The 72089-nt window shown below is 41.4% G+C and overlaps 2 protein-coding genes across 2 annotated transcripts; one reads left to right on the plus strand and one right to left on the minus strand.

The window, feature by feature from the left end:
* Positions 1–2028: 2028 nt before the first annotated feature.
* Positions 2029–10303, plus strand: LOC131822504 (testis-specific Y-encoded protein 1-like). The gene is made up of 5 exons (XM_059158815.1): positions 2029–2106; positions 3491–3568; positions 3725–3826; positions 9355–9454; positions 10167–10303. Exons 1-5 carry the CDS (start codon positions 2029–2031, stop codon positions 10301–10303), a joined length of 495 nt encoding a protein of 164 aa, XP_059014798.1.
* A 1205-nt stretch (positions 10304–11508) lies between these two features.
* On the minus strand, positions 11509–56163 carry LOC131822501 (uncharacterized). The gene is made up of 14 exons (XM_059158813.1): positions 56060–56163; positions 55578–55740; positions 54990–55237; positions 54455–54591; positions 42132–50577; positions 41107–41304; positions 40414–40582; positions 38951–39210; positions 38651–38784; positions 38245–38545; positions 21596–21731; positions 20896–21143; positions 12952–13085; positions 11509–12031 (listed from the first exon to the last, which is right to left on the minus strand). Exons 1-14 carry the CDS (start codon positions 56115–56117, stop codon positions 11759–11761), a joined length of 10905 nt encoding a protein of 3634 aa, XP_059014796.1. The 5' UTR covers positions 56118–56163; the 3' UTR covers positions 11509–11758.
* Positions 56164–72089: the final 15926 nt, after the last annotated feature.

Here is a 72089-nt window from a genome sequence, read left to right on the forward strand (position 1 = left end):
GGCGTCCCTCTCTGCACTGAGAGCTAACGTGGGCAACGGAGACACTTGGGCCCACCATGCAGCCTGCCCTTCATCTCAAGGAAGCTCCTCCTGCTTCTTTCGGCTCCAAAACCCCCAGGACACACCCACCCATCCTTGGTATGTGAGGCCCTCCCATGAGGCAAGGGCAAGGCTGGCAGCCTTGCCATGCCCCGCGGGGACTTCCTCACACCTCCGGTGGCCGGCGTCCTATGTGGCCCATGATCCCCCCCTGGCGTGCACCTGCATGAGGGGAGGTTCGGTCACGAAGGACGTGCTGAGAAAGGACACATGTGCTGTCAATGGGCACCTGGTGGGCGCGCCATCCCCTCCCCGGCTGGTACTCCACTCAGCGACGGACCCAGACAAAGGGAGCACTCGGAGCAAAGTTGCAAGGAAGACCCCGAGAGCCCTTGCATGAAGGTCTGGCAGCGACGGAAGAGAACGCAAAGAGGAAAAGAGACACAGACGGGAAAGGGAAAGAGGTCGGGCAGAGGAAAGTCCAGCGGGAGCGGGTTTTAGCAGCGGCGGGCTCCCAGAAAGATGCAGTTGGTCCTCGGACTTAAAGTCTGGCCCGTTAGCATGCCTCCCAGTGCCAGTGGGGGAGCTGGCTGGGGCCGGCTTAGAAGCTCTGTGTGCACCCTGGTGGCCAGGGACTGTGGCTCTTGGCTACGTAATTTCAGGGCAAGGACATTGTGTGCAGATTCCTTCTCTGAAGGAAAGCTGGGTGGAGCGGGGTGGTGCTGGGGTGTGGAGGGGAGTGGTCCCTGCACGCAGCAGCTTGGTGGTAGGCTCCTGGCTCCCTCCACCGCTGGGTTGTTCCAGGGCAAAAGCCCGACAACGGTGACGGGGCTCCGTTGGAGCACCAGCCGATGCCCCCAGGGCTTTCCCCGGGTTCCGCTAAGAAGCAGCGTGGGAGGCTTTCGGGCTGCGGGGAGACACGGGATTCAGCCGCTGGATTTCAAATGCTAGCGACAGGCGAGGGGTCCCAGAGGGACGGATGTGAAAGGGACGAGCGGGACTGTGACACGAGGGCACCGGCGGGAAGGCCTGCGAGGTGTCTGTGCAGAAACGTTAGGGGTTGGGAGGCGCGGGGGGCACCGCGGGGGATCGTCGCAGGTGGCCTTCCTGGCTAGCTCTGGCGCCTGCAAGGGCCCAGGACGGTGGTGGCCACGCCCACGGCCCTATCCCGGGCGAGACCCCGGAGCACCCCCATCCTCTTGGGGCTCGGAGTCTCTGTCGCTCCCAGCACGCATGCGTGACTCCTCCCGGCACGCGGAGCCGCGCGCCGCTTGGTGGCGGCACTCACGCCCCGGGTCCCTGTGCGCATGCGTGCCCCAGGCCCGCGCACTCAGACAGGCGGCTGCTGCCCACCGCCGACGCCAGGCGCGGACCTGAACCTGCGGTTCCCGCCTCCATCGCCTGCCCTCCGCAGCTGCCTGGGTTGAGGGGCACGGCCACATGGAGAGGGAGTCGAGGTCCGGGGAAGGCGGAGCTGCCCCAGAATCCGGGACCACCTTGGTCCCACACGGGGGCGGTGAGGAGGCGGCTGCCCTCAAGGAGACCGGCTCCTGCGGGCACGCGGAGGCGCTTCTGGCCCTGGAGGCTGCCGGTTTGGTGGCAGCGGCTGTGCGGGAAGCTGAGGCCCCGCGTGGCCCAGAGGAGGCCGGCGCTGGGCAGGTGTTGGTGCTTGTGGTGCTGGATATCGTGGGGGAGGTGGAGGTGGTGGCGGTGTAAGACGAGGAGGTGCTGGCAGTAGAAGACGAGGAGGTGCTGACTGTGGAATGCGAGGAGGTGCTGGCGGTGAAAGATGAGGAGGTGGTGGCGGTGGAAGACGAGGATGTGGCGCAAGCAGAGCGGGTCGAGAAGCCGAAGGAGCTGTCGCAGGCAGAGCCGGTGCCGCGGTCCGACCCAGCCGGGGCCGCCCTTGCCGCGCTGCAGGTGGTTCAGGAAGCGCTCCGCTCTGTGGATGTCCAAGCCACCAGGGCCTACCTGCGGCTCAAGCGCAGGATGAATCAGAAGCGGAGTGGTCACCTGGCTCGAAGGAGGGCCATCATCCAGGGCATCCCTGGCTTCTGGGCACGCGCCGTATCCTTCCTTCATCGCGCCCGCTCGGTTTTGGCCCCTGGGGAGGACAGTGGGAGCAGGGCAGCAGGGAGCAGAGCCTGAGCCTGAGCCAGGGGCTAGAGAAGTGTGAAGCTGGGCCGGGCTCCCCCAACCATGGCCCCCACCCCTCCAGCAATGGGCACCTGCCAGCAGTAGGCTGCTGGGCCCGCAGGGAGCGCAAAGCCCTGAGCCCTGGGCCTACCCTTCTACTGCACTGCCTAGTGGGCCGGGGTCCAGCAGTGGGTGGTCCGGGAGGAGGTGGGTGCGGGGAGTGCGCGTTGGCGGGAAAGCCAGAGGCTGAGACCTGTGGAGTCCTCTGTGAGTGGAAGCTCCGCGCCAGTGCTTTGGGGCTGCAGCACCCCCACACGCCTCTGCGGTCCCGGAACCCGTGTCAACACTCTGGACTCCTAGTGAAGCCCAGCCCACTTGGCTCAGAGCACATGTTGGAAGGAAAGGATTTGGGGGTAAATGGGGCAGATGGAGAGGCTGCCCGCCTCATTCCGTGTCCTTCAAACCGTGTATCGTTGCCGAGTTCCCGGAGACCTAGGGTTCTGTGCTGCGCTTGCACTCATTGAGAGTCAGTCAGCAGGCTGCCTGATTTCAGCTGGCCCTGGGACCCTGGACACGGTGCCCGGGTGCTACCAACTCTGTCTCCACAGGCTCTCCTGAAGCCGGCGGAGGCCCCTGGCCCAGGTGCTCCCAGACACGTTTCCTCCCTCCCTGCCTCTCCCTCTCCGTGTGCCCCACCTGCGCTCGCTCGCTCGCTCGCTCTCTCTCTCTCTCAACCCTCCCAGCCCTCCGTCTACGTCTGTCGTCAGGGTTTGGGTGTCTCTGTCTCTCTGTCTCCTTCCTCCCGCCGTACCCCTTTCCTCCCTTTGTGGCTGACTCTGCCAGGCCCTTGCTCGAGACCCTGGGTGTGCAGCCATGCTGCAAGCGAGCGGAGCAGCCCCCTTGTGGGCACAGAAGGTCCCTCAAGGGCCCAAGGCCTCGGGTGAGCACACAAGCAAACGGGGCCGTGAGGGGGACCGAGACCATCCAAACATCCAGAGTGGTGACTGACTGCCTCCTGGCCCAGCCGAGCACGGGCACAGGCCAGAGAGGACGTAGGCAGGGAGAGCGGACGGGCTCTTGACCTTGCCCTCCTGGGCCCCGGGAGCCTCAGCCCTGTTGATCCTCCAAGCCCTGCGATGCCCCAGGGCAGAGCATGGGTGACGAAAGGGCAAGCGCTGGGGAGGTTGGGACGGGGAAGTGCCTGCTGTTTCTGCACAGGCCGCCTTCCGTCCCTGGCTCTCAGTCGGGAAGGGCCGGGGCGTTCCTGGTTCTCTTCCCGGCGCCCTTGACGTCGAGGCTCCTTGACCCAAGGCAGATCCTGAATCACCCCCAGTTATCAGCTGTGATAGGTGACCAGGACACAGACATGCTCAGCTACATGACCAATTTAGAGGTTAGCCCTGGAGCCTGAGGCCAGCGGTGGTGCCTTGGGAGTGGGGGTTGAGCTGGAGTGGGTGCGTTTGAGTTGCTGAGAGTTGCGGTCAGTCACGCAGAACACCTAGGGTCAACGACCCCTCCCCCTCCCCCTTCTCTTGCTTTCCTGCGGCAGGTGGAGGAACTGGGTCGTCCCAAGTACCGCTGCAGGTTGATGTTTTACTTTGGGAGCAACCCCTACTTCCAGAACGACGTGATCGTTAAGGAGTATCACCTTAGCATCGGCGGTAGGTGTGGGCTTGAGGTGCAGAGGAGCTGGCGGAGGGCTTCCCGGCATGAGGGCCCGGGGGTGGAAAGGGAAGAGTGTGGGGTCCTCGGGCAGTGCAGGGATTTGGCACAGGAAGGGGGACAGGTCGTCGGTTGAGAGCGAGAGCTGGCGTGGGTCCTAGGCCTCGGAGAGCCTCCCTTAAGTTTCCTCGTCCCGCAGGATATCGGGAGACTCGTTGCACTCCAGTCCAGTGGTTCTGGGATTATGAACGTGGTGCTGCCAGCCGCAGGCGAGACCCCAGCGGCCTGAACTTCTTCAACTGGTTGTGTGACCCCAGCTGCCCAGGGTCCAACAGGATCGCCGGGGTGAGGCCCATGCGCCTTCGTCAGCAGCGCAGATGCTGGAGTCCCGACTGCTGGGCAACGGGGTCGGGGGCCCCGTGCTCAGCTCACCTTTTGTCCCCTACCAGATCATCATCGAGGACCTGTGGCCCAATCCGTTGCAGCACTACCCGAGGCTGGAAGGCGGCGCCTGGGAATGAGCTGAGAGGACGACCTGTCGGTGAGGAGCCAGGAGGGCTGGGTCCAGAGCCCTGTGGGCAGGGGTGCCAGGGGACAGTCAATTTAGTGGCGGGGAAACTGAGGCTCAGAGGAGCTTGGACCCATGGAGCAGGGGGCAGGGTGGGAAGTGAGCCTGCGGGAACTCAGAGCGCACACACAGGGCCGAGGATGGGTCTAGTCCGGCAGGTTCATGCCTGCCATGCTGTCCTTCGGAAAACCCCTGGCCAATCCGGACAAGCAAGGCTCCCCCAGCCCATTTTCCTGAAGTGTCTCCCATGGCTGTCGGCCTCTCTCTCGGTCCTCCTGCCGCTCGTTCGGTTGGCGATGGCCTGCCTGTCTTTGGGAGTCGGGCTCCTTGTCCCAGCCCACTCTTGGACCACGACTCCCTGACGGCCGTCCACATGCCTGAGCACCGCGTGTCCTCCCACATCGTTCACATGTCCTTGGGAATGGTCCCAGGCCATCCCAAGCAGGGTCACGGTGCCCTGGCTGTGGAGGAACTGGGATCCCACGAGTACAAGGCATGCTCACAACATCACGTTCACTATCCCTGGCATCATACATTTTCACAAATAGCTAAGACTTTTGTGTGTATTTTCATGTTTCTCTGTGTGTGTGTGTGTGTGTCTGTGTGTCTGTGTGTGTGTGTCAAGGCATGGCAGCCGTGTGGAAGTGGACATCACAGAGCATCCGCGTTGCACCACCAAGAAGAATCTGATGAGGCCTCCACCGTTGAGAGACCTGCATGGGCTCTTCTCCGTGGTGCTCAGCCTGCACGGGACAGCAAAAGGGACAAGGAGCAGCAGGGGCAGCGCTAGAGAGGATCCTGCCCCTAGCTGCAGGGTCAGGGAGAAGGGCCATAAACAAGTTACAAAGCACCTTGTGTCCATGTGTGGTTTTATATTGGGGGCACAGGAAATGGCAAGGAGGCAAGAAGCCTGGTGGGACCCTCCAACCCCCATCCTGTTGGATTCCATGGGTGGGGTGATGGAGAGCAAGGGGCCAGGGCACAGCCGTTCTTGGCCTGCGGACAGAACCCCACCCTTCCAAGCAGGATCTGGCAGAGGAAGGGAAGAGGCGGGGCTCTCTTGGGAAGTCTTGTTCTGTAGAGCGGGGCACACAGGAGGGGTAAGGTGCTCCCGAATGGGGCCCTGGGCTCCCCTGGGCTCCTCCTACCACCCTATTCACATAGCTTGGAGATCTTTTTCTGTTGCCCTTCAACCTGGAACTGTGCCCTGCATTGTTGAGTTGCAATGCCATGCATCTTCTTGGTCAGCTCCAGCGCAAAACCAAGGGTCGTGGGAGGAGCAAAGATGAGGCGGTCGCTCACGGTCCCTCCCTGTGGCAACAGATCCTCCTGCAGCTCGGGGGACAGTTCCACGGATGTGTGAGGGAATGCAGGTGTGCTCCATGGGATGGGTGACATCCTGAGTATTTATGTGTGAGGGAGCCCTTGAGGGCAGATCCACGCTTGCACACGGACGTGTGTGTGTGTTTGTGTTGTGTGTGAATGGGCAATGGTGAATGGCCCTATGCCCTCGACCATGTGTATGCATTGTGTGCCTCCTCTTCAGTAAAGAACCTGTAGTGTGTGTGTGTGTGTCTGTGTCTCTCTGGGGCCTTTTTTGTACAAGGGCTGGAGAGCTATGGTGTGTGTTGTGGGTGTATGTTTCCATGTGCACTTCTGTGTCCAGTATTTGGGCTGAGGGTGCATGAGTCCGTGACAGAGATAGGATGTGGGCAGGGAATGCATGTGGGTTTGCATGGGCTTTTGTGCGTGTATGTGCACGTCATTCTTTTTTGAGCAGTTGAGTGTGCATTTCTATATCAGGGTGGTCGTGTGTTTTCCTCGCATGTGTCTGCATCCTCAGGGAGTGTGCGTTGGAGTATGTGTTTTAGACAGGCGAGAATGCCCGTGTGTCTAATTCTGTGGATATTTATGGATTGCGGGGGACCAGGGACAGACTTCTTTTTTTGACAGTGTCAACTGTGTACGCCTATGCCGGAGACCTTGTATGTGTTGTCCGTGTGTGCGTATGCTTGCAAGCATAGCTGTGTGTTTTGGAGGGCAGGGATGTATGCCTGAGTGTGCTCCATGTGTGTGTTCGGTGTATGTAGTGGAGAGCTCATTGTGTTTGTATAAGCATGAACATGGTGTGTGTGTGTGTGAGAGAGAGAGAGGCTACGTGTGTGTTCTTTATGACACAGATGATGGGTTTTGCTTACATGCTTCTGTACCCTTAGGGCTATGTGTGTGTGTGCATGCTGAGATGTGTCACGGTTAGTTGTAGATGCCTCTAGGCAGAGGCCATAGATGTGTTGGAGTATGCATGTTATTGTTTTTGGGCACACACGTGTATGATTTTTATGGTGAGGCCAATGCGTATGCATGTGCCGGAGACCTTGTGTGAATTGGGTTTGTCCCATGTATTTTTCCAAGCGACTATATGTCTGCATGCAAGGGATGGTGTGCAGGCTTCAGATCCATGTGCATGAATGTGTATTTAGTGTGTACAGTGGGTTCGCATGACTGCGTGTGTCATGCCTGCATGCCTGTCTGGTGTACATGCCTGAGTTCCAGAGATACATGTGTGTATTTAGTGTATTCGGTGAGTTTGCTTGAGCACGTGTGTATGTCTGTGTCTGTGTGTGTGAATGGAGCCCGTTCGGGTGTGTTTGTATTTTCACTCTGTGTGAGTGTGTGCGTGTGTGTGTGTGTCTGTGCAGCAGTGTGTGTGCCTGTGTGTGCATGTGCCATCTCCTTCTTTTGTTTCAGCGACCATGTGTGGGAACGCAGAGCCCCCTTCTGAGTGCCTGAGTGCCCGTGTGTCTGTGTCTGTCTGTCCCTGTGAACCAGGGAGGTTCACACTGCTGAGATGCATATGAGGAAGCATCGCCCTTGACCAGAAGCCGTGAAAACTTCCCACGGAGCCTGGTGCCGCGGTGAAAGACAAGGTCGACTGAGGCCCCCACGGAAAACCACTGAAATGTAGAAGACCGATGTCACCCATGTTCCTGTATGTTCCTGTGTAGAGGCTCACGAATGAGCTCCTCACGGAAAGGAGCAGGTGGTGTGCCTGAGCTCCTGGTATAAGGTTGGTGCTTACGATGCTGCCTTGGAATCCCCATTCCGAGGAAGGGATGGGCCCTCATGCTTGCCCAGAGGTCTAGGACACATAAGCTCTGGGACGGCATCCCAGCGGGGGGAGGTCCTTCCCGTGCGGATGGTGGTGCTGGGCAGCGGGAGGAGATGAACAAAAGGCCAGCTATCAGGCCTCATGTCTTCCCTGGGGTAAAGACAGAGGACAAGGCTAGGGAAGGATGAGCCAGCGCCAAACATGGCCAGTGTTTGGGTTGGGGGATGGCGATGCCAGTCCTCCAGAGGGCTCCCTGGGGATGTCCTCAAGCACATCCACTGCACACAGCAGGGCTGGGCCTGTAGTTTCATTTTCCATTGGACCCCAGGGCCCGTGCTCGCTACCAGTCTGGCAAGGGGCCTGCCTCTTGCTGACACGGTCATCCTCTCTGGCGCAGAAATAATGCTGTGGAGTGGAGGCCAGGCCCTGTGGAGGGACTGTTGGGTGCAGACAGGGTTAGTGGCAACTTAGGAACGACAATGCTCTCCTTCTGGCCCAGGAGGCCGGAGGGAGAGTAAATGGCTGGGAAAGCTGTGCGTCTCACATTGTGTGCCCGCACGTGCACACATACACACACACGCACACACACACACACACACACACACACACAGGCACACCATTGGTTTAAGCCCCCCACCCCTGCCACGACTATTTGGCCACTCACAGGCTCTGACACATACACTCAGGGTCAACACCGGTCCATCTCCCTCCCCACAAACACACAGTGATTCAGTCACTCTCATGTCTTGTCCTGCACACCGTCGCACACTCATGTGTCTAGGGACACACTCATACCGATCCACCCACGCTGCCCCGTGATCCCCAGTTCCCTGCTTCCCTAGGACCATGGCTTGGGGCCCCCCAGATGGTCAACAGAGCAGAGGGCAGAATATTGCCAATGCAAGACCCAGGACCCCCACCCGGGTGCTGTCTGTCCCGTGCTGCCCCTGAGCCTGATACGCCTCCTTCTCCTGGTCTGAAGGCAAGTGCCCAATGCCCTCTATCCGCTTATGCTCTACCCCCTACCCTCTATGCTCCCCAAAGGGAAATGCCCTGATAGGCACACCTAGTCCTCACCAACACCCCAGGCATCATGAACCCCTTTTGAAGGGCTGAGTGTGCGCCGGCTGCTTCGACCGTCTTGGGCACCGCCCATCTTCTGAGGACATAGCTGTGTGCGCGATCCCACAGACACACCTATGGCATGCACAGTACCTGTCGCAAGCCTCATCCAGGAGGTGTTGAGGCGAGCCCCTGGGTCGCGCCACCCCTGAGCCGTGTCTACTCACCTGAGACACGTCTGCCCAGGGAGGCTGGCAGAGGTTCCAGTCTGCGGCCAGGACAGTGGGGGAGGTATGAGCGTTCGCCTGCCAGGCGCTTCTCTACCCCCAGCTAACATAGAGGCTCCAAGGGCAGCAGCCCTGAGGGTGAGGTTCCCGAGGATCCTTTCTGCCCTTCAGCGGGCCCAGCCCCCTGCCCACATTTGGTAGAGGAACCTTTCCTGTTGCAGTGGCTCTTTCCCAAAGGAGGAGGGATTGGTGGTCAAACGTCACGGATGCTTCTTGTCCCTGCATTGTGCAATGGGAAACGCCTGTTCTGGGTCAGGCTGTGGCATGGATGAGCTGTATGAGCAAGCCTTGCCCCTTGCGGGGTGGGTGGACGTGCCTGAGACTCCAGGAGGGAAGGCTTCTCTCTCTGGGAGCGTAGGGGAGACCGATCTTTTGGGACACTTGGTCTGCAAATGCCAGAGTATCCTCGACGGGCTCCCACATGCTGCCACCTGGCTCTGCTTGTGTTCGTCAGCTGAGAGTGCCATACGTGTTGTTTCTTCTTTGAGCAGCGGGAGCGGGACAGCTCCCGTGTAGAGCCTGGTCTTAAGGGGTCCTCGGTCCGGGCCATTTCAGGGACCACAGTGGATTCCTCTACGCTTGTGGCATTTGGTAGGGTGTTGTCAAGGACGTGAAGCCTAGGGGAGAGGAGGGCACAGGGTCCCCCACCCCTAAGCATCTGTCACCTGGGCTCTGGGCACTGGGCTGATGTGGAAGCCTGGCCTGGCCCCTCTCCCGTCCCGGCCCTGCTGGGACAGAAGGGTGAGGCTGTGGAGGGCGGATCCCTTCAGACGCCAGGGAGCCCCCCATAGTGGCAGTACATGGAGGGTGAGGGTGTCTCGGCCCAGGTCCCCACCACTAAAACAGGGAGCCAGGACAGCTAAAGTCAAAACCGCACTTGCTTTCCATTTTACCACCTAGACAGGAGCATGAGGGTATCCTGTTTAGCAGCCCCTGCAAGACTGACTTGTACAACATAAGCCTAAACAAAGCCAGTAAACATGAAACATTGGTCCCTGTCCCATGTTGAGGCAGCGGGTGTCCAGATGCCAGCCCATCAGCCCCATTGACTTGATGATCAAAGTCTTTCTGTGCTCACGCTTCCATATGCAGTTATGTGTACGTGGAAGGCCATACCTGTGTGGTAGTGTTACATCTACCTGCATAGATGTGCATGTATGGGCACACACAGAAAACTTGGTCTGAACACACATGGGCGTGTCAGCCCACGGCTGTACTGAACACCGCTGGCACCTCAGAATGCAGCCGGCATGAACTCTGCACAGCTCGAACCCCTGCGATAACATTAGTCCGGCCGCCCTAGGAGTGGAGCCATGGCGCAGAGCCATGCATCCACCGCGGATTCAGGAGACGGAGCTGAAGAAGACCTGTGAGAGGGTACAGAAGAAGCCGTGGCCTCAAGAATCGGTATGGAACTGCCGGCATACGTTGAGGATGTAGAATCCCCAGAGCAACCACAACAGGTACCTCCAAGTCCAGGCCACTATACATGTGGCACTTTGACAACTGAGTCCACTGAGATATGGTGTAAAAAATCCGTTTGTTCCTGTAATGTTGGGAGTCATTGGCTTGCATTGGCCCCAAACCAAAAGTCCCAAGCCTAATTTGTTCATCCGAAGCCACAGTTTGGGTATTCTCTCTCCACGCGTAGAGGCCAGCACTGAGGATGTGATGGCCCAACCTACTCTTCCACTGATGGTCTGACCTGGCTGGCCCGCAGATGGGAAGGCGAGGGAGGACATGTTCTCCTCTGCAGGCCAGGCAAACTGGGAACCCCTCCCATGGCATTTGTAGTGTTGGCAGAATGCAATGCAAGGTGCTCTTTCCCTAATGGTGAAGGTGCATGCATACATGCTTTGTGTCACCTGAATGCCAGCCACAGCATCTTGCTATCCGGCCTTCTTAAGGGTGCACACTGTAGACACCTGGCTGACGGCAACTCCCACCACCTTCTCTACAGGATTCGCCCACACATTGTCTCACGGGATAGGCATCTGGGTCTGCTTTGCTGTATTATTGTGGCTCCATGAAAGACTCATGCTGTCTGTCTCCCAAGGTGGGTCAGTGGAATTTCTTTGTACAAAAATAAAAGTGTCTCTGATGATCATACCTTTACAGACAATTGTATTCGTGATATTTTTTCATTTTTCCTAGACTTTCTTTTTTCTTAATTTTAATTTCAATTGCAGTTAATTATATCATGCTATATTACATGCATGTGTTTTTATTGATTCTTCAGTTTCATACAACTATCTTGCCTTTATATACATGTTCTCTGCTTAATTTTTATAATCTTTATAATCCAAGCCACTCTCTGTTGTCTTCTTACCGAGGTGATTTTTAATAATTCAGGTTCTGTTTCTTGTTTTCCTTTTCTTAGCCCTCTGTTAAATTGTTTTATTACATCAGGGAATTCCAAACAAAACTACTCAATTCTTTTTTTTTTTTTTTTTTACTACTCAATTCTTTTTAGTTTTATTTTTATGTAGGCTTTGTGTGCATTGTACAATAATCTATGTTTTTACTACTTGAAACTATAAAATACTCTTTATTCTTAACAAATAAAATAGGTTTATTTGTATATGTTTTGGAGTACATGGGCCCCCTAAAGTCATACATAGTGAGAATATAATATGTGTGTGTTTGTTGATGAAATTTATTTTTTTATTATCTTATTCACTATTACACAAATGTCATTTTGGACAGTTCTAAATTTTTGAAATTTCAAATTGTTAAACTCGGTAGACTCTCATTTCAATAGGATAGATGCATTTATAAGGAATAACTGTGGAGAACCTAGGGTTTTAATTCAACTGGTTTGTTTTAATTTATGTTCTAATCTCTTTTTTAAATCACAATGTGACTGGAGTAGTAGTGTTCAGGACAACCACTGGTTTACAACAGACTCTGCATTGCAAGAATCATTAATGATGAAAGTGGTAGTGTTGTTGCCTGTTTATGAAGACTGGATGACTTTGGCTTTTCCACCCAAGGCATTACTGCCTGGTTTAAGGGATGACCTGCTTTTGCTGATGTGGATAATATCCAGGAAAAGTGTGGGCTGACAATGGTAGCAAGTGCCTTTAGACTGGTAAGGCCTATCTGTCTCCAGCTGCCATTTCCAGACACTGGTCTGCACATAACAGCACTTCCAGGAGTCACAGGTTCCTATGAAAGGTAATAGTAGAATTTTGGTTAAATCACTCTGTTTTTTAAAGATTTCTCAGAAAGAAGAGAGAGAGAGTGTGTGAGCGCACAAGCAGGGAGAGTGGCAGACAGAGGGAGAGAGAGACTCCCTGCTGAGCAAGAAGCTTGATGTGGCACTTGATTCCAGGACTCTGAGATCATGACCTGAGCTGAAGACAGATGCTTCACCTATGGAGCCACCCAGGCATCCCTAAATCATTAATATTAGACTTTGTTAGTTGTAAAATGTAAAACTATTGAAAAAAATAAAGAGGTCTCATATAGTTACAGAATCCAATCAACATAATTACCAAATAGATTCCTCTCATAGATATACTGCTGATAAAGCTACTAACAGTCCATAAAGATGGTGTTTGTAAAGGCAAATTAAGGTTTCACATATGATGAAACTTAGGAGGCAGAAATTAGTAGATGCAGAATTATATGAAATGCCTAATTTCTTTGGAAACTACTAAAAGAACTTTTCAGTGTTGATAGTTAAGAATAACAAATGTCAGGAGCAACTGGGTGGCTCAGTGGGTTAAGCCTCTGCCTTCGGCTCAGGTCATGATCTCAGGGCTCTGAGATTGAGCCCTGCATCAGGCTCTCTGCTCAGCAGGGAGCCTACTCCCCACCCCCCTGCCTGCCTCTCTGCCTACTTGTGATCTCTCTCTCTATCAAATAAATAAATTTTAAAAAGAATAACAAGTGTCAGATAAACTGGAGATTAATAACATATTTTTTGTGGAAGTTTGTTCTGTAATTTTGTTTTTTCCCATTCAATAAAAATCCAATTTCTTATATTTCTAACTTATTGATTACATGGTTTACACTTTTATAAATAGAAAAAGTTATAGTTTCTATAAATTAGAATTTTAAAAATAGGAAAAGGAGCTGTATACCACATTTGTATCTAAGCCTTTCGCCTGAGTAATGAAGCAGATAATAGAACTGCCAATGTCAGGGTAGAGGTGGGCACAACTTGAAGCTCCCATCACCTGCATCTGTAACATTTCTGGATCCTCATCAGTCTCTCCTAGAAAAAAAGAGGTAAAAGGTAAGAAATCCAAGGGACATAGGCTGCATTTTAACACAAACTAATAAGATGATACCATGATCACTTTAAATTATCTCTAAATTTTAGTTCTAAGAAATTTCATTTATTTGTTATCACCATCTTACTGCAAAAATTTATCCATTATAATTCCCCTCAGTTTTTAAATGGCATTTCAAATAATTAACAATTTGATTTTCATTTGTAAAATAAATTTCAAACATATCTAGCTTCATTTTCTTAAATATAAATAAAAACAAAGACCTATGTTTTTCTTTATTATAAAGTTAACATACTTAGGAAGCAGTTCATGCTTGTTTTATTTATGGAGCTTGACTGTGCATAGAAAGATTTTCCTTGCGTTGTTTTGCACATTTGAAAACTTATGGAATTATTATCAATGCTATCATTTTATAAGTAAAACCAATCCCAGGGTATATCTGATTTTGATTAAAAATTAAAATTAATAATGGAGACACTGCTGGTTAGAGTTCTTACCTGCATTTTAACATCAAAAAAATGGACCCTCAATACTGGCGACAAGATGACGGGGAAGTAGGAGGAAGCGCCTTTTCAACCTGTACCCTAAAGTGAGCTGATTACCTACCAAAGAACTCAGATTACCCATGAAATCAGCCTGAGATCAGAATTATACACGTCTGGATCTCTACAGGGGCAGAAGATGCCAGTGGACAGATAAAGCGCAGTGGGAACGGCGGACTGATATTGAAAGATAAACAAAAGGGGGGGAGAGCCACCAGAGGTGACAGGTTGGAAAGTAATACCCCAATAACAGCGAGAGTGACCTGCATCTGGGGAGCAGCATTAACTTGGGAGACTGGTTGAAAGCACTCCAAAAGAGAAAAGGATCACGGTGGCGGGGGGGGGGGGGGGGGGGGAGATTGTGGGAATCGGGGCAGCTAGGGACAGGGCCTTAAGTTCCCAGTCCCAGGAAAGCCAAAGCCACCCCTGGTGCTGAAACTTCCTCCTGATGGAGAAACCAGGTCTTGGACCCTAATCGCCAGCGCGCCGAGAACGCGAGAGGTCCGGCTCCTGTGAGGGGATGGGAGCCACACCAGATGGCAGAACTCACGAGCCCTGTTATACAGCCTGAGATGCAAGTGCCCCTCATACTCCCCTGAAAGAGGTACAAAGGCCCAACCAGCGCCCTTTGATATGCACCATTGTTCAGAGCCTAAGACACGTGCACCAAACTCTCCCCCCAGAGAGGTGCGCAAAGGTCCAGCCTGGTGCTTTCGGATCTGCACCCTGTTATCAGAGCTTGAGGCCCACATGTGACCCACAGCCTCCCCTGAAAGAGGTGTGCGCAAGCCAGGCGCTCTTAGAACCAGAAATACAGACCAGGCACTACCAGCCCGGGTCAGCGGGAAAATCTCAGTGTGCGATTGCTGCTTGGAACCTCTCCAGTGGTCTGGAGCTCCCAGACAGCCGCTGCTGCCCTCGCTTAGGCTACAAGCAAAAGATCCTGCATCACTAGGGACCGCGACTTGGAACCTGCTCTGCCAGCGGCCAAGGGGGAACTTATTTGGGCTCTGTAGCCAGACTGAGGCTTCTCTCTGAGAGGAAGGTCAGGGTGCACTTTGTTTTCCTCTAAAACTACAAAAACCATCAAAACTGGTCAAGGTGAGAGAAAAAAAAAGTGAACAAGCAAAAACCGCCAGAGAACAAAAGCCTGAAAAAAACCAGTTACCTCAGAGCCCACCCCCTTGGCAGGGGGGCGGGAGGACTTATCTCAGAGAACATCATTGACTGAAAACCTATGTGGGAGGCCCCTCCCCCAGAAAACAAATCAAGAAAGAAAGAAAAAAAAAAGGCGACTAGAAAACAACTACCACTACTTCGTAGGAAAACTTTTATTTTTTACTCATTCCACTACTCTGGTTCATTTTTTTTTATATAAATAATTTTTTTAACCTATTTACCATCACAGTGAGCTGTCCAGTACATCAAATTCCATAATAACACTCTAACCTGAACTTTTTGATACATACACCTGTGTTTTTCTTTTGCATTTCTATTTTTGAATTCCTTTTTTAAAATTTTTGTTTAGTTTAGTTTATTCCTTTTTATTGTTATTTTATAATATTCATATAGAGTTAAACTTCAAAGTAATATCCCCTTTCCCCAATCAATACTACCCCTATAGCTAAACCAATTTTTAATCCCACTTTATCTTAGGAAGTTGAGTCCTTTAACAAAGATATCAAGATACATCCAGGAAGAATCAATACAAACTTCCTCGCACACACTGAGAATTTACAACCACTCTCCCATCTTTTTCTTCCACCACTGTTTCTATGTTTTTGTGTTTTTCCTGATAGTATATAAATCTTACACTTGGGTTTCTTTTTGATGAGGTTCCTCCTTTATTTGCATATATATGTATTTTTTTCTCTTGTCATACACTTTTATCAGTCTTTTTGTTTGTCTGTTTTTGTTTGTCTACTTCATAAATCTTACCTTGGGGCCCATTTGGGCTGAACCTTCTCTTTCATGTTCCCTTTCCTCTCTCTCTCTCTTTTTGTTTTTCTTTTCTTTTGTCTCTCGTTTGGGTGGCGAATCCTGATTGCTCAGAAGTGTTCCACAGTGCACCTTGACTGCACCATGGTCAATATATCCAGCTATATCTATTCAAACATCTCTCACCAAAATGACTAGGAGGAGGAATGCCCAAAGAAGAAAAATACAGAGGATGGACCTTCTGCAACAGAGCTAATCGCTATCAAAATAGACAATATGTTGGAAAGAGATTTCAGGCTAACAATTATCCAGGCAATAGCTAGGTTGGAGAAAGCCATGGATGTCCAAACGGAATTGATTAGGGCCGAGCTGAGCGATGAGAGATAATGTTCAAAATGTTAGGGTGGAGCTTAAAGCTCCCAGGGCTGAGGTTCACAATGCTCTCAATGAGTTCCAATCTAATCTAAATTCTCTCAAAGCTAGGGTAACTGAGACAGAAGATAGAATTAGTGATCTGGAGGACAAACAGATAGAAAGGACCAGGAGGAAGCCTAGAACAAACAGCTTAGAAACCACGAAAACAGAATCAGGGAAATAAATGATGCCATGAAATGTTCCAATTATTAGAATAGGAATCCAATTGGAATTTTTGGAATCCCTGAAGGGGAGGAGAAAGAAAGAAGTCTAGAAGATATAGTGGAACAAGTTCTTCACGAAAATTTTCCCAATCTCGTGAATGGAACCAGCGTTCATGTACTAGAAGCCAAAAGGTCTCCACCCAAGATTATTCATTCCAAAAAAAAAATCACGACACCTGTAGACAAATTGAGGAATTATAATTGTAGGTATAATCTCTTGAAAGCCGCTAGGACAAAGAGGCTCCTTATAACAGAGGAAAGCCCATCAGAATAACGTCAGACCTGTCCACAGAGACAGGGCAAGCCAGAAAGGGCTGGCAAGATATATTCAGAGCACTAAATGAGAAGAACATGCAGCCAAGAGTACTTTATCCAGCAAGACTGACATTCAAAATGGATGGAGAGATAAAGAGTTTCCAATACCGGCAAGGCTTAAAAGACTATGCAACCACCAAGCCAAAACTGCAGGAACTATTAAGGGGGGTTCTATAGATGAGGAAAAAAATCCTAAGAATAGCATTGAAATAAAGAGAAATAAAGAAATAAAGAAATAAAGAGACAATATACAGAAAGAAAGACTTCAGGTAACACTATGTCAATAAAAACGTATCTATCAATAATCACTCTCAATGTGAATGGCCTAAATGTGCCCATAAAATGGCACAGGGTTGCAGATTGGATAAAATGACAGGACCCATCCATATGTTGTCTACAAGAGACCCATTTTGAACCTAAAGATACACCCAAACGGAAAGTGAAGGGATGAAGAACCATCTTACATGCCAACGGGCCTCAAAGAAGGCCGGGTAGTGATTCTCATATCAGATAAATTAGATTTTAACTAAAGACTGTAATCAGAGATACAGAAGGACACTACATAATCCTTAGAGGGACTATCCACCAAGAGGATCCAACAATGGTAAATATCTATGCCCCCAATATGGGAGCAGCCAACTACATAAGAAAGTTGTTAATCAAGATAAAGAATCATATTGATATGAATACATTAATAATAGTAAATCTTAACACGCCCCTGTCAGAAATAGATCACTGAAGCAGAAAATTAATAAAGAAACAAGAGCATTGAATGACACACTGGAACAGATGGACCTCATTGGTTTATACAGAACATTCCACCCTAAAACAACAGAATACTTATTCTTCTCAAGTGCACATGGAACCTTCTCAAGAATAGACCACATACTGGGTCACAAATCAGGACTCAACCGATACCAAAAGAATGAGATGATTCCCTGCATATTCTCAGATCACAATGCTTTGAAACTGGAGCTCAATCACAAGAAAAAGTTCCGAAGGAACTTTTCTTTTGTCTCTCCTGGAAGCTAAAGACCACCTTGCTTAAGAATGCTTAGATCAACCAGGAGATCAAAGGAGAACTGAAACAACTCATGGAAACCAATGCGAATGAAGACACTTCAGTCCAAAACCTATGGGATTCAGCCAAGACAGTCCTAAGGGGGGAAATACATAGCCATCCAAGCTTCCCTCAAAAAAATTGAAAAATCTTGAACACAGCAGCTGTCTCTACACTTTAAAGAACTGGAGAATCAACAACAAATCAAACCATCTCCATACATAATAAGGGAAATCATCAAGATTAGAGCTGAGTCAATGAGGTAGAAACCAGAGATACAGTAGAACATATCAATGAAACTAGAAATTGGATTCTTGAAAGAATCAATAAGATCGATAAACCATTGGCCACACTAATCGAAAAGAAAAGAGAGAAAGCCCAAATTCATAAAATTATGAATGAAAAAGGAGAGATCACAACACCAAGGAAGTAGAAACAATCATCAGAAGCTATTATCAACAGTTATATGCCAATAAGCTAGGCAACCTAGATGAAACAGATGCATGCCTGGAAAACTAGGAACTCCCAAAATTGACAACTTGAATGAACGATAGCTAGTAACGAGATTGAAGCAGTGATCAAAAACCTCTCCCCCCCCACCAAAAAAAAGAGCCCAGGACCTGATGGTTCCATGGGGAATTCTACCAAACTCTCAAAGAAGAAATAACACCTATTCTCCTGAAGCTGTTTGAAAAAATTGAAGCAGAAGGAAAACTTCCAGACTCTTTCTATGAAGCCAGCATTACCCTGATCCCCAAACCAGGCAAAGACCTTACCAAAAAGGAGAATTTCAGACCAATATCACTGATGAATATGGATGCTAAGATTCTCAACAAGATCCTAGCCAACAGGATCCAACAGCACATTAAAAAGATATCCACCATGACCAAGTGAGATTCATTCCTGGGCTAAATTAATATGAGAAGAGAGAAGAACCCCATGGTCCTCTCAATTGATGCAGAAAAAGCACTTGATAAAATCCAGCATCTGTTCCTGATTAAAACGCTTCAAAGTATAGGGATAGAGGGAACATTCCTGAGCCTCATCAAATCTATCTATGAAAGACCCACAGCAAATATCATCCTCAATGGGGAAAAGTTGAGGCTTCCCGTTGAGATCAGGAACAAGACAAGGATGCCCACTTTCACCACTCTTATTCAACATAGTATTAGAAGTCTAGCAGCAACAATCAGATAACAAAGAGAAATAAAAGGTATCCAAATGTGCAAGGAAAAAGTTAAACTCTCTCTCTTCACAGATAACATGATTCTTTATATGAAAAACCCAAAAGACTCCACCCCCAAACTACTGGGACTCATACAGCAATTCAGCAACGTGGCAGGATACAAAGTCAATGTCCAGAAATCAGTGGCTTTCTTATACACTAACAATGAAAATACAGAAAGAGAAATTAGAGAATTGATTCCATTTACTATAGCTCCAAGAACCATACGATACCTCGGAATAAACCTAACAAAAGGGGTAAAGGATCTGTACTCCTGAAACTGCAGAACACTCATGAAAGAAACTGAAGAAGATACAAAAAGTTGGAAGACCATTCCATGCTCTTGGATCAGAAGAATAAACATTGTTAAAATGTCGATACTGCCTAGCGCAATCTATACTTTTAATGCCATTCTGATCAAAATTCCACTGGTATTCTTCAAAGAGCTGGAGCAAAGAATCCAAAAATTTGGTTGGAATCAGAAGAGTCCCTACATTACTAAGGAAATGTTGAAAAACAAACATAAAACTGGGGCATCACGTTACCTAATTTCAAGCTTTACTACAAAGTTGTGATCACCAAGACAGCATGGTACTGGCATAAAAACAGACTCATAGACAGTGGAACAGAGTAGAGGGCCCAGATACAGACCCTCAACTCTATGGTCAATTAATCTTCGACAAAACTGGAAAAAATATACAGTGGAAAAAAGACAGTCTCTTCAATAAATGGTGCTGGGAAAACTAAACAGCTATATGTAGAAGAATGAAACTCGACCATTCTCTTACACCGTACACAAAGATAAACTCAAAATGGATAAAAGACCTCAACGTGAGACAGGAATCCCTCAGACTCCTAGAGGAAAACATAGGCAGTAATCTCTTCGATATCAGCCACAGCAACTTCTTTCAAGATATGTCTCCAAAGGCAAAGGAAACAAAAGCGAAGATGAACTTTTGGGACTTCATCAAAATCAAAAGTTTCTGCACAACCAAGGAAACCGTCAACAAAGCAAAGAGGCAACCCATGGAATGGGAGAAGTTATTCCAAATGACAGGACAGACAAAAGGCTGATATCCAGGATCTATAATGAATTTCTCAAACTCAACACACACAAAACAGACACGCATATCAAAAAATGGGCAGAAGATATGAACAGACACTTCTCCAATGAAGACATACAAATGGCTATCAGACACATGAAAAAATGTTCATCATCACTAGCCCTAGGGAGATTCAAATCAAAACTGCATTGATCTATCACCTTATATCAGTTAGAATGGCCAAAATTAGCAAGACAGTATACAACATGTGTTGGAGGGGATGTGGAGAAAGGGGAACCCTCTTCCTCTGTTGTGGGAATGCAAGTTGGTGCAGCCTCTTTGGAGAACCGTGTGGAGATTCCTCAAGAAATTACAAATAGAAATTCCCTATGACCCTGCAATTGCACCCCTGGGTATTTACCCCAAAGATACAGATGTAGTGAAAAGAAGGGCCATCTGTACCCCAATGTTTATAGCAGCAATGTCCATGGTCGCCAAACTGTGGAAAGAACCAAGGTGCCCTTCAACTGATGAATGGTTAAGGAAAATGTGGTCCATATACACTACGGAGTATTATGCATTCATCAAAAAGGATGAATACCCAACTTTTGTAGGAACATGGAGGGAATAGGAAGAGATTATGCTGAGTGAAATAAGTTAAGCAGAGAAAGTCAATTATCATATGGTTTCACTTATTTGTGGAGCATAACAAAAAGCATGGAGGACATGGGGAGTTAGAGAGGAGAAGGGAGTTGGGGTAAATTGGGAGGGGAGATGAACCATGAGAGACTATGGACGCTGAAAAACAACTTGAGGTGTTTGAAGTGGCAGGGCGGTGAGAGAGGTTGGGGTACCAGGTGGTAGATATTATAGAGGGCACGGATTGCATGGAGCACTGGGTGTGGTGAAAAAAATAATGAATACTGTTATGCTGAAAATAAATAAAAAAATATATAAAAAAGAAAAATAATGGACCCTCCATCTCACATGTCTTAGAACCACTGTCCTAATACGCAAAGTAACTACTGACCTGGTTTGAGAACTCTTGGCCCAGAAAGCCAGCATTCTGAGCTATTGAAGTTCTTTAGATGTCCCAGGGGTGCTAAGAGCTGAATGGGAGTCTGGACCTCTTGAAGGAGCAGCAGTGCTAGATCATTTCTTGCTGCCCCACTCACCAACCGAAATCTTTCATGCAGTAGAATGTTAGACACCTTAACAACTCTCAGAGATGCTCCAGGGTGCTTCAGGCCCAATATTACAGCAGTATCTTCAGGACTCCTAAGTATGTAATTCAAGACCAATTAGGGTATATTCTAATTATTGGCTTGAAAATATAAAATTAATTTAAAAAAAGAAAATACATATATAATTTAAAAATTATGAATATATTCATTGGGAAATATGAGAACTTAGCAGCCATCAGTTATTAGGCATTCTAATGTATTTCACTAGTTATGAAGTACAATGTTCCTACTTAACCTGTAGGGAATTCGGAACCCTACAAAAACTCAAAATTCATACACAGTGGAATTAGAAAGGTATTAGCTAAGACAGATATCAATCAAGCACATTGAGGCAAATTACTTGCTTGGCCTGATACAAAGATGTTATAGAGATAAGAGATACTGTTTAAAGATAATATGCAGTAAATTAATCCAAAGAAGATTTCTATTAACTAATTTGAAAATACTGTAGTAAAGTGTAGTAAAGTGAAGCAGATGCAAACTTACATGTTTCTGACACAATGGGCAGCAGTGAGAACCCAAGAGCTGCTAACAATGGAACCGCTGCAAATTTGATTGCCACAGCTGATGATCATGGCTTGCCAAGGCATGGTATATCGTAGAGAAATTCGGTCTGCTAAAGCTGAGAATAATAGTAAATTCAGTAGCCCATCTTTAAAAGTTTTCATCCTTCCTAGTCCTGCTAAGCTCATCATTATTATCAAAATTGGCTTGCAAACACAGTCTATATAGTTACATATATGCTACTTCCCTAAAAAGAATAATTGCCTTATTGTTATGTTCCAAATCCATAATTTCTTTATGGCCCATTTTAATTACATTTTATTTGTCAAAATATTAGGAACTATTATAGGTCTCATCCCAAGTGGAATTCTTTTTCAGCTGTTAGCTTACTTAGTTAGGTGTCACTAACATAGTAAACAATAAAAATGAAGCAAAATTTTATTTGACTATTTATTAGAGAAATAAATTAAAAAGTTAACTTAAGTGGTTCTGGAGGAACTGAGCTTTTAAACCACTTTTAATTTTTAAATACTTTTAACATTTTACTGACACTTAGAGGAGAGAATGCTGGTGTCACAGAAGGAAGACCCTACAGTCATGTCACCCAGTGAACAAAACTACATAACTATCAAATTATCTGAAATGCAACAGAAATTGATCTGAAGACTGAGAGAACAAATTACACAACTAGAGACAGAAGAAGCCATATTAAGAAGGCAGAAAGTTTGTAGATGTGGTTTAGGAGAAAAACAGATCATGGCCACTGCACTGAGTAGGGAGGCATGGTGGAAAAGAAGGGTGACAGACACACCAGCATGCACATACACAAGGAAAGCAAACCCCTTAGGAATTAGCTTGGAAAGAAAAAGGGGCTGAATGCTGTAATTTCTTGCAACCAGCAGGCTGAAGACTGTAAAGACCTACCAGAGCCAGTAGGCTTGGCTCTGGGAAAGTTCAGAGGCACTGTCACTTCTCCTAGAAAAAAGGCAGGTAAATAGACTGGAACATAGAGTGGGGAAACAGCAATATGAAGAGCATCTGGGGAACACAGCAGAGAGGCTTCATTTTAGAAGATGTCCCAAAGAGGTAGTGTTCACAAAAAGACCATCTCCAGGAATAAAGGATCTAACAGGCACCATTTACTTCCTTTGCCCCTCAGAATAAACACAGGGCCACCTGTGGTAACCAGTGCACATGGTCACTTGCCACACAACTTGTTTACATCAAGCTCCACACCTTTGTGCTCTGGCAGGGCTGCCCTTCTCAGTCAAATTTGTCTCAGCCTAAGTCTGGTGGATTTTTCACCACAGTGGGCTTCCCCATAAGCCCAGCACAAACCCCTGCCTACCCGTATCTCCCAACGTGAGAGTTTTGTGAAGACTTGGCTCCAGAGGCAGTGCAAATACTTTTCATTTCATAAGAAGTCCAAAGCACACATAGTAAAAACCTATCACATTAGGCCAGAGACTAAACACTGCCCAGAGCAGGCAAAGAGAGCCTATGTAGAAGACTGGCTGGAATGATAAAGTGGTCAGAATGTAACAAGAGAACAAATGCAGTGCACACTGGTGGCATGCCTAAAAGTGGCAGCCTGTGGAGAACAGGGATACTATACAGCAGGAAATTACATAACCTCTTCTTCCTAAGGTCACTACCATCCAGAAAAGGAAATGTAGTTAACTTCCCCAACACAAAGAAACAAGCACAGATACTTAGACAAAATCAAAACATGGAGAAATTTATCTTCAATGAAAGAACAAGATAAGGTTAGGGCCAGATGTCTAAGCAAAACAGAACTAAGTAACATGACTGATACAAGATCCAAAATAATGGTCATAATAATACTCACTGAATTGAGAAAAGAGCAGAAGACATCAGTGAAACCACTAACACAAAAAAATAACATCAGAGAAAAAGAGCTCAATAAATGAATGAGAAATATTCTCATTCGAAGATTAGGATATGAAGATTAGGAACAAAGATTAGGATAGCAGAAACAGAGCAACACATTAATGATCTAGAAAACAGAATAAAGAAGACAGAGAATAATAATGACAGAACTAATTAAGCTGAGCAGAAGAGAGAAGAGAGCAGTACACAAAATGAGAAAAAACCTAGTGACTCCATCAAATGTAGTAACATTCATTTTATAGGAGTCAGAAAGAAGAGAAAAAATGATAAGACTATTTACTTAAAGAGATAGTAGTTGAATCTTCCTTAATCAGGAGAAGAAAATAAATCCAGATCCAAGAAACATAGAAACCACTCAACAAAAAACAGGTCCATGACAATATATTACAGTTAAACTAGCAAATAGAGTGACAAACCAAAATTTTGAAAGCAGTAATATAAAATAAGACAGTTACATACTAGGGAAAGTCCATAAGGAGAAGAGTGGATTTTCAGCAGAAAGCAGTGGCATGATATATTCAAAGCAAAGTGCTAAATGGGAAAAATCTGTAGTCAAGAATATTCTATACAGTAAGGCTATAATTCAGAACAGTTTCCCAGAAAAGGGACAGCTAAAGGAGCTAGTGACCAATAAACCAGTTCTGCAAGAAATATTAAAAGGGGACACTCTGAGGGGAACAGGAGACCAAAAGTTATTGCATGAAGGTAGGAAACATAAAGGCAGTAAAAATGAATATTTTTATAAAATGTTGAGTAAGGAACTAAGAAGATAAAAGAATTTAAAATATAAAAGCATATGGGAAGCCTCAGTGGCTTAGTAAGTTAAGCAGCTGCCTTGGGGTGAGGTCATGATCTCAGAGTCCTGAGATCAAGCCCCGCATGGGGGGGGGGGGTCCCTGCTCAGCGGGGAGTCTGCTTCTCCCCTTCCCTCTGCCTGATGCTCCCCCTGCATGTGCTTGCTCTCATTCTCTCTCTCTGTGTCAAATAATAAAACCTTAAAAAATAAAATAAAATTTAAAAGCATAGAGGGCCTGGGTGACTCATTTGGTTGAGCCCCTTGATTTTGGCTCACAGTTGTAAGATCAAGCCTCAAGTCCACCTCCATGTTGGACAGAGAGCCTGTTTAAAATTCGCTTCCTTTCTCTGTACCCCTCCCCTCATATTTGTCATTTCTCATAAATAAATAAATAAATAAATAAATAAATATATATATGCATATATTAAAATGAAAGGAGGAGAATAATGAATGGTTTTAATGTAAATGACTATCAACTTAATATAGACTTTTATATGTAGATGTTATTATATACAAACCTAATGGTAATAATAAATCAAAAACACTAACAAATATGGAAAGAATAAAGAGAAAATAATCCAAGTATATTACTAAAGAAAATTAGCAAACCACTAAAGAGGGAAATACAAGATATGATCAAAGAAAATCTTCATAAACAACAACAAAATACATTGATATGTATTTATAAATAATTATGTTGAATGTAAATGGACTGAATATTTCAATCAGAAGACAAAGAGTGACACAAAAGATAAAAAATAAGACCCATTTCTATGCTGTCTACAACAGACCCATTTAGACCTAAAGACACTTGTGGATTAAAATTTTAAGGGATGGAGAGACATTTCTCTTATGAATTATTATAAAAAGAAAGCTACAGTGGCAATTTTTTAATGGGACAAACTGGACTTTAAAACAAAGACTGTTAACAAGAGACAAAGAAAGGCACTATACAATCATAAAAGGATAATCCAATAAGATTATATAACAACTGCAAATATTTATACATCCAGCATGGGAGCACCCAAATACATAAAGCAGTTAATAACATTTAGAAACTCATTAGTAATAAAACAATAATAGTTGGGGCCTTTAACACCACACTTACATCAATGGACATACCATCCACACAGAAAATCAACAAGGAAACAAGAGTTTTAAATGACATAATGGACCAGATAGACTTAACATATATATGTGTGACATTCCTTCCTAAAGAGCAGAGGGCACACTCTTTCCAAGTGCACGTGAGTCATTGTCTAGAATAGATCACACATAAGACCACAAAACAGGTCTCAACAAATTTTAGATTCAAGTCATACTATGCATCTTTTCTGACCACAGTGCTATAAAAGAAGATGGCATCCACAAGAAAAAAAAAATCTGGAAAGACCAAACATATGTGGAACTTAGAGTCAACCAGGTTATCAGAGAAGGAATTAATAAAGTACATTGAAGCAAATGAAAATGAAATCACAATAGTCCAAAACTGCTGAGCTTTATCAAAAGTGGTCCTAAGAGGGAAATAACATGGGCCTACCTCAACAAGCAAGAATGTCAGAGTGGGAGACAAATCATGACAGACTACGGACTCTGGGAAACAAACTGAGGATTTCAGAGGGGAGGGGAATTGCAGATGGGTCAGCCTGGTGATGGGTACTAAAGAGGGCATGTACTGCATGAAGCACGGGTGTTACATATGCAAATAAGGTCTCATGGAACACTGCATCAAAAACTAATGCAGTGCTGTATGATGACTAACATAACTAGGTAAATAAATAAAGAGTCTGAAATAAACCACCTCATCTTACACCTAAAGGAGCTAGAGAAAAAATAATAAACAAAAAAACTAAATCCAGGAGAAGGAAGGAAATTATAAACATGAAAGCAGAAATAAATGATATAGAAACTAAAAATAGTAAAAACAACAACAGTAACAACAACAACAGAACAGATTAATGAAACCAGGAGCTGGTTCTCTGAAAAATACCAATAAAATTAATAATCCTCCAAACAGATTTATCAAGAAGAAAAGAGGAAGAACTAAAATAAATAAAATTACAAATGAAAGAGGAGAAATAACAGCCAACGCCACAAATATACAAATAGATATACAAATAATTATAAGAAAATATGAGAAACTATATGCCAACAAACTGGACAACCTGCAATAAATGGGTAAATTCATAGAAATAGGAAGAAATTGAAAATTTGAAAAGGCTGATTATATATAATCATACAAATTGAATCAGTAATAGTAATGATTAAAAAAAAAATTCCCTGCAAACAAAAGTCCAGGACCAAATTGCTCCACAGATGAATTCTACCAAATATCTAGAGGTACTAATGATTCTTCTCAAGCCATTCCATAAAACAGAAAAAGATCATGTCCAAATCCATTCTATGAGGACAGAATTACTCTAAAACCAAAACCAGAGAAACCCTCCACTAAAAAAGACCACAACAGGTAAACATCTATGATGAACATGGATGGAAAAATTCCTGATAAAATACCAGCAAGTCAAATCCAACAATACATTAAATAAATTATTCACCCAATTAAATGAGATTTATTCCCGAGTTGTGGGGGGTTCAATTATCACAAATCAATCAGCATGATATACCACATCAATAAAAGTATTAAAACCATGTGCTATTTCAATATATGCAGAAAAAGCATTTGATAAAGTACAAATTCATTGATGAATTTAAGTCCTCAACAAGGTAGGTTTATAAGGAACATACTTCAACATAATAAAGGCTGTATATGAAAATTTCACAGTTGACATCATCTGCAATGGTGAAAAACAGAGCTCTCTCGCTAAGGTTAGGGAAAAAAAAACAAGGTTATTTATCCACTCTCACCACTGTTATTAAACACAGTATTAGAAATCCTAGCCTCAGAGAATGAGAAATAAAAGGCATCCAAATCACCAAAAAAGAATTAAACTTTCACTATCTGCAGATGACATGACATTCTATATAGAAAACTCACCCTCCAAAAAATTTCAGGTAGAACTGATAAAACAAAGTCAGATGATACAAAATCAAAATACAGAAATATGTTACATTTCTATGACTAATAATGAGCAGCAAAAAAGGAGAAATTAACTATTTGTAGTTTCACCAAAAACAATAATTATCTAGGAATAAATCTAACCAGAGGGATGCAAGACCTTACTCTGAATTGTAAAGTATGGATGAAAGAATTTGTAGAGCACAGGGAAAAAATGACAAACATTCCATGGTAATGCACTGGAAGACAAATTACTGTGAAATTATCTGCAACCCATAGCAATCTATAAATTTAATGCAATCCTATAAAAACTATAAAATTCTATAAAAATCCTATAAAATTTTATTAGAGCTAGAACACTCTAAAAATTTGTATAGAACCAAAGAAGAGTTTTATTTTTTTAAATTATTTTTACATACATATGTTTTATTATTATGTTCAGTTAGAAAATTTTTAATTGTCAAAGTGATGTTGAAAAAGAAAAACTAAACTGGAAGCAGCCCAATTCTAGCCTTCAAGTTACATTACAAAGCTCTAATGATAAAAATAGTATTGTACTGGTACAATGTATACAGATACATAATACATAAGAATAGATCAATGAAACAGAATAGAAAACCCAGAAATAAACCTACAATTTTGTCTCAATTAATATTTGACAAAGCAGGAAAGAATATCCAATGGGAAAGGAACTCTTGTCAACAAATGGTGCTGGACACATGAGTGTGCGACGGTGTGTGCCTGGGATGGTGAGTGAGTGTGTGCAGGGCAAGACATGAGAGTGACTGAATCACTGTGTGTTTGTGGGGAGGGAGATGGACCGGTGTTGACCCTGAGTGTATGTGTCAGAGCCTGTGAGTGGCCAAATAGTCGTGGCAGGGGTGGGGGGTTTAAACCAATGGTGTGCCTGTGTGTGTGTGTGTGTGTGTGTGTGTGTGTGTGTGTGTGTATGTGTGCGCGTGCGGGCACGCAATGTGAGACGCACAGCTTTCCCAGCCATTTACTCTCCCTCTGGCCTCCTGGGCCAGAAGGAGAGCATTGTGTGAACAATGTCAACAAATGGTGCTAGGTAAACTGGACAGACACATCCAGAAGAATGAAACTGGACCATTTTCTTACACCACACACAAAGAAAACCTCAAAGTGGATTAAATATGAGAACTGGAACTATTAAAATTCTAGAAAAGAACACAGATGGTAACTTGTCTTGATATCAGCCACAGAAATTTCTTATTAGACACATCTCCTGAGGCAAAGGAATCGAAAGAAAAATTGAACTACTGGGACTTCATCTAGGTAAAAAAAAATTGTACAGCAAAGGAATCAACAAAAATAAAAGGCAGCCTACAGAACAGGAGAAAATATTTGGAAACAATATATCTGATAAAGGGTTAATATCTAAAATATAAATATAACTTGTTAAAGTCAACACCTAAAAAACCAATAACCCAGTTAAGAAATGGTCAGAAGGCGGAGGAGTCAAGATGGCGGAGAAGTAGCAAGCTGAGACTGCTTCAGCTAGCCGGAGATCAGCTAGATAGCTTATCTAAAGATTGCAAACACCTGAAAATCCATCGGCAGATCGAAGAGAAGAAGAACAGCAATTCTGGAAACAGAAAAACAACCACTTTCTGAAAGGTAGGACCGGCGGAGAAGTGAATCCAAAGCGACGGGAAGATAGACCCCGGGGGGAGGGGCCGGCTCCCGGCAAGCGGCGGAGCAACCGCGCACAAAATCAGGACTTTTAAAAGTTTGTTCCGCTGAGGGACATCGCTCCAGAGGCTAAACCGGGGCGAAGCCCACGCGGGGTCAGCGTGGCCTCAGGTCCCGCAGGGTCACAGAAGGATCGGGGGTGTCTGAGTGTCGCAGAGCTTGCGGGTATTGGAACGGGAAAGCCGGCTACAGAGACAGAGCCGACAGTAAGCTCGCAGCTCCGTGTTACCTTGAACCGGTCGCAGGCTCGGTGAGCTCGGAGCGCGGCCGGAGGTCAGGCAGACGGGAGTAACTGGGCGCTGTTCTCTGAGGGCGCACTGAGGAGTGGGGCCCTGGGCTCTCGGCTCCTCCGGGCCGGAGACCAGGAGGCCGCCATTTGTATTCCCGTCCTCTGGAACTCTACGGAAAGCGCTCAGGGAACAAAAGCTCCTGAAAGCAAACCCGAGCGGATTACTCACCCCGGCCCCGGGTAAGGGCAGTGTAATTCCGCCTGGGGCAAAGACACTTGAGAATCACTACAACAGGCCCCTCCCCCAGAAGATCAACAAGAAATCCAGCCGAGACCAAGTTCACCTACCAAGGAGTGCGGTTTCAATACCAAGGAGAGCAGCAGAATTCCAGAGGAGGAGAAAGCCAAGCACGGAACTCATGGCTTTTTTCCTGTGATGTTTTTTAGTCTTGCAGTTAATTTAATTTTTTCTTTTTCATTTTTTTTTTTTTTCTCGCCTTCGGGTAAAATTTTTTTTTTTTTTAACTGTTACCTTTTTCTTTTTTAACGATTTTTTACTAGTTTATCTAATATATATATTTTTTTTTTTACATTTTTCTTAGGTGTTTTCTTTTTTAAAAAAAAAAATTCTTTTCTTTTTTTTTTTTTTTTTTTCTTTTTTCTTTCTTCCTTTTTGAACCTCTTTTTATCCCCTTTCTCCCCACTCACGATTTTGGATCTCTTCTAATTTGGCTAAAGCATATTTTCCTGGGGTTGTTGCCACCCTTTTAGTATTTTACTTGCCCCTTCATTTACTCTTATCTGGACAAAATGACAAGACGTAAAAATTCACCACAAAAAAAAGAACAAGAGGCAGTACCAAAGGCTAGGGACCTAATCAATACAGACATCGGTAATATGTCAGATCTAGAGTTCAGAATGACAATTCTCAAGGTTCTAGCCGGGCTCGAAAAAGGCATGGAAGATATTAGAGAAACCCTCTCGAGAGATATAAAAGCCCTTTCTGGAGAAATAAAAGAACTAAAATCTAACCAAGTTGAAATCAAAAAAGCTATTAATGAGGTGCAATCAAAAATGGAGGCTCTCACTGCTAGGATAAATGAGGCAGAAGAAAGAATTAGTGATATAGAAGACCAAATGACAGAGAATAAAGAAGCTGATCAAAAGAGGGACAAACAGCTACTGGACCACGAGGGGAGAATTCGAGAAATAAGTGACACCATAAGACGAAACAACATTAGAATAATTGGGATTCCAGAAGAAGAAGAAAGTGAGAGGGGAACAGAAGGTATACTGGAGAGAATTATTGGGAAGAATTTCCCCAATATGGCAAAGGGAACAAGCATCAAAATTCAGGAGGTTCAGAGAATGCCCCTCAAAATAAATAAGAATAGGCCCACACCCCGTCACATAATAGTAAAATTTACAAGTCTCAATGACAAAGAGAAAATCCTGAAAGCAGCCCGGGAAAAGAAGTCTGTAACATACAATGGTAAAAATATTAGATTGGCAAATGACTTATCCACAGAGACCTGGCAGGCCAGAAAGAGCTGGCATGATATTTTCAGAGCACTAAACGAGAAAAACATGCAGCCAAGAATACTATATCCAGCTAGGCTATCATTGAAAATAGAAGGAGAGATTAAAAGCTTCCAGGACAAACAACAACTGAAAGAATTTGCAAATACCAAACCAGCTCTACAGGAAATATTGAAAGGGGTCCTCTAAGCAAAGAGAGAGCCTACAAGTGGTAGATCAGAAAGAAACAGAGACCATATACAGTAACAGTCACCTTACAGGCAATACAATGGCACTAAATTCATATCTCTCAATACTTACCCTGAATGTGAATGGGCTAAATGCCCCTGTCAAAAGACACAGGGTATCAGAATGGATAAAAAAACAAAACCCATCTATATGTTGCCTCCAAGAAACACAGTTTAAGCCCGAAGACACCTCCAGATTTAAAGTGAGGGGGTGGAAAAGAATTTACCATGCTAATGGACATCAGAAGAAAGCAGGAGTGGCAATCCTTATATCAGATCAATTAGATTTTAAGCCAAAGACTATAATAAGAGATGAGGAAGGACACTATATCATACTCAAAGGGTCTGTCCAACAAGAAGATTTAACAATTTTAAATATCTATGCCCCCAATGTGGGAGCAGCCAACTATATAAACCAATTAATAACAAAATCAAAGAAACACATAAACAACAATACAATAATAGTAGGGGACTTTAACACTCCCCTCACTGAAATGGACAGGTCATCCAAGCAAAAGATCAGCAAGGAAATAAAGGCCTTAAATGACACACTGGACCAGATGGACATCACAGATATATTCAGAATATTTCATCCCAAAGCAACAGAATACACATTCTTCTCTAGTGCACATGGAACATTCTCCAGAATAGATCACATCCTCGGTCCTAAATCAGGACTCAACCGGTATCAAAAGATTGGGATCATTCCCTGCATATTTTCAGACCACAATGCTCTAAAGCTAGAACTCAACCACAAAAGGAAGTTTGGAAAGAACCCAAATACATGGAGACTAAACAGTATCCTTCTAAAGAATGAATGGGTCAACCGGGAAATTAAAGAAGAATTGAAAAAAATCATGGAAACAAATGATAATGAAAATACAACGGTTCAAAATCTGTGGGACACAACAAAGGCAGTCCTGAGAGGAAAATATATAGCGGTACAAGCCTTTCTCAAGAAACAAGAAAGGTCTCAGGTACACAACCTAACCCTACACCTAAAGGAGCTGGAGAAAGAACAAGAAAGAAACCCTAAGCCCAGCAGGAGAAGAGAAATCATAAAGATCAGAGCAGAAATCAATGAAATAGAAACCAAAAAAACAATAGAACAAATCAACGAAACTAGGAGCTGGTTCTTTGAAAGAATTAATAAAATTGATAAACCCCTGGCCCGACTTATCAAAAAGAAAAGAGAAAGGACCCAAATAAATAAAATCATGAATGAAAGAGGAGAGATCACAACTAACACCAAGGAAATACAAACTATTATAAGAACATACTATGAGCAACTCTACGGCAATAAATTTGACAATCTGGAAGAAATGGATGCATTCCTAGAAACATATAAACTACCACAACTGAACCATGAAGAAATAGAAAGCCTGAACAGACCCATAACCAGTAAGGAGATTGAAACAGTCATTAAAAATCTCCAAACAAACAAAAGCCCAGGGCCAGACGGCTTCCTGGGGGAATTCTACCAAACATTTAAAGAAGAACTAATTCCTATTCTCCTGAAACTGTTCCAAAAAATAGAAATGGAAGGAAAACTTCCAAACTCATTTTATGAGGCCAGCATCACCTTGATCCCAAAACCAGACAAGGATCCCACCAAAAAAGAGAGCTATAGACCGATATCCTTGATGAACACAGATGCGAAAATACTCAACAAAATACTAGCCAATCGGATTCAACAGTACATTAAAAAGATTATTCACCACGACCAAGTGGGATTTATTCCAGGGCTGCAAGGTTGGTTCAACATCCGCAAATCAGTCAATGTGATACAACACATCAATAAAAGTAAGAACAAGAACCATATGATACTCTCAATAGATGCTGAAAAAGCATTTGACAAAGTACAACATCCCTTCCTGATCAAAACTCTTCAAAGTGTAGGGATAGAGGGCACATACCTCAATATCATCAAAGCCATCTATGAAAAACCCACCGCAAATATCATTCTCAATGGAGAAAAACTGAAAGCTTTTCCGCTAAGGTCAGGAACACGGCAGGGATGTCCATTATCACCACTGCTATTCAACATCGTACTAGAGGTCCTAGCCTCAGCAATCAGACAACAAAAGGAAATTAAAGGCATCCAAATCGGCAAAGAAGAAGTCAAATTATCACTCTTCGCAGATGATATGATACTATATGTGGAAAACCCAAAAGACTCCACTCCAAAACTGCTAGAACTTATACAGGAATTCAGTAAAGTGTCAGGATATAAAATCAATGCACAGAAATCAGTTGCATTTCTCTACACCAACAGCAAGACAGAAGAAAGAGATATTAAGGAGTCAATCCCATTTACAATTGCATCCAAAACCATAAGATACCTAGGAATAAACCTAACCAAAGAGACACAGAATCTATACTCAGAAAACTATAAAGTACTCATGAAAGAAATTGAGGAAGACACAAAGAAATGGAAAAATGTTCCATGCTCCTGGATTGGAAGAATAAATATTGTGAAAATGTCTATGCTACCTAAAGCAATCTACACATTTAATGCAATTCCTATCAAAGTACCATCCATCTTTTTCAAAGAAATGGAACAAATAATGCTAAAATTTATATGGAACCAGAAAAGACCTCGAATAGCCAAAGGGATATTGAAAAAGAAAGCCAACGTTGGTGGCATCACAATTCCGGACTTCAAGCTCTATTACAAAGCTGTCATCATCAAGACAGCATGGTACTGGCACAAAAACAGACACATAGATCAATGGAACAGAATAGAGAGCCCAGAAATAGACCCTCAACTCTATGGTCAACTAATCTTCGACAAAACAGGAAAGAATGTCCAATGGAAAAAAGACAGCCTTTTCAATAAATGGTGCTGGGAAAATTGGACAGCCACATGCAGAAAAATGAAATTGGACCATTTCCTTACACCACACACAAAAATAGACTCAAAATGGATGAAGGACCTCAATGTACGAAAGGAATCCATCAAAATCCTTGAGGAGAACACGGGCAGCAACCTCTTCGACCTCTGCCGCAGCAACATCTTCCTAGGAACAACGCAAAAGGCAAGGGAAGCAAGGGAAAAAATGAACTACTGGGATTTCATCAAGATCAAAAGCTTTTGCACAGCAAAGGAAACAGTTAACAAAATCAAAAGACAACTGACAGAATGGGAGAAGATATTTGCAAACGACATATCAGATAAAGGACTAGTGTCCAGAATCTATAAAGAACTTAGCAAACTCAACACCCAAAGAACAAATAATCCAATCAAGAAATGGGCAGAAGACATGAACAGACATTTCTGCAAAGAAGACATCCAGATGGCGAACAGACACATGAAAAAGTGCTCCATATCACTCGGCATCAGGGAAATACAAATCAAAACCACAATGAGATATCACCTCACACCAGTCAGAATGGCTAAAATCAACAAGTCAGGAAATGACAGATGCTGGCGAGGATGCGGAGAAAGGGGAACCCTCCTACACTGTTGGTGGGAATGCAAGCTGGTGCAGCCACTCTGGAAAACAGCATGGAGGTTCCTCAAAATGTTGAAAATAGAACTGCCCTATGACCCAGCAATTGCACTATTGGGTATTTACCCTAAAGATACAAATGTAGTGATCCAAAGGGACACATGCACCCGAATGTTTATAGCAGCAATGTCCACAATAGCCAAACTATGGAAAGAACCTAGATGTCCATCAACAGATGAATGGATCAAGAAGATGTGGTATATATACACAATGGAATACTATGCAGCCATCAAAAGAAATGAAATCTTGCCATTTGCAACAACATGGATGGAACTAGAGCGTATCATGCTTAGCGAAATAAGTCAAGCAGAGAAAGACAACTATCATATGATCTCCCTGATATGAGGAAGTGGTGATGCAACATGGAGGCTTAAGTGGGTAGAAGAATAAATGAAACAAGATGGGATTGGGAGGGAGACAAACCATAAGTGACTCTTAATCTCACAAAACAAACTGAGGGTTGCCGGGGGGAGGGGGTTGGGGAGAAGGGGGTGGGATTATGGACATTGGGGAGGGTATGTGATTTGGTGAGTGCTGTGAAGTGTGTAAACCTGGTGATTCACAGACCTGGGGATAAAAATATATGTATATAAAAAATATATGTTTATAAAAAATAAAAAATTAAAAAAAAAAAAAAAAGAAATGGTCAGAAGGCATGAATAAACATGAATAGACATCCAGATGGCTACCAGACACATAAAAAATGTTCAATATATCATTCATCATCAGAGAAATACAGATCAAAACCACCATAAGATATTACCTCACACCTGTCAGAATAACTAAGATAAAATATATAAGAAACAACAAATGTTAGCAAAGATGCAGAGAAAGAGGGGACCTCTTCTCTTGCACTGTTGGTAGGAATGCAAATTGGCACAGCAAACTTGGAAAACGTTCTAGAGACTCCTCAAAACATTAAAAGTAAACTGCCCTATGACTGAGCAATTGTGCTACCAAGTATTTACCCTAAGAATAAAAAGTATTGATTCAGTACTATATCTGCACCCTGATGTTCATAATAGCAATGTCCATAATAGCCAAGATGTGGAAGGAGCCAAGATCCCCATCAGCGGATGAACAGATAAAGAAGATGCAGTGTATATGCATACAACACACACACACACACAGACACACACATACACAGTGGAATATTACTCAGACATCAGAAAGGACTGAAATGTTGCCATTTGTAATAACATGTATGGAGATATAGGGTATTATCATAAGCAAAATAAGTCATTCAGAGAAACTCAAATATTATATAATTTCACTTGCATTTGAAATTTAAGAAACAAACAAACAAGCAAACAAAAATGAACAAAGGGACAAAGAACAAGAGAAGCAAAACAAAAAAGAAACTGTTAACTCTTGAGAGCAAACTAAGGATTGCCAGAGGGTAATTGAAGAGAATGGGTGAAATAGTGATGGGGATGAAAGAGTACACTTGTTGTTGCGATGAGCCCATGGCGTAAGGTATATGTGCAGCTGAACTGAGCACCATGGTGTTGTATGGAAGTATAGAATCACTATATCGTAAATTAATTGAAGATAATTTAATACTCTGTATGTTAACTGGATTTTAAATAAAAAATTATAGAAAATAAAACCTTAGGGTGATGTCCAATTGTTACTTTAAGTATGATTTTCAGGTTCATAAGTTGGAAAGTTATGTTTGGAGTTTGTCATAAAAGTTTTGAGTTGAAGAAATAGCTCATACATATAAAAATTAAAATATGGAAAAGATATGTATAAAAGGAATAAGGGTAGAGAGTAGCTGAAGGTAGAAACTAGACTATTGAGGGAATTACAGTATCTAAATCGTCAAAGTGATAAAGACTTTGAAATATCTGAGCAAAGTTGAATAATCTCACTTGTGTTTTAAATTATCCTTTACTGTCATTGCAGACAAAAGGTTGATATCCAGGATCTATAAAGAACTCCTCAAACTCAACACACACAAAACAGATAATCATATCAAAAAATGGGCAGAAGAGGGGCGCCTGGGTGGCTCAGTGGGTTAAAACCTCTGCCTTCAGCTCAGGTCATGATCCCAGGGTCCTGGGATTGAGCCCCACATTGGGCTCTTTGCTCAGCAGGGAGCCTGCTTCCCCCTCTCTCTCTCTCTTCCTGCCTCTCTGCCTGCTTGTGATCTCTGTCTGTCAAATAAATAAATAAAATCTTTTAAAAAATGGGCAGAAGATATTAACAGACACTTCTCCAATGAAGACCTACAAATGGCTATCAGACACATGAAAAAATGTTCATCATCACTAGCCACCAGGGAGATTCAAATTTAAACCACATTGAGATACCACCTTACAGCAGTTAGAATGGCCAAAATTAGCAAGACAGGAAACAACATGTGTTAGAGAGGATGTGGAGAAAGGGGAACCCTCTTAACACTGTTGGTGGGAATGCAAGTTGGTGCAGCCTGGTGCAATCTGAACAGTGTACAGATTCCTTACGAAATTAAAAATAGAACTTCCCTGTGACCCTGCAATTGCACTCCTGGGTATTTACCCCAAAGATACAGATGTAGTGAAAAGAAGGGCCACCTGTACAGCAGCAATGGCCAATATTTATAGCAGCAATGGCCACAGTCGCGAAACTGTGGAAAGAACGAAGATACCCTTCAACTGATGAATGGATGAAGAAGATGTGGACCATATACACGATGGAGTATTATGCCTCCATCTGAAAGGATGAATACCCAACTTTTGTAGCAACATGGACGGGACTGGAAGAGATTATGCTGAGCGAAATAAGTTAAGCAGAGAGAGTCAATTATCATATGGTTTCACTGATTTGTGGAGCAGTGAATAACAAATAACATGCAGGACATGGGGAGATGGAGAGGAGAAGAGAGTTGGGGTAAATTGGAAGGAGAGGTGAACCATGAGAGACTATGGACTCTGAAAAACAATCTGAGCGTTTTGAAGGGGTGGGGGGTAGGAGGTTGGGGTACCAGGTGGTGGGTATTAGGGAGGGCACAAATTACATGGAGCACTGGGTGTGGTGCAAAAAAAATGAATACCGTTACACTGAAAAGAAATAAAAATAAAATAAAGCATCCTTTACAATGGATATGACAGTAAGAAAATGATAAATAAGTTTAATCAGGTGAAAATATAATATGAAGAAATATGACCATGTTAGAAATAAATTCGTAAGGAAAGAAAAGTGAGGTTGTTAGTGATAATAATATGAGATATTTCATAATAGTAAAAGAAAGATGGTTCACAATGTAAGATATTTCAATATATGAATTATTACATATTACTACCAAGAAATTATATATTAACTTGAAATTCTGATATTACATTTATAAGACTCTAAAATAGTAAAGAAGTTTATGCTAGAAGAATTAAAAAGTTTGAGAGTCTATACTCACCTTGTTTCCTCTTTCTATTCTGATAATATCATGAGTATCACAGTAAGAAAATTACTAAAATCATGTAATCTATATAAGAAAGAAATATTATGAACTTTAAATAATACACCAAGTATGAAATACCTTTGAAAGTTATGAGGTTAATGATTCCTATTAATTGGTTGTATTAAAAACTCATGCATTTCTCTGGGAAAAAAAAACTCTCCCCCTCCTTATCTAATTCCCTATCCTTTTCTTTTCTTTCTTTCCTCATTTTTTTAATGCCTCCCTCACTACCATTTTCGTGGGCCTTACTCTGAGGCTGCGGCAGAGAGATGAACTGAGGCTTAATAGAAGCAGGAGTGACAGTAAAAGCCGAGGCATTCATTGAAGTAGAGACTGAAAGGGAGATGGAAGCAGAAGTAGTCATGGCCCCTTGCTGTGACCATGGTGCATGGCTGGGTCGTGTAACTCCTTGAAGCCAAAAAAGGAACGGGCTCACTTGGCTGAAGACGTAGGGCTTTGTGCAATGTTCATCGAAGTGACTCAAAATTCCCACCTGCACCCATGTGTCCTTTTGTTGTAGATGGCACACCAGAGGTGCCCCTAAGTCACCCTGCAAGAAACAAGGAGAAAATGTCCATGTACATACTAAAGGAGTCTAGGAAGTAACTTCTGGTATTGAAGAAAAACTGCTTTCCACACCCCTCAACTCTATCACCTTACAGCCAGCCTCGCCCATAGCTTTCTTGGCTTCCACACAGAAAGTGAATTCATTCAGCTTGGGCCAAAACTGGGCACATGTGCTGACTTGCAGAATGCTTAGGTGTCTTTTTTGCAGAATTCCAGGACTTCCTAGTAGAAAACATAAAATAGAAAGGATTTTAGATTTACACTAGGTGAGGGACAAATATGGCTGAAGTAAAAGATAATGACAAATATTCTATTACATGAGAGTATATGATTTTCTTTCCAAATATATCATACTATGCCATCCCTGTAAATATTAAGCATTACTTACCTCTCATGAGGGACCAACTGGGTAGCCAGCAGTCATACAGCTGTATATTTTTCTCTTGCTCCAGGTTCTCCTCTAGGCAAATAGGAAGCACCAGTGGTTGGAAATGTAGTGGCTGTTTCAGGAAGATTAGCCCAGGACCCAAAGGTCCCTTGGGACCTAGGTAGGGCATGGCACGATGAATGCCTACAGTTTGAGCTTGAGCAGGCTCCTGAAGATCAATAAGTCCCACTTGGACCAGGGCCAGTGCTTCTGAGTTTTTTCTGGGAAGGAAATTTACCAAGCATTTTATTATTACATATTTTGATGTGAAAAAGAACTCTGGAGTTAACATGAGTCAGATAAAGTGTAGGTGAGAATTAATGTACTGCTCCTATTCCCTTCATTACTTCTGTCTTTATTAGGAACACTACATTTAGACACCTTCAGGGATGAGGAAGTAAATGTTACAATGCACACCATTTCTTTGTCAAACATTAAATTATTAGGCATCCTAATATTTATTTTTAAATAGTGAAATACATTTTTAAAGTTAGGAGTTGAAATATTTCACTTAACAAAATATAAGTAACTATGGACAGTTCTTTCCTTTCTGGGGACCTTTGTTTTCTTTGCTTTTTTTAATGGGTTAACTTCACTATGTTAAACAAAGAAATAAAACTATACTCAAAAGAGGAAGATGTGGTCCATATACACTATGGAGTATTATATCTCCATCAGAAAGGATGAATACCCAATTTTTGTAGCAACATGGATGGGACTGGAGGAGATTATGCTGAGTGAACTAAGTCAAGCAGAGAGAGTCAATTATCATATGGTTTCCCTTATTTGTGGAACATAACAAATAGCATGGAGGACATGGGGACTTAGGAGAAGGGAGTTGGGGGAAATTGGAAGGGGAGGTGAAGCATGAGAGACTATGGACTCTGAAAAACAATCTGAGGGTTTTGAAGGGGCGGGTGGTGGGAGGTTGGGGGAACCACGTGGTGGGTTTTAGAGAGTGCACAGATTGCATGGAGCACTGGGTGTGATGCAAAAATAATGAATACTGTTATGCTGAAAATAAATAAAAAATAAATTATAAAAGAGCATTTTTCAAATAGTTATAATTCTTCTACAGATTCATATTTTTAAGAGATAACAGGTTGAAGTCAGAAAATGGAAAACTGTGAGCCTTACCATTTAAACATTCCATCATTTTATTATAGGTAAAATTATACAAAAATAGGGTATCTTTTTATAGACCTATTGATTTGGATCCTGAAATTATCTGTGAAAAACAGGGAAAGCACTAATTTAAGGATACTTAAGGATATGACAAGATACAAGAGGAGATGCTTTCTCTATAGTTAAGAAAATGTATCAGATGAGATTACAGCAAAAAGATATACTAAATTTGATTTCTGTAGCAAACAAAGAATATGTACCTTCTTTAAAGAATCTTGAAATGACATACTCAGACTTACATGAAATTTGCACATCTAGCTGTAGTAAGGATCCACTGTTCATTCAGTATAGAACCAGCACAGAAATGGGAGAAAGAGAGTTGCACAGAAACCATCCAAGGAAATTCACCCAATTCAGCTTCCCAGCAGTTGGGGCAGTGGGGAACAAGGCCAGGTCGTAACCCACATTCTGCAGAAGGAATCCATGTTTTTAATAGGTTGAAGTTAGTATTATCACCTCCTTTACCTGAACAGTTTGATTTCCTATATTTTGACTTTATAAAAGTGTTTATAAATTTTCAACTTTAGGAAAATGCTTGAAAAAATATATATTTTTAATCCTATAGAGTTGGGGATGGGAACAGAAATGGCCTGTATACACTCTCTGAAAATAACATATGTCTTTTCATTCCTCAAACAGAATAAACCATTCTAAGCACTAGAAGTATGTCAATATTATGCTCTGAAAGGATCTATATTTATAAAACAAACTGATTCTAGCAAAAATTAGTCTTCTCTCAGTATGTGGACATCTGTTAAGACTTTATTATCCATTCCCCATTCTCTGATCAAAAAACTGCTTTGAATTTTGACCTGTCCAAATCCTGGTCCAGGTCCAAGACCTGACCTGACCTATACAGAAATTCTTGTCTTAGGCTCCAACAAAGATCTTGGTCCCAAGGATTATAACTCAAATAGATGCCCTTAACTTGCCTGTGGCTTCATGAGAAATAACAGCTGTCTTGAAGAGCCAGAAAGCCTGGGTACTCTCTTTCCAAACCACACTTAGGCGACATTCAGCCAAAGAAACATTGAATTCCGAATACTTGAGAGGATCTTCTTCAGGCTGTTTTGACTTGGTTCCAGATTGAGATCCAGTCATCAGAGGAGGTTCTTTTGTTAAAAGTGTGGCTGGAGCAGCAAGAAGATATGAAAAAGTATGAGAAAGAATGGTCTTTTTATAAATTTTAAGGAAGACAGTTCCTTGATAGAGCTATCAGGAGAGGAGGCTAAAGGCAGGAGAACAGTTTGAGAAAAGGCTGCTTGAGAAAGAATGAAGCAAGGAGGGAAAATGCAGAATAAAGGGAATGTGCAAGAAGAAATGACCAAACAGAAACGGGACAATGCACATGGTGGTAGGAGAGAACAAGGAAGAAGAAAGGAAAATGATGGAGAGAGGGGGCTAAGAGAAGTAGATGTTACATGAGGGCTTCCATTTGTTTTGATAATTTGTAATTTATTAACAAACTGCATGTAATGAAGGCTTTCAGGAAGCCAAATACTTGAAAAGGGAAGAAAGGGAAGAGTGAGCTCACTCAAATGGAGAAAATTGACTTGATACTGCCTTTCTGTTGTACCTATCTCAGTTGACAAAGCTATTAAATATTGATGTGGGGAAGGAATTACTTTTATTGGTAAAAAAAGGTACATGTTTAGACCAGGAACCAAAATGGCTAGTTAAGAGAGTTGCTCCAACTATGGACTCTGAAAAACAATCTGAGGGGTTTGAAGTGGCGGGGGGGTGGGAGGTTGGGGTACCAGGTGGTGGGTATTATAGAAAAAATAATGAATACTGTTTTTCTGAAAATAAATAAATTAATTAAAAAAGAGAGAGAGAGTTGCTCCATCTGGCTTCAACCTCAGAAGGAGCAAATGATATAATTCTATAAACTTCATAATGCTTTTGGATCCAGTTCTGATTTTGTTATGTTTATGAATAGCAAAGGATGCATTAATACCAGTTTCAGGTTGGGCCCAGGATCTGACTGCTTGAGTTTCAGGATGGATCCAAGGGTGAACCATACCAACTTCAGGCTGCAACCTGGAGCTGAAGATCTGAGATTCGGAATTGGTCCATGGTCTGATTTTATTCATTTGCATGTAGAACCAAGATTTAAGTGCATCAGCTTCTAGCTTCATCCAAGGTCTGACTTTCTGGATTTCAGAGTAGGTCCAGGGTTGATTCACAGTACCTCTCTGCTGAGTCCAGGGGTGATTTGTACCAACTTCAGCCTGACTCCAGGGGTTGGCAGATAAGGAGTCAGATTTAATCCAGGGTCTATTTGTATCACTCTGAGTCTGTAACCAAGATGTAATTGTATCAATCTCAGATAAAGTTGGAGGTTTTACGATTTGCCTTTCTGTCTGGGTCCAAATTTGGATTGTTTCAGTTCCAGTCTGAGTCCATGATCTAATTGTATTAGTTTCAGACTGGTTCCGAGGTTTTATTGAATCCATTTGAGTCTGGAACCAATGTCTTATTACTGTACCAGCTTCTTTCTGGGTAAGGGGGTATATTTCTACATTTTCAGACTGGGTCCATGATCTAATTGTAACAGTTTCAAATTGATTCCAAGGTTGCACTGTACTAATTTCAAGCTTGGTCCAAGATCTGACAGTACTAGTTTCATACTGAGTCCAAGAACTATTTATACCATTTTGAATCCTGGAAGATGTCATTTCAGATTCAAGGTGGGACCAGGGCTTAACTACATTATTTTGACTCAGGTGCCAAAATGTGCCTGAATTTCCTTCAGTCCAGATACTGACTGACTGAGTCTCAGCCTGGATCCAGGGTGTGATTGTATTACTTTTAGACTGGCTCCAGAGGCTGAATATACTAGCTTCAACCTGACTCCATGATGGCAAGACATAATCTCCAGAAAGGGTCCAGGTTCTTATTTTGTCTCTTTCAGACTTATTCCAGAGGGGGAATACACCAATTTTAGTTGGAACCCATGATATGACTGCAGGAATTTCATGTTTGGCCAAGAGCTCAAATCCACCAATTTCAAACTGTGTCAAAGTACTCACTGTTTGAAATTCTGAGTGGTCCCAGGTTCTTACTCTCTCTGTTTCAGTTTTAAACCAATATATGCTAATATCAGTTTCAGATAGGGGTGAGAGTCTGGCTTCTTGAGACAAAGGCACTATCCATGATACCTGTGTTTCAAATTCAAGTAAAGTCCATATATTGATATTATTAATTCCAGGATGTGTTGATAGAAAAGATGTTTGATTTTCACTTTGAATCAAGGATTGAGTAGTATCATTTTGAGGATGCAATGAAATACTGAATATACTAGCTTCAGGCAGTATCCAGGATTCCTTAGACTCAGATATAAGCCTTGTCCAAAATATGACCATATCAGCTATACTTGGTGTATAAGAATTTACTGCTTGATATTCAGCCCAAGTCCAGGATGTAACCGTGGAAACAGCAGAATGTGTCCAGGTTTTTATTAATGAATATTCATTCTGAGCCCATATTCTCACTGTAGAAGCTTTAGTCTCTGTCAAAGGATTTAGTGGATAGGAAACCTGGGTCCATGGTGTGACTGTAGAAACAAGCGTCACTGTCCACGGATTTATTACTGGAAACATACCTTGGTTCCATGATGTGACTCTAGATGTACCAGCCTCTGTCCAGGGATTTACTGCCGGAGTTACAGCTTGGGTCCATGATGTAACTCTGGAAGTGATAGCCTCTATCCAGGGATTTAATGCTCGGGATACAGCTTGGGTCCATGGAATGAATCTGGATGCCCCAGCCTCTGTCCAGGTATTTTTTGCTGGATGTACAGCTTGGGTCCATGAAGTGATTCTGGAAGTGATGGCCTCTGTCCAGAGATTTACTGCTGGAGGTACAACTTGGGTCCATGGAGTGACTCTGGAAGTGATGGCCTCTGTCCAGGGATTGACTGCTGGAGGTAGAGTTTGGGTCCATGGAGTGACACTGGAAGTGATGGCTTCTGTCCAGGGACTTACTGCTGGAGGTACAACTTGGGTCCATGGAGTGATTCTGGAAGTGATGGCCTCTGTCCGGGGATTTACTGCTGGAGGTACAACTTGGGTCCATGGAGTGATTCTGGAAGTGATGGCCTCTGTCCAGGGATTGATTGATGGAGGTACAATTTCGTTCCATGGAGTGACTCTGGAAGTGATAGCTTCTCTCCAGGGATTTACTGCTGGAGGTACAGCTTGCGTCCATGGAATGATTCTAGAAGTGAAAGCTTCTGTCCAGATATTTATTGCTATAGGTATAGCTTGGGTCCATGGAGTGACTCTAAAAGTGACAACCTCTGTCCAGGGATTTACTTCTGGAGGTTCAGCTTGGGTAGAAGTGACAGTCCAGGGATTTACTGCTGGAGGCACAGCCTGCGTCCATGGAATGAATCTGGATGCACTAGACTCTGTCCAGGGATTTACTGCTGGATGTACAGCTTGTGTCCATAGAATGTCTCTGGAAGTCACAATCTCTGTCCAGGGATTCAGAGCAAGAGCCTGACCCTGAGTTAATGCTATGACTGTGTCACTCTCAAATTGTGTTCCAGTTTTAACCAGTACAGATTGAATTTGGGTGAATTGTGGAAATATTCCAAAAGTAGACCATGGATTTACTATTTTGGCTTGGGTCCAAATTTTGTCTGGTGAAGCTAACATCTGTGTCCAAGGTTTTGTTCTTGAAGATTCATCCAGGACCCACACTGTGACTGTATCTGCTATAGATTTTGTCCAGGGATTTAATTCTAGAGATTCAGCTTGAGCCCACAATATAATTGTATCAGCTACAGTCTGTGTAAATGAACTTACTGCTGGATATTCAGCTTGTGTCCATGGAATGACTATGGACGCCACAGGCTCTATCCAAGGATTTACTAATGGAGATTCAGTCTGAGTCCACAATGTACCTATACTCCCCTCAACTGATGGGTTTAGGGCTGGAGATTTGTACTCTGTCAAGATATTTACTTCTGGTGATTCAGACTGTGACCATGGATTTATGGCTGGAAACTGAACCTGAGTCCAAGTATTTACTGATGGAGATTTAGTCTGTGTCCATTTTGTGACTCTATCAGCTCTAGGATTTTGATTTACAGCTAGATGTTCAGTCTGCATCCACAATGGGACTATGGAAGCTATAGCTTCTGTCCAGGGAATTAAGGGTGGAGATTCTGACTGAGTCCACATTTTGACTGTACCTATCTCAGTGTCCAAAGTACTGGACAACTCCAGTGTCCAAAGTTTTACTTCTGAAAATTGATATTTGGTTCCTGGTATGACTTTAACAGATACAGTATCTATCCAGGGATTTATGGTTGGAAAAAATCCCATAGTCCATGGTAAGAATGTTTCAGAAAAAGCCTCTGTCCAGGTGTTTTCTTCTGGCAATTCATTCTGGGTCCATGGTGTGACTAAGTTATTTTCAGGCTGTGTCCAGGGATTTATTGCAAGAGATTCAGCCTGGATCAACAGTGTGACTATAACATTTTCAGGTTGTGTCCAGAGATTTATAGTAGCAGATTCAGGCGGGGTCCATGGTGTGACTGTGTCAGTTTCAGACTGTGTCCATGGATTTACTCTTGAAGACTCAACCTGAGACCATGATCTAAATGTGTTAGTTTCTGGATCTGCCCAGGGATTTAATGCTGGGTATCTACCATGGGTCTTCAGTGTGACTAGATTAGTTTTGGCTTGGGTCCAGAGATTTACTGTAGCAAATTCAGCCTGGGTCCATGGTGTGACTATGTTAGTTTCAGACTGTGTCCAGGGATTCACTGCAGGAGATTCAGTCTGGGTCCACAGTGTGACTATATCAACCCCTATGGTCTGTGTCAAGAGATTTATGATTTCAGAATTTGCCTGGGTCCCGAATGTGACATTACCCATTTCAAATGTTGTCCCGGGATGTACTGAAGGATATTCAACTAGGTTCATTGGTGTTACGGTGTCACCTGAAGCATCTGTCCAAGGATTTACTGCTAGGGACTCACCATGAGTCCATGGTGTGATCGTGTCAGGTTCTGTCCAAGGATTTATTTTTAAAGATTCACCCTGAGTCCACCGTATGATTGCATCAGTTTCAGACTGTGTCCAAGGATATACTAGAGGTGATTCAGCTTGATTCCACAGTATGATTGCATCAGATACTCCCTTTGTCATAGACTTTATTGCCAGAGATTCAGCATAAGTTAGTGGTGTGATTGTGAAAGCTACAGCCTCTGTCCAGGTTTTCACTGATGGAGACTGATCATGAGTCAACAGTGATACTGTGAAAGCTACAGCATCCATCCAGGGATTTACTCCTGCAGATTCAGCCTGATTCCATGGTATTACTGTGGCAGCTACAACCCCTGTCAGTGAATTTATTGTTGGTGATTTTGTCTGGGTCCATGATGTGAGAGTGGAAGCTATAGTCTCTGTCCAGTGATTTACTACTAGAGTTTCAGTCTGGGTCCACAATGTGATATCAGCCAAAGGGTCTATCCAGGTCTCTAATGCAGGAAATTCATCCCCAGTAAATGATGTGACTGTACTGGATACAGTTTTTGTCCACTGAATTACTGCTGGAGGTTCACTCTGGGTCCACTGTATAACAGTATTGGTTACAGGCTCTGTCCAGGGATTTAATGCTATGGAATCAGTCAGGGTCTGCAGTGTGTCCACATCAGCTATAGATTGTGACCATGGATTTACTACTGGAGATTCAACCTGGGTCGACAGTATAACACTATCAGACACAGTCTCTGCCCAGGGATTTACTGCTGGAGAATCAGCCAGAGTCCATGATGAAATTATTTCAGCTATAGGTTGTGGCCACGAATTTATTCCAGGAGTTTCTGCCTGGGTCCAAGCTGTGACTGCATCAGTTTCAGATTGTGCCCAAGGATTTATTTCTAGATTTCCCTTGTTGGTCCACAATGTGGTACTATCAGTTTCATATGGTCTCCAGAAATTTCCTGCTAAAGATTCTGTCAGAGTCCATGTTATAAGTGTATGGGTTTTAGACTTTTTCCAGGAATGTAATAATGGAGGCTCATCCTGAGTCCACACTGCGACTGTATCAGCTAAAGGCTGTGTCCAAGAATTTACTGCTAAAGATTCAGTTTGGGTCCACTGAGTGCCTGTCCCAGCTATAGAATCTATCCAGGGATTGACTGCTGGAGATTCAGCCTGAGTCCATAGTAGGACAGTGTTAGTTTCAGACAGTACCCAAGGATTTACTGCTGGGGACTCAACCTGTATCCATGGCTTGACTATATCACTTTCAGACTGCATCCAGGGGTTTAGTGCTGAGGATTCAACCTGTACCCATGGTGTGACTATATCACTTTCAGACTGCATCCAGGAGTTTAGTGCTGGGGACTCCACCTGCATCCATGTTGTATCAGCTGCAATTTTTACCCAAGGAAGTACTTCTGGAGGTTCACTCTGGACCCACTGTGTGACTGTATCACCTACAGAGTTTGTCCAAGGATTTATGACTAGGAACTCATCCGGGGTCCATGATGTGACTGTATCATTTTCAGACTGTATCCTGGGATTCACTGCTGGAGATTCAGCTTGTGTCCTCATGGCTGTATCAACTATAGTCTTTGTTGAGGAATTTATTTCTGAAGGTTCATTATGGTTCCACTGAGTGACTGTATCATCTATAGGTTGTGTCCAGAGACTGGCCACTGGCAGCTCAGGCTGAGTCAACTGTGTAGCTGTATGAGACAAAGGATATGTCAAGAGCTTTTGTCCTAGAAATTCAGTCTTTGCCCATGTAGTATCAGGTAAAACCTCTGTCCTATGATTAATTGCTGGAGCTTCTCCTTGGGTTGAGACTATAACTGTTTCAGTTTCAGTCCGTATCCAAGGATTAACTTCTGGAGTCTCAGCCTGTACCCATGCCCATGGTGTCGATGTATCCCCTTCATTTTGTGTCCCAGAATTGATTATACCTATATATGGCTGAATCCAAGGATTTGTGTCAGATTCAGACTGTGTCCAGAATCTAATTTTATCACCTTCAAGCTTATCCCAGGGCCTTACAGTATAAATGTCCTGATGTATCCAGGCTCTTAACTTGTCTGCCACAGGCTGGTTCCATGGCCGGACTATTTCTGTTTTGGACTGTATCCATGGCTGGGATGCTTGGGATACTGACTCTGTCCATATTGTGGCGGTGTCCACTTGAGTCTGGAACCAATGTCTGACATTGTTAGCCTCAGATTTAGTCCAAAACCCAGCTATGTCACCTTCAGGTTGGGTCCAGAAGTGAGTTGTCTGAAATTCTGTCTCAATCCAAGGTTTTAATGTATGCATTAGAGTTTGAAACCAAGATCTGACTCTATCAGCTTCAAGCTCAGACCAGGAAATGGTTGTTTGAGATTCAGGTTGGCTCCATGTTCTGACTGTATCGGTTTGTATTTGCAACCAAAGTCTAGCTGCATCATCTTCAGGCTTTGTCCAGGGTGTAATTGTATTAACTTTAGATTGTGTCCAGATTTTCAATGTTGATGCTTCAGGTTTCATCCATGGTTGGGTGCTACCAGCTTCAGACTGAGTCCCTGGTCCTATTATGTCAACTTCAGGCTGAGTCCAAGGGTAAAGTGTTTGAAAGTCTGGCTGGGAACTTGTTCTCATTTGATTAGACCTAGTCCATAACCAGGATCTGGCCATACCAGCTTTAGGCTTGTTCTCAAGTCTGACTGTTTTAATTTCAGTTTGGGTCATGGATCTAATTATATCTGCTTCTGGTGGGGTCCAATATTTGTCTTTATTATTTTCATTCTGGTCGCTAGCTCTGAATATTTGAAACTTAGGCTGAATCCAGGATCTGATTTTTTCAGCTTTAGTCTGTAACCATGGTCTGATTTTATCTGCTTTCAGCTGAGTCAGTTGTTTTCTTGTTTGGGTTTCTGGCTGGGTCCAGGTTTGGACTATGTCAGTTTCAGATTTAGTCAAGGGTCTAATTGTAACAGCTTTAGACTGAACAAAAGGCTTAATTACATTTGTAATAGTAGGTATCAAAAACCATGTTGTATCTGCAGTTTGAATCTGGGGTTTGAAAACAATAGACTCATCATGTTCAATCAATGGACTTATTCTATCCATTTGACTTGATGCTTTGATAATACTGGTCTTATATTTTTCCCAAGATTTAATATTATTGCTTGAAGATGGAATCCAGGTAAAAGGAATATTAAGAGCTGAGGAAGTCCATAATTGAGCTGACTTAGATTCAGGAAGACTCCAGTATTCATTGGTCTTTTCTATAAGTTCTTGGGATCCACCTAAATTCAAGACTGACTTGAACCAAGGTTCCAAGGTAAGAGTTACTGTAGGATACAGAGATCCATCTGCATTTAGTGTGGAATGGGTCCAGAATTCATTTTTATTAGCTGTTAAAGGAACCCATCCATTCAAGTTGTAAGTTACTGGTTTAAAAGCAGTGTGAACTCTATCAACTACATGGTGTATTTGGCTTCCAACATTCTCTTCAGTAGATTGGATTTGCATCACTGTTTCTGTTTTATCAGGTACAATATGTTTCCAAGGTGCAATGTCAGGGGTAATTTCCAGCCAGGGTCTAGCTAGAGGTTGACCATGAAAAGGAAACCTACTAGATTGAACTTGAGACTGTACGGTATTAACCCCAGAAAGAAGTTGGGATCCATCTATGCCATTTGAAAACAAAACACTGGATATAGCAGAATTAACTAATGGCAGTGTATGAAGCCCAATTTTACCAGCTAAAGGATTAACCCAAGAATTTATTGAATTGGTAATAGTTTGGTTTTGATAGTTCATTGTATTTTTCTGAAGAAGGCCCCAGGGTATAGATTTATCAGGTGTTGGAGGCTTTGGTGTTCCAGAAATAACCAAAATTTCAGAAGTATCAACTGTTGGGGTATTCCAGGGTTCCGACATATCAGAAGGATCCCACTGTTTAGTAACAAGAGATGTCCAAGATTGTATCATTGGGAAGTGGCTAGGTGAGGAGAGCTGATTAGTTTGAAGATGTAACTCTCTACTGCCTGGAAAATAGTCTTGATTATTTGAATGAAAAAATATGGGAGGAGGATTCCGGCGCTGTCTGTTCAGTGGGAAAGTGCCTAATGTTCTCTTCCATGACTGTAGAGAGAATCGAGGGGAGGTCAAAATGGCAGTTTCCCTGTTCAGGCTGAGCCTGTCTAGTGGACCATGTTCTAACCCTGGAGTAAAACTGCAGAGTAGAGAAAAAATAGGATCCAGTGTCTTCTGGGATGTCTTGATAAGCCAGTTCATCCAAGATAAATATGGAGCTGTCTTGATGACAAGAACAGGGTCATAACAGGCCATTGAGGATTCACTGACCAAGCCTACCAGTTTCCAGTGTTTGCCAAAAAGGCAGAGAACAGGACTACCCTGCTGTACCTGAATGAGGAAAAAAGATAAGTCATATTTATATAAGACAAACAGGCAGATAAACATATATAGTAGGTGTATATTAAAATATATGTAACAAATTATATGTAAATATATATATAAATTATAAAATATATGGCTACATATGTATGTTATAAATAACATTTATGTTATACACATAGTATTATCTATAAATACTTTAAAATATATATAATTTATATTTTTTTACCATATATCCATGTGACACGGTGAACAATAATAAATGTTACCTAGTTCATACTTCACAAAGGTCTAGAATATGATTTACACACACATAATTATAATTCAAATTAAAGGAGAAAAAACAAATGACAGAGGATATGTAGAAAAAACTCCAAAACACTAAATAGCAATTACATATTCAACATTTAGCATTTTCCTTTGTATCACTTATTCTCTTTGCCGAATATTTCTAGGCAGGGCACAACTTATACAATCATTTGTAATGACTATGTTCATTCTTACCACCTCCATTGTCATTACTCTGATTCAGGATGTCATTTCTTATTTTCAAGTCATCATCACTGCTGCTATTCTCTCACACCCAACCTTGTTTCTTGCTTTATTCTCCTTCTGACAGGCAGATATTCAGAGTAAAAGCCAAAGGCATTTTTACTCAGTTCAACATTTTTCCTTTGTTCATTTTAATACCATCATATTTGCTTCATTCTTCACAGAAATTTTTCCAAAGTAGTCTCCTTCTGCCTGGAATTGCCTTCCTTCATGGGATTTACTTGGACTGATCTCTAAAGGGCTTTAAGGTTTTGTTCAAATAGAACATTTTTTTTTTTTTTTAAGATTTTATTTATTTATTTGACAGAGAGAGAGATCACAAGCAGCAGAGAGGCAGGCAGAGAGAGAGAGAGAGAGGGAAGCAGGCTCCCCGCTGAGCAGAGAGCCCGACGCGGGCCTCGATCCCAGGACCCTGAGATCATGACCCGAGCCGAAGGCAGCGGCTCAACCCACTGAGCCACCCAGGCGCCCCAAATAGAACATTTTTAAAGACATTCTGCGTTTCTCCTACTTTGGATAGCACATTTTCATCATTTTGGTATCACCAATTATTTTCTTAAAAGTACGTTTTAGGGTTGCCTGGGTAGCTCCGTGGGTTGGGCCTCTGCCTTCAGCTCAGGTTGTGATCCCATGGTTCTGGTTCTGGGATCGAGCCTGCATTGTGCTCTCTGCTTGGCAGGGAGCCTGCTTCTCCCTCTTTTTCTGCCTGATTCTCTGCCTGCTTGTGATATCTCTCTCGGTTTCAAATAAATAAAATATTGTTTTAAAATTTGTTTGACTCTTAATCTCACAAAACAAACTGAGGGTTGCCGGGGGGAGGGGGTTTGGGAAAAGGGGGTGGGATTATGGACATTGGGGAGGGTATGTGATTTGGTGAGTGCTGTGAAGTTTGTAAACCTGGTGATTCACAGACCTGTACCCCTGGGGATACAAATATATGTTTATAAAAAATAAAAAATTAAAAAAAAATTGCAAAAATAAAAAAAAAAAAGAAAACTAAAAAAAAAAAATTTGTTTTATACCCTTAAAGTTTTACTTTTTTATTTCATTCCCATAACTTGGAAATAAGCTTCATGAGGATAAAGATAATTATGTTTTTTTTTTAAAAATGTTAAATCTTAAATAGTACCAAATCATGTTTAGGCAATCAATGTTTAATGAATGAATGATCTCTTACAGTTTTTGCAGTTCATGCTAGACTATTTTGAGAAAATAACTGTGAAGAGTATAAAGGTAGGTTACTAGACTTGGTTGGTTAGATTCCTAAGTAAATCTGACTTACTTGATTTTTTAAAGGCTGTGTTTCATACTACTTTCCAAAACAGAAAATGCTTGATTTTTCTTAAATCCACATTTTTGGCATTAAAATTTTTCTGTGACTTTAAGGGCTTCAACATCAATTCCATGCACCATTATTTCATAATATGGTCCAAAAGGTTTTCTTTTCTCACTTTTTAAATATTTTTCTAACCATGTTCCCCCTACAAATTTTGCCACTCAAATATTTTCTGTGTATTAAATGATGGTTACATTTGCACATCTTATCTCTATGGCAAAGAGCTACTTTCCTCTCAAAATTTAAAAAATCCCCTTCAGGGTGCCTGGGTGGCTCAGTGGGTTAAGCTGCTGCCTTCGGCTCAGGTCATGATCTCAGGGTCCTGGGATCCAGGCCCGCATTGGGCTCTCTGCTCAGCAGGGAGTCTGCTTCCCTCTCTCTCTCTCTCTCTGCCTGCCTCTCCATCTACTTGTGATTTCTCTCTGTCAAATAAATAAATAAAATCTTTAAAAAAAAATCCCCTTCAGCTATCCAAATGTAGATATAATTGTCATCTCCACTGTTCACAATAAAGACTTCAATAAGAACATTAACAAAATTATATTTTACCAATATGTTGCACTATTCTCTCCTATTAAACATAAATTCTGGTGACCTGGCCCAGGCTGGGATCTTCTAAGAACTGGGACCAGGGCTGTTTTCTCTCTGTACTCTATCAATCTGTAATCTAACATGCTGCAGTTACATGGTCTCCCTTAATTTCAAGTTTACCAAATATTGATTTCAACACTGTTTTTTTTCTTTGTTTTTTTGGGTGTGAGAAAGTTTTGGCAATATGTTTGTTAAGAAGAATTTGATATCATTTCGTATCCCTTTTCCAGCACGGATTCTAACATTTCCTTATTTGTAAATTTCAAAAATGTTTTTAATTTTGCCTATCTTATTTTTTTATTTCAAATTTCTTTGTAGCTATTAGTGACTTCTTAAATTTTATCTGTTACAAACTAAATATTACTCTTTCTAAAATGCAATATATGATCTCCTAGGTAGAACTTTAGGAAAAAAGATCACACTGGTCTTTAAACCTTTCATGTTTATAATATAATGGCAATGTTTATATATTATATGAAACCAACAATTCAAAATCAATAGTATAAATATTGATCTATACAATTTTATGCTTTAAAAGAAATTCTGAATATTTTGTTCATTGCTACTATGATTTCTTTAAACATTTCAACATATTTCTTTTAATTCTTTGAACACATTAATAATGCCTGCTTTGAGATATTTTTCTGCTAAATGCATCTGGCTCTACTCAGAGCCAGTTTCTATTTATTGTTGTTTTTTATAGAAGTACTCAAATTTTCTTGTTCTTTGCCTGTGTCTTGCTTTTGTTGTTGTTAAAAGCTGTATATTTTAGGTAATAAAATTGATTCACTTTTCTAATATATATATGTAGATTTATGTTGGTAGTGGTAGTGGGTACTCCTCATCACTAATTCTGTTAAATATTTTTGCATCTTCAAAATGGAGAAATAATAATTTTATCTCTAACTGAAAACTTTTAAGTACTCAGTGTGTATTTATAAAACTGAATTCTAACAACCCAACTCAATCCAAGGATAACCTGTTCTTCCCATTGCTTTGGATATATTTAAACAAGTTTTATAATAAACAAGTTTTATAAAGAAATTTTACTGATGAAAGTATTCCTGTTTTATTTGTAATCTTAAACATAAATATATCTCTGAATCTTTTCTGACATAATATACATATGTATATATGATTATATATAATCACATGAACATTAACAGTGGGTTGCATGTGAAAGCAAAAAAACTTTCTTTTTCATTAAAGGAATAACATCCAACACGTTATCTAACCCTCTTAAATGTTTAAGTGTACAGTGTAAGATTGTTAACTGTATACACTAGGTTGTTCAGCAGATCGCCAGAACGTATTCACCTTGCATAAGTGAACTTGTATTCATTTTATATTTTACATATGTTTTTATGTCTCCCCCCAATGGTAACTTTGCCCTTATAAAGTAAGTACCCAGCAGTCTTCTTGTGGCTGGCTCCAGATGCATAAATTGTTACTTTTGGTCAGGTGGATGTGTTGATGGTGGCAAAATGAGAGGTCCAGCAGTTTAACTGACAGCGTTTTGATACTGGTTCCAAAGTTATTGTGCTCTGAGGGAATAGAGATAGAAAGGACTATGAGATATGGGTTATTATATTATTATGATCTATTACTAGGTTGGTATAGCTTCCAATCTTCTAATACAAAATTACCAAGATATTCTGACTTCTCCTTTCCTTCCATCTTATCTCATATAAATTTATCTCATATTTTCTTGGATTTTTTAGCTGTACTTAAATCCTTCTTACATGATGTAACACAGAATATTATAACCTGTGATATCATTACTTTACCTTTTTTACTCCATATAAAGTGGAATAGTATGGATTTAATTATTTACAAGATTCTTTAACTTCCTATTTTATTTTTACATTATTTTGCTTTGCTTTTCTATATCATTATATGAGCTACATTTATGATACGGCAGAACATGACTCTTGTGGCTTACTCTGATATTGGTACACCCTGCAGTGTCTGTACTGGCAGTTATTACAGCTCTTCCAGAAGATGTTGTGAGTCTGATAAAGTGGTATTTTTTTCCCTCTAATAGGGTACTGCAGAAGGACCACTCCTATAACTCCTTTGGCTGGATTCATTCCAACTTGTGGATCAAAACTGGGGTGCAGGCATATTTTTTTGCCAATTAAGAAATCTTCTTGGTCAGTGATCCCTGAAATGTCAGAGTGCAAATGTTTCCTAAAGGAATAGAAAAGTGAAGTACAGAATAATGAAGTTAGACTGAGAAAAACCATTTCATTTTACTTCCATTTAAGCTGAAATTTTAATGGAAAGTTTGTACTTAGTTAACAATATAATCCAACAAATTTCTATTTACATGCCTGTAAAATGATGCTCTACACTACACATTGAATAGAATTTGACTTTTAGAACTCCAAACTTCATGTTAATATATTATTTTTCAAAGACAAAGTCCCTTGAATGCATCAGTATCCAATGCAAATAAAATTAATTTTGGAAAAAAATATAAAATGTATATATAACTATTATCTCTTATTGTGACTCTAACTGTACTTACAGTTTACTCAGACAGCTGGCTGTGGAGAGGACCCACCACCGATTCAGAATAACACCCTGGCAGGTTTCAGCCATGGACACTAGCCATGGGTTGTTTCTGGATGCTGTCAATGGGGCAAACGTTGGGGTCAATGAGCTTAACCACTGCTTTTGAGAATTGGGTACTAAAAGGGAAGATAAGGAGGGGAAGAAGTAAATATAACATGGAAAAAAAACATCTTTCTGTATGATTAATGAGATTTGTCATCTTACCTTTGTTTGTTGAAGATGGGAAATAAGAGAATATAGAGAATAATGAGAAAGGTAAATAAAAGTGGCAAAATGTAAGATGAGGTGAAAGAGAAGCATAAGTAGTAGCAAATGAGGTAAACATCACGGAGAAAAACAGAAGATATTTAAAAAGATTAAGGAAAATCAAAAATATTTTCCCAGTATTAAGACAAACAAGAAGAGAAAAAAAAATCCCAATTAGCTGTAACTTACCACCACAGCAGTGAAAAAACAGTCCCCAAAACTGGTAGAGGCAAAGTGGAGATCTCATGTTGGCTCAAGTGGATGTGAATGCAAAACAGTGTTCTACTTGAGTAGCTGCCAGGGTTGAGACTGAAATTACAAGATATAGAATGTTTGACATCATAATACTTATGAGATAACTGCCTTCTTATGAGATAACTGCCTTCTTCTATTATGATCACCACACTAGAAATGTTACACACAACAAATTTATTCAAGTAAAATATAATTTAAAAATTAAAAGAAACTTTATTTAGTTCAAGGTTAACCTTCATTTTTGGAGTGAGACAATGAATATCATTCCAACACCCTGTAAAGAATATTACCTATTTGGCATTACCATGTATCTTTACTTACTTGCCACATATACATGCTAATTAAAAGAATTAGACCCATATGATCTAACACAGAAATAAGTTTATGAAATACTGATTAATAATAGTTTAAAACAATTTACAGATCAGTATAAAAAATGATAGAAACTAAAACTGTGGAAAATTATCTCAAGAGCTGTAGATACTTCTCTCTGATGAAAATCTCATGCAAAGAGCAACAATTCAATAAATTTTACCTAATCTCATATAGAGTGTACTATAAGTTGAACACATAATCCTGAGGAAAGGAAGCCTTGGGCTTCACAGGGTTCTCAATTCAGTGGAAGAATATATTAAGATTAGTTTCTGCTGGGTAGAATAGAAAACATAATATTTATTATATTAAAAATGTATATTATATATATGATATATAGATAGCATATAACATCATATCATGATATATATCATATATATCATATATCTAATTGTATATCATATAATCAATATTATCTATGATATATATCATATATATCGTTAGATATCATATGTCATGATATCTAACAATATATATGATATCTATATGATATCTATATATGTATAATATACAGAGATATATATAGATCTATATCTATATCTAGATATAACATATATATGTATAATATGTTATATATAACATATTATATATGTGGAGATATATATATATAGATCTATATGTAGATCTATATATAACATATTATATATATATGGAGATATATATATCTATAATATGATATCTATATAGATATCATATAACATCATGAGATACCAGTGAAGTCAGCTTCATGATTTTATCTGAGTTCATTCTATCATTCTGGTCAGCAATTTTACTTTGAATTCCATCCTTAAAAAGACTAAAAAATGCTTTATCTCTATGATGCCCTTGTACAGAACAGCAATTAAAAACAGAAGAGAGAGCAAAGACAAAATCTAATGTTTTCCATTTAAGTCTTTATTCCATTTTGAATTTATTTTTGAAAATGGTCCAGTGTCATTCTTCTGCATGTGGCTGTCCAATTTTCCCAACAGCATTTGTGAAGAACCTGTCATTTTTCCTTTGTACATTCATTCCTGCTTTGTTGAAGATTAGTTGGCCATAGAGTTAAGGGTCCATTTCTGGGCTCTCTATTCTGTTCCATAGATCTTTGTGTCTGTCTTAATGACTACAGCTTTGTAATACAGCTTGAAGTCTGGATCGTGATGCCTCCAGCTTTGCTTTTCTTTTTTAAGACTGCTTTGATCACTTGGGATCTTTTCTGGCTGCATACAAATTTTATTTTACATTATTTGTAAATAATGTAAAATAATGTAAATAATGTAAGGTTTATTTGTTCTAGCTCTGTGAAGAATGCTGGTGGTATTTTGATAGAGATTGAATTAAATTTGTACACTGCTTTGGGAACTATGGAAATTTTAACGATGTTTATTTTTCCTATCCGTGAACATGCAGTATTTTTTCATTTCTCTGTGTCCCTTTCAATTTTTTTCACAAGTGTTAAATTTTTGCAGAGTACAGATCTCTTACCTTTCTGGTTAGGATGATTTGCAGGTATCCTATGGTTTGGGTGCAACTGTAAATGAGATTAAATTTTTTTTCCATTATTATGCTGTGTTAGTCACCATATAGTACATCATTAGTTCTGGTTTTTTTTATTTCTTTTCAGTGTAACAAAATTCATTGTTTATGCACCATACCCAGTGATCCATGTAATACGTGCCCTCATTAATACCCACCACCTGGCTCACCCAACTTACCACCCTCCGCCCCTTTAAAACCCTCAGGTTGTTCTTCAGAGTCCATAGTCTCTCGTGATTCACCTCCCCTTCCAATTTCCCTCAATTCCCTTCTCTCTATCTCCCGTTGTCCACCATGTTATTTGTTATGCTCCACAAATAAGTGAAACCATATGATAACTGACCCTCTCTGCTTGATTTATTTCACTCAGCATAATCTCTTCCAGCCCCTTCCATGTTGTACAAAAGTTGGGGATTCATCCTTTCTGATGGAGGCATAATACTCCATAGTGTATATGGACCACATCTTCCTTATCCATTCATCCGTTGAACGGCATCTTTGTTCTTTCCACAGTTTGGTGACCGTGGCCATTGCTGCTATAAACATTGGGGTACAGATGGCCTTCTTTTCTCTCCATCTGTATCTTTGGGGTAAATACCCAGTAGTGCAGTTGAAGGGTCATAGGGAAGCTCTAGTTTTTGATGTAGTGCTCCATGATTCATTGTTTGCATATAACACTCAGTGCTACATTCAATCTGTGCTCCCCCTAAATAACCCATCACAAGGCTCACCCAACTTTCCACCCCACCTTCTAAAATCCCCAATTTATTTCCTGGAGTCCATAGTATCTCATGGTTGTTGTTTATTTATTTATTTATTTTAGTTTGTTTACTTAGGCAGCATATAGCACATCATTAATTTCTGGTGTACAGTTCAAAAATTCCTAAGTTGCTTATAACACCCAGTGCTCATCACGATAGCTGTCCTTCTTAATACTCTAGAAAGGAACACAGGCAGCAACTTCTTAAACCTTGGCTGTATCACTTGCTTACCAGACACGTCTCTGGGAGCAAGGGAAACAAAACCAAAATAAACTTTGGGACCTCATCAAGATATCAATGTTCTGGACAGTGAAGGAAACAATCAATAAGACAAAAAGGTAACCAATGGAATTGGAGAGGATATTTGAAAATGACATAGCTGATAAAGGGTTAGTATCCTATTCAAAGTCTATAAAGAAATGATCAAACTCAACACTCAAAAAAATAAAAAAAAATCCAATTAAGAAATGAACAGAAGACATGAACAGACATTTGTCCAAAGAAGACATAAAATGGCCAATAGATACGTGAAAAGATCCTCATTGTTCATCATCAGGGAAATACAAATCAAAACTATATTAGGCATAATACTCCATAGTGTATATGGACCACATCTTCCTTATCCATTCATCCGTTGAAGGGCATCCTGGTTCTTTCCACAGTTTGGTGACCGTGGCCGTTGCTGCTATAAACATTGCGGTACAGATGGCCCTTCTTTTCATGATATCTATATCTTTGGGGTAAATACCAAAGTGCAATAGCAGGGTCATAGGGAAGTTCTATTTTTAATTTCTTGAGGTGGTGGGTATTATAGAGGGCACGGATTGCATGGAGCACTGGGTGTGGTGAAAAAATAATGAATACTGTTATGCTGAAAATAAATAAATTTAATTAAAAAAAAACTACATTAGGATGTCAACTAACCCCTGTCAGAATGGTTAACATATACAACACAAAAAACAACATGAGTTAAGGATGATGCAGAGAAAGGGGAACCCTCTTATACTGTTGGTGAGAATGCAAACTATTACAGCCACTCTGAAAAAAAGTATGGAGTTTCCTTAAATAGTTAAAAACAGAACTACCTACGACTCAGCAATTGAACCATATATTTATCCACGTACTAATTGCACTAGGTATTTATCCAAAGGATACAAAATTACCAATTAAAAGGGGCACATGCACCGCACTATTTATAGAAGCATTAAATTCCAAAGCTTAACTATGAAAAGAGCCCTAATATACATTGAGTAATGAATGGCTAAGGCATATGTGGTATGCATATAATGAAATATTATCGACCAAGAAAAATAATGCAATTTTGCCATTTACAAAAACATGGATAGAATTAGAGGGGATTATGCTAAGTGAAATAAGTCAGTCAGAGAAAGACAAATACCATATATGTAGAATTAAGAAACAGAACAGATGAACACACGGGAAGGGAATAAAAGAGAAGGCGGGAAATCATAGGAGTTCAACTACAGAGAACAAACAAAGCTTGTTGGAGGTGAGGTGGGCAGAAGATGAGCTAAAATAGGTTATGAATATTAAGGAGGAATTCATTGTGATGAGCATTGGCTGTAATACCTGAAGGGTGAATCCCTTCCTGAAACCAACATTACACTATATGTTATCAGGAATTTAAATAAAAACAACAACAACAACAAAAAAAGACAAAAACAAAATCTAATGTCTTCCAACAGATTTAGACATTTAAAAAACTCAATGAGTAGTGTTTTTTCTCCCTGTGTTTCCATGACAACTCCATTTTTTTTTCTCCTTCCTTTCTTCACTATTTTGTGAAAGGCACTAATCTAATAATTTAAGGTTTATCAATGGCCTTTAAAATAACAAACTTATAAAGTGATTGTCTTTATATTGTTCATCAGTAAAAATGAGAGCACAAGACTATAATAATAAATAATGGATTCATTGACTATAAAATGCTATTAAACTAATGCATTGAAATCTGGGTGATGAATAAAATTAAGCAAACAAAGTAGGACAAGGAATGGGGTTCCTACTCTTTGTTTAGATGCCTATGTGAAGAAATAAAACACATATTGTCCAAGACTTTTAAGGAAAGCCAGTGTAAATAAAATAAAAATAAGAGAGAGTGGAAGCAACATAAAGATAGAGAGGAAAATATTTACCCAATATTAACAAATCCATAAGGCCCCTCTCTACCTGAAACAGGGATCAGGGGTTTTTTATACTGGGTTTTTAATTATTCTAAAAGGTAACTAGAAATGATGGTGGAGTAGAAACACCTTAAACTCACCTCATCCTATACATATGCCAAGATAAGGACTGCATCAGTGTATCCAACTTAGAAAAGGACTTAGAAAAAACTATCAGATCAGACTATCCACAGTTAATCACAGAAAAGAAGGCCATATAAAAAAGGGTAAGTGGGGAAAAGACCTCACGAGGATCCAAACTCTTGATGAAACACCAAAAATGGGAGGGATACAACAAGCATAGTACAGGAACAGACCCCACACAAGGAACCATAGACACAGGAGGCCTGCACTGAGAAGACGAATCCGCATATCATTTGACTTCAAAAAACAGAGCTTAATTTTCTGAGCTATTAAAATCGTAGTACTTAACTCTGGGCATTCTAAAAATCAGCAGGCACAAGTCTAGAAGAGCCAGAGGACAAGAAGAAACAGAGCCTCTATCCTTTTTTTAAATTTTTGTTTTTCAGCACAATAGTATTCATTGTTTTTGCACCACACCCAGTGCTACATGCAATCTGTGCACTCTCTAATACCCACCACCTGGTTCCCCCAACCTCCCACCCCCTGCCCCTTCAAACCCCTCAGATTGTTTTTCAGAGTCCATAGTCTCTCATGGTTTATCTCCCCTTTCAATTTCCCTCAACTCCCTCCTCCTCTCCATCCCCCATTGTCCTCCATGTTATTTGTTATACTCCACAAATAAGTGAAACCCCATGATAATTGACTCTCTCTGCTTGACTTAGTTCACTCAGCATAATCTCTTCCAGTCCCATCCATGTTGCTACAAAAGTTGGGTATTCATCCTTTCTGATGGAGGCATAATATTCCATAGTGTATCGACCACATCTTCGTTATCCATTCGTCTTTTGAAGGACATCTTTGTTCTTTCCACAGTTTGGTGACTGTGGACATTGCTGCTATGAACATTGGGGTACAGATGGCCCTTCTTTTTACTGAGTCTCTATCTTTAAACAATGCCCCTAATATACAGCATAGCGACAGCACTTTGAAAAACTACTAGGGGACACAGGAAGGAAATGTATTTACTAATCTCATAACATGTGCTGGAGGGGCAGGGATCTTTAGGAGACTTCTCGAAGAACAAAAGAGCTAGCATGTACCATTTCCCTCACATTCAGAGTCTAGATGCCCAGACATATAGGAGTCAATGCAAACACTCTTCACTCAGCCTGCTAATTCCACCTGACGTATGCTCCTATGCATTTTCCTATGCTCCTGTGGATCCACTCCATTCAACCTGACCCACTCAACAAGCATCCATCTAAAGTAGCTCTAGACCCAAAATAATTTTGCAAGGAAGCCCAAGCAGGGATTGGTGCCACTCCAAATTGAATCCTGCCATGGTGGATTCATGGTGATAGGAACATAACCACACTCAGTCATGGTATACAATCTTGTGTGAATGCAGTCCAGCAAATGTGCTGAAGTCAAGCATCTGGTATGACTGAAATATAAGACCATGCTGGCTCTGTATCATGCCTTAACAGCACAGGGTCACAAAGCTTCCCAGTGCATCCACAGCAGACAAAGGGGGACCATGTCATTTCACTGAAGTGAAGGTAAATAAGCCTCAACCAAAATATAGCACAAATCCAGGAACAAATAGGAGATAGCTGTGAACCCTGGGGACACTTCCCTATAGGGCATATAAGACTTCCGAAGACCACTACTTTCAAAACCAGGAGATGTAATTGAACTCCCTAATTCGTAGTCACAAATGAAAGAATGAGACAAAAAGCACAGCAAAAGAGCTAAATGAAATGGAGATAAACAGTATGCATACTAAATAATTTATTTTTTCAAAAATTTTAAAATTATTTTATAACACTGGATTAGTTTTAGATATATGACATAGCTTTTTAAAATTATACTTTTAAACAACTATCGTATAATTGACATGTAACATTCGTTAGTTTCAGGTGTACAACATAATGACTTTGCATTTGTATATTCTATGAAAAGATCACCATGATAGTTTTAATTCACATTCATCAACACACAGCTACAAGTTTTTTTCTTGTGGTAATATCTCCTTTTTTTAAGATTTGTTTATTTATTCAAGAGAGAGCAAGCATGCATGCCAATGGAGGGGAGGTGCAGAGAAAGAGAATCCTTAAGCAGATTCCAGCTGAGTGTGGAGCCTAGTGCAGGGCTTGATCTCACCACCCTGAGATCATGACCTTGCTGAAACCAAGAGTGGGATGCTCAACTGAGTGAGCCACCCAGTAACACCCAGATATAAGTTTAAAAGATTTTTTTATTTTGAGAGAAACAGAGAGAGTAGGGGAAGGAGTAAAGGGAGAGAGAATCAATCTTAAGCAGACTCCCTGCTGAACGCAGAGCCCCAGGCGGGACGTGGTCTTACAACCCTGAAGATCATACCTGAGCAGAATTTAAAGTAACAATCATAAAATTACTGCTGGATTTGAGAAAAGAGTAGAGACATCAGTGAGACCCTTAACACAAAGAGAGAAAATACAAAAAATAAGCCATCACACATGAAGAACTCAATAACAAATTAGATCAGTGAGCTGGGAGACAAAGTATAGAAAGTAATCAAGCTAAGCAGTAAAAAGGAATAAAAGTATAATATAAAATGTGAATAAGCTAAGGGATCTCTGTGACATTATCAAACATAATGTAGTTACATTATAAGGATCCCAGGAAGTGAAGAAATAGGGTAAAAAAATTATTTGAAGAAGTGAGCTGAAAACTTCCTAAATATGGTGGAGGACACAGACATCCATATCCAGGAGGCACAGAGAGCTCCTGTCAAATAACACCAAAGAAAGCCATCAAACCACAAAGGAAGGGGCCAAGAGAAGAAAGGAAAAGAGAAGAGTTAAAAAAAAAAAAAAACAAGTTTTGGGGCGCCTGGGTGGCTCAGTGGGTTAGGCCACTGCCTTCGGCTCAGGTCATGATCTCAGGGTCCTGGGATCGAGCCCCGCATCGGGCTCTCTGCTCAGCACGGAGCCTGCTTCCCTCTCTCTCTCTCTCTGCCTGCCTCTCCATCTACTTGTGATTTCTCTCTGTAAAATAAATAAATCTTTAAAAAAAAAAGTTTTAAAGATGGCAAAATAATTGTAAATTAATTAAACCCTTCAATAAAAATATATACAGAGACTGAATGGATAAAAAATAAAAAGACCATCTATATGTTATCTAAAGGATTATCACTTCAGACCTAAAAACACATGCAAATAAAAAATGAAGAAATGGCAAAACATTCACAATGTAAATAAAAGCAAAAAGAAAGCTGGAATATTAATACTATACCAGACAAAACAAACTTTAAAGCAAAGACTGTAAGAGGAGACAAAGAAGATGGGAACAGCTAAAAACTTAAGTAACTATTTACAGACATATAGGAAGAAATTACTACTACCACATAAAGCTAGAGGACTTAGTAACCCAATTATATCAATAGATCATCCAATCAACAAGGCAAGATGGAATTGGGAGGGAGACAAACCATAAGTGACTCTTAATCTCACAAAACAAACTGAGGGCTGCTGGGGGGAGGGGGTTTGGGAGAAGGGGGTGGGATTATGGACATTGGGGAGGGTATGTGCTTTGGTGAGTGCTGTGAAGTGTGTAAACCTGGTGATTCACAGACCTGTACCCCTGGGGATAAAAATATATGTTTATAAAAAATAAAAAAATTTTTAAAAAAGTAAAGTAAAAAAAAAATCAACAAGAAAACAGTGGCTTTGAATGACACATAGAACCATATGCGTCAAACATATATTTTCAAAACACCCAACCCAAAACAACAGAATACACATTCCTTTCAAGTGCACATAGAATAGTTCCCAGAAAACATCACATGTTAAATCACAAAACAGGTCTCAATAAATTCTCTAAGATTAAAATATAAAATCATATGTATCTTTTCTGATCACAATAGTGTAAAATGAAAAATCAATGACAATGAGTAAAAGGGAAAGAATAGTTTATGATACCAGTCTCTGTGAGAGAGATAGGATGATGGGGTAGTAGGAGGACCCTACTTCTGTGTGCATCTAGCTTCCTTGGTTCACTGTTCCGTGCTATCTGCCTTTGAGTTTTTCAACTGCCATCTCTCCAGAGGGAGAGAAGCACCATAGAACTTTATCCTAGTTAAGGCTGCTGACATTTTAAAGTCTAGTCTTCAATCCCTGTTGGCTTTTCCTCCAACACAACTAGTCTTTTCCTCCAACACAACTAGATAACTATCAAATCAGTCTGAAAATGCAAGAATTCAACACACAAAAAAAGAACAAGAGGCAGTACCGAAGGCTAGGGACCTAACCAATACAGACATTGGTAATATGTCAGATCTAGAGTTCAGAATGACAATTCTCAAGGTTCTAGCCGGGCTCGAAAAAGGCATGGAAGATATTAGAGAAACCCTCTCGAGAGATATAAAAGCCCTTTCTGGAGAAATAAAAGAACTAAAATCTAACCAAGTTGAAATCAAAAAAGCTATTAATGAGATGCAATCAAAAATGGAGGCTCTAACTGCTAGGATAAATGAGGCAGAAGAAAGAATTAGTGATATAGAAGACCAAATGACAGAGAATAAAGAAGCTGATCAAAAGAGGGACAAACAGCTACTGGACCACGAGGGGAGAATTCGAGAGATAAGTGACACCATAAGACGAAACAACATTAGAATAATTGGGATTCCAGAAGAAGAAGAAAGTGAGAGGGGAACAGAAGGTATACTGGAGAGAATTATTGGGAAGAATTTCCCCAATATGGCAAAGGGAACGAGCATCAAAATTCAGGAGGTTCAGAGAACGCCCTTCAAAATCAATAAGAATAGGCCCACACCCCGTCACCTAATAGTAAAATTTACAAGTCTCAATGACAAAGAGAAAATCCTGAAAGCAGCCCGGGAAAAGAAGTCTGTAACATACAATGGTAAAAATATTAGATTGGCAGCTGACTTATCCACAGAGACCTGGCAGGCCAGAAAGAGCTGGCATGATATTTTCAGAGCACTAAACGAAAAAAACATGCAGCCAAGAATACTATATCCAGCTAGGCTATCATTGAAAATAGAAGGAGAGATTAAAAGCTTCCAGGACAAACAACAACTGAAAGAATTTGCAAATACCAAACCAGCTCTACAGGAAATATTGAAAGGGGTCCTCTAAGCAAAGAGAGAGCCTACAAGTGGTAGATCAGAAAGAAACAGAGACCATATACAGTAACAGTCACCTTACAGGCAATACAATGGCACTAAATTCATATCTCTCAATACTTACCCTGAATGTGAATGGGCTAAATGCCCCTGTCAAAAGACACAGGGTATCAGAATGGATAAAAAAACAAAACCCATCTATATGTTGCCTCCAAGAAACACAGTTTAAGCCCGAAGACACCTCCAGATTTAAAGTGAGGGGGTGGAAAAGAATTTACCATGCTAATGGACATCAGAAGAAAGCAGGAGTGGCAATCCTTATATCAGATCAATTAGATTTTAAGCCAAAGACTATAATAAGAGATGAGGAAGGACACTATATCATACTCAAAGGGTCTGTCCAACAAGAAGATTTAACAATTTTAAATATCTATGCCCCCAATGTGGGAGCAGCCAACTATATAAACCAATTAATAACAAAATCAAAGAAACACATCAACAATAATACAATAATAGTAGGGGACTTTAACACTCCCCTGACTGAAATGGACAGGTCATCCAAGCAAAAGATCAGCAAGGAAATAAAGGCCTTAAACGACACACTGGACCAGATGGACATCACAGATATATTCAGAATATTTCATCCCAAATCAACCTGAGGACAGACAGAGCTCTATAATTAGAAGGAGAAAAAAGGCCACATCAAAGAAGGTAGGAATGTGTTTTAAGGGAAGGCTGTTCACACTGTGGAGGAGAGGGAGCAGTTGTCACAGAAATACAAAGAGAAAGAGAGAGAGAGAGAGAGGTGGTGGTGGGGGGGAGAGGACCACACACGGGAATGCACAAGGAGAACTTTTCCCCAAAATAACTGACTAGGAAAATGAGAAGGGCTGATTTTTGTAATTCTTGCAGCCAGGAAGGATTGAAGACTAGACTTTAAAGGGTCAGCAGGCTTAGCTGAGATAGAGTCTTATGGTGCTCCCCTGCCTCTGGAGAGAAGACAGTTGAACAACTCAAAGGCAGATAGCACAGAAACAGTAAACCAAGGAAAGCCATATGCACAGAGAAGGTGGATTGCTCACTCTTCTTACAGATAATCTGTTAAAGCCACTGTTCACAGAGGTTCTCTGGGGACAAAGTGTATAAAAGGTGCCATTTCCCTCCCTGCCTCTTAACATGAATGCAGAGATACCTGCCAAGGGCAGCTCAGCCCTAATACTGGCTCCCAGCATGATTTTCTCAGGTCCCATGCCCCTGAGCTCTGGCACAACTGCACATCTTGGCCAAACCTTTCTCAGTCCCTGGATGGCTAGCCCCTCCAATACAAGACCAGTGAAAACACCTGAAACAGCCTGTCCCCAAATCTTGGAGTTTTAAAAGGGAACAGACTGGGCTAGAATAGAACTCAAAGTGTCCTGCTCCTGGCAGAAGGCAGGCAAACAACCCAAAGACAAACAGTATAGAAACTGAGATCTGAAAACAAAACAAAGCAAAACAAGACAAAAAAAACAAAAAACAAAAAAAACCTGGGACACACATTACAGAGATGATTCAGTCTTCTCACAATGTTTCTCTGAGGTCAACAAACATAGAGACCCCTCTCCATGTACAAAGGAGATTTCTGGGACCATTCTGCTGTCTGCTCCTCAGTGTAAACATAGAGTCACCTGCAATATTATTGCACTGACAATGGCAACTTGACTAGCTTCCAGCAAGTCTCACAACCCTGAGATTTAGAAGTACTTCCCTTCTTGGTTAAACTTGCCTCACTCCCAGTGTGGTGGGCCTCTTCACAAGACCAGCAGATATCCCTGTTCACATCATGGCTCCTGACCAGAGAGCTCTTCAGGATGTCAATTCTGGTAGAAGTAGCATCAGGTCTCATTTCACAAGCAGACCAAAGCACACCTAGTTAAAACTCACCACATTCACGCCAGGGACTAAACACTGCCCACAGCAGGCAAGGAAAGCTTTTGCAGGAAACTGTCTTGAAGAACAGAGCAAGCAAAACACAACAATGGAGTGTACACAGCACACAGCAGAGACACTCCCTGAAGTGACAGGCCCTGGACAATACATTACCTTGTCTATACAGGACATAACTTTCATGATCAGTGGACATAATAGGCTTTTCTAACATAAAGAAGAAGACAGAGACTTAGACAAAATGCCAAGATACAATAATTCATCCCCCCCCCCAAAAAAAAAACAAGATCAACTTGATAGCCAGATATCCAAGTGAAACATATATAAGTGACCTGACTGATTGAGAATTCAAAGCAACAACCATAAGGATACAAGCTGGGCTGCAGAAAAGCATAGGAAGCATAAGAGACTCCCTTTCTTCAGTGATAAAAGAGTTGAAAAAACAGTCAGTAATTAAATATGCAGTAACTTGAGACTGGCACAGGCTGGATTGAATGAACACAAGGATAGAGGAAGCAGAGGAATAAATAAATTATATAAAAGACAATGTTATAAAAATTAATGAAGCTGAACAAAAGAAATAAGATATGGAACAGAATAGACAGAATTCAGTGACTCCATCAAACATAATAATATTTGTACCAAAGGAGTCCCAGAAAAAGAAAAGAGGGAAAAGGGGATGGGGAATTTATTTGAAGAAATCATAGCTGAAGACTTCCCTAATGACATCAATATTCAGGAAACACAAAGAACTCAAATCAAAATCAACAGTGGGACAGCAATATATAAAGAACTTATAAAACTCAGAGCTCCAAAAATGAATAATCAAATTAAAAATGGGCAGACGATTAAGAGTCACTTATGGTTTGTCTCCCTCCCAATCCCATTTTGTTTCATTTATTCTTCTCTGACCCACTTAAGCCCCCATGTTGCATCACCAAACTGAGGGTTGCTGGGGGGAGGGGGTTTGGGAGAAGGGAGTGGGATTATGGACATTGGGGAGCGTATGTGCTTTGGTGAGTGCTGTGAAGTGTGTAAACCTGGTGATTCACAGACCTGTACCCCTGGGGATAAAAATATATGTTTATAAAAAATAAAAAAATTTAAAAAAAAGAATTGTAAAAAAAAAAAAAATGGACAGAAGGCATGAATAGACATTTTCCTAAAAAAAAAAAAAAAAAAAAAAAATCCAGAAAGCCAACAGACACATGTAAAGATGCTTAATATCAGTCATCATCAAAGAAACACAAATCAAAACAATGATGAGATACCATCTCACACCTGTCAGAATGGCTAAAATCAACAACACAAAAACAACAGGTGTTGGTAAAGATGTGGAGAAAAAGGAACCCTCTTGCACTGTTGCTGAGAATGCAAACTGAGAATGCAAATTACTTGGAAAATGGTATGAAGCTTCCTCAAAAAGTTCGAAATAGAAGTACTCTATGGTTTTTGGACAAGATGGTGGGGAAGTAGGAGGAGGCACCTTTTCAACCTGTACCCTAAAGTGAGCTGATTACCTACCAAAGAACTCCGATCACCCATGAAATCAGCCTGAGATCAGAATTATACACGTCTGGATCTCTACAGGGGCAGAAGATGCCATTGGGCAGGTAAAGCGGAATGGGAATGGTGGACTGCTATCAGAAGATAAACAAAAGAGGGAGGGAGCCACCAGAGGCGACCGATTAGAAAGTAATAACCCAATACAAGAGTGCCCTGCGACTGGGGACCAGCATTAACTTGGAGTCTGGTTGAAAGAGAAAAGGATTGCAGAAGGAAATTGTGGTAATCGGGGCAGTTAGGGACAGAGGCTTAAATCCCCAGACCCAGGGGGAGTGCAGCAGAGAGAGTGCAGCAGAGAAACCAGGTCTTGGTCCCTGACAGCTCACCTGAGAGTGCATGGGGTCCAGCTCCGTGAGGGGCTGGGAGCCTCACCAGCCAGTGGAAGCACAGACTTTTTGCTGTCCCCTACCATGCTATCAGAGCCTGAGTAGTGCCCCACACCTTCCCCTGAGAGAGATGTGCGCAGGCGCCAGCCCGGTGCTCTCCAATGGAGAAAGACCAGGCACTCCCAGCCTGGGCCAGGGGGAAAATCTCAGTGTGCGATCACTGCTTGGAACCTCTCTAGAGGTCTGGACTTGCCCAGACGCCACTGCTGTCATGGTTTGGGGGACAAGCAGGAGTTCCTGTGTCCCCAGGGACTGCGATTCGGACCGTGCTCTGCCAGCAGCCAAGGGGGATCTTATATGCTCTGGAGCACCCAGAGGGGAACAGACTGAGGCTTCTCTCTGAGAGGGAGGTCTGAGTGAGTGCCGTTTGCTTTCCTCTAAACCTCCAAAAACCACCAAAAGCCATCAAGGAAGGAGAAAACAAATGAACAAACAAAAAAACATAAAAACCTCCAGAGCACAAAAGCCTGAAAAACTGGTTTCCTCAGAGCCCACCCCTTTGACGGTGGGGGGGGGGGGTGTGTCTTAATTCTGGGAACTTGGCCTGAAAATCCACCTGGCAGGCTCCTCCCCCAGAAAGCCAGCCGGGGTGGTGGTGGGGGGAAAGATGACAAGAGAACTACCACTACTTCAGAGATACAACTTTTATTTTTAATTCGTTCCCACTATTCTGGCTCATTATTTTTAAATACAGATAATCTTTAACCTATTTACCATCACAGTGAGAAGTCCAGTACATTAAATTCCATAAAAACCTTTTAACCTGAACTTTTTGATACATACACCTATGTTTTTCTTTTGCATTTCCATTTTTTAATTTTTTAAAAAAATTTAGTTTAGTTTAGTTTATATGTTTTTTTTAATTTTTATTTTTCAATATTCATATAGAGTTAAAGTTCAAGGTAATTCTCTTTCTCCAATCAATGCTTCCCCTATAGGTAAACCAATTTTTAATTCCTCTTTATCTTAGGAAAGTTGAGTCCCTTAACAAAGTTATCAAGATACATCCAGGAAGAATCAAAATAAACTTCCTCGCACACACTGAGAATTTATAACCACTCTCCCATCTTTTTCTTCCACCAGTGTTTATGTATATTTGGGTATGTCCTGATAGTTCATAAATCTTATACTTGGGGTTCCTTTTGACGAGGCTGTTTTTTTTTTCTTTAATATATTTATATATTCTCTTGTCATATTTGTCAAATTTTTAAAATTTTTTCTTTTCTTTATTTATTTTCAGTATAACAGTATTATTTTTTAAATTTATTTTTAGCATAACATTATTATTTTTCCTTTTTTAATTTATTTTTTTATTTTCAGCATAACAGTATTCATTATTTTTGCACCACACCCAGTGCTCCATGCAATCCATCCCCTCTATAATACCCACCACCTGTTTTATCAGTCTTTTTGTTTCTCTGTTTTTGTTTGTATACTTCAAAAAATAGAAGTACTCTATGATCCAGCAATCACACTACTGAGTATTTACCCAAAGAATACAAAAACACTAATTCAGAGGGATGCATACATTCCTGTGTTTATAGTGGCATTGCTGACAACACCAAAGATATGGAAGCAGTCCAGGTATCCACTGACTGACGAATGGATGAAGAATCTGTGGGATATATAATGGAATAGTATCCAGCTGTAGAAGGAATGAAATCTTGCCTTTGGCAATGTCATGGATGGAGCTAGTGGATAATGTGAAATTAAAAATGTCAGAGAAAATGCCACATGACTTCCCTTGTGTGGAATTTGGGAGGCAGAACAAATGAACAAAGGGAAACAAAAGAGAAAAAGGCAAGTCAAGGGACAGATGTTTTGACTAGAGAGAGGAAACAGATTGTTGCCAGAGAGGAGGTGGGTAGGCACATGTGTGGAAGAGGTGATGGGGATTAGAAGGGCACTTGTCATGATGAGTGCTGGGTTATGTATGGAACTGATGCATCACTATACTACACACCTGACACTATTATAACACTGTATGCTAAGTATTCTGGAATTCTGGAATTCTGGTATTAAAATTAACACTTTAAAAAG

Source organism: Mustela lutreola, chromosome Y (genome assembly GCF_030435805.1).
Source record: "Mustela lutreola isolate mMusLut2 chromosome Y, mMusLut2.pri, whole genome shotgun sequence".
NCBI classification, from domain to species: Eukaryota; Metazoa; Chordata; class Mammalia; order Carnivora; family Mustelidae; genus Mustela; species Mustela lutreola.

Excerpts from the sequence above, each read along its gene's own strand:
- LOC131822504 (XM_059158815.1), top strand. The coding sequence starts at position 2,029 with ATGAATCAGAAGCGGAGTGGTCACCTGGCTCGAAGGAGGGCCATCATC. Across the intron at positions 2,107-3,490 it reads CTGGCTTCTGGGCACGCGCC|ATCCTGAATCACCCCCAGTT; the intron begins GTATCCTTCCTT and ends GACCCAAGGCAG. Across the intron at positions 3,827-9,354 it reads TCGTTAAGGAGTATCACCTT|CGGGAGCGGGACAGCTCCCG; the intron begins AGCATCGGCGGT and ends TTCTTTGAGCAG.
- LOC131822501 (XM_059158813.1), bottom strand. The coding sequence starts at position 56,117 with ATGAGATCTCCACTTTGCCTCTACCAGTTTTGGGGACTGTTTTTTCAC. Across the intron at positions 55,238-55,577 it reads GCCAGCTGTCTGAGTAAACT|GAAACATTTGCACTCTGACA; the intron begins GTAAGTACAGTT and ends CTATTCCTTTAG. Across the intron at positions 54,592-54,989 it reads CAGGGTGTACCAATATCAGA|AGCACAATAACTTTGGAACC; the intron begins GTAAGCCACAAG and ends CTATTCCCTCAG.